This window comes from Dasypus novemcinctus, chromosome 3 (genome assembly GCF_030445035.2).
Source record: "Dasypus novemcinctus isolate mDasNov1 chromosome 3, mDasNov1.1.hap2, whole genome shotgun sequence".
In the NCBI taxonomy this organism is placed as follows: Eukaryota; Metazoa; Chordata; class Mammalia; order Cingulata; family Dasypodidae; genus Dasypus; species Dasypus novemcinctus.
This window is the reverse complement of record NC_080675.1, coordinates 64,258,116-64,330,204: the sequence shown is the minus strand read 5'-3', so window position 1 is coordinate 64,330,204 and position 72,089 is coordinate 64,258,116. Positions and strand designations below refer to the sequence as shown.

Genomic DNA, 72,089 nt, shown 5'->3' with positions numbered 1-72,089 from the left:
AGTATTACTGTTGGATAGCCTTCAAGCTTCATTATAGACATCTCTTCTGAGAAACCTTCTGTGACACAATACTTGTCCTTATAAGATCCAGTATTGCCCTTATTACAGTAGCCATTTCATTGATATAATTCCAGGTAATTATTTGTTTATTTGTCTCACTTACCAATAAACTCAGTTAGGCTTGTGTTTGTGCCTTTCCCTAACATACCTGAATCCTATCTTACCACTATGTTGGCACATAGACAGTGTTAAGCAAATACTTGTGAAATGATTAACGGACTGACTAAATGAATATGTGAGAAGTGTCCAAATATTGGCTCACATCTTTATTGCAGATTATGAGTGTGAATTCTCCAATGTGAATTTAAATGACTTATATGAAACAGAATTATGGATAGAAGCAAAAAAAAAAAAAACGAGCAATACCAAATGTAATGAAAAGTGAAAGGTGAAAACTTTTAAACTCTAAAGGATGCATAAGTTCACATTGTATTTTTAAAATTATTAGAATTACCAACTTAACATGTTAACTTCAGTTTTGTATTTAATTCATGTAAAGAAGGCAATGGGAGAATCAAAATGCAGAGTTTTGAGACTTGTAGGATTAAAGTTCAAAATGACTAATGGAGAAAATTGATTAACTTTGAGAAGAATAAGGTTGTTTGGATATGAATTCTCACTATACCAGAGATCAATTAGAAACAGAGTTGACTTCTTGCTCACAGACAGAGTTAAACCAAGCAGCCTGAATCCAAAGTCCATGCTCTTAACCCTTATGAAATTCTGTCTTTGAAATACTATCACTCCAAAGGCACGGAATTAAGACGAATAGTCCAGATAGTTTTGGGCTATTCATCTATGTAGATTGTTTCACCAGTACCTCAGAGTACTCCTGGTCTCCATACCCTTATTGATTCTGGGATTGGTCACAGGGATTGCTGAGGTCAATCAAACAATTGTAATGATTTCCCTTTGTAGAATGCTACTGTGATCAAACCAAGGTGCTCAATCCAGCCTCTTTGAAAATGAAACGGAGAAATCAACAATCACCCAAATGAACCAGCCTCCAGTCAATCTGCCAACTAACTGTGGTTGCATGAATAAACCCAAGCAAGGATAATTCAATGCTGTTCAGCTGAGCCCTGTTCAAATTACACCATCGAATGGCAAGATCATCCTTGTGTTAAGGCACTAAACTTTAGGGTGGTTTGGATATACCATGCAACAATTAAGATATTTTATTTGCAAAAATGAATTTCAACCTGAATATTTTCAGGTAAATGAAGATACATCTTGATAAAATAATTACTTTATAGCTTTAGTCTATCAAATATTATTTTGCTGAAAAAAATTGAAAGATGCAATAATAAATATAATTCACAAATGAAAAAAACTTAGAAAAATAATTTGAAATGAAAAAATAAAAATTGTCATTGAAATTTCAGTTCTTGGTTTTAGATCCAAATATTTGAATAGCATATTTTAAGAGCAAACATGCAGTTTTAAATATACAAAATATACAGGATTAAAGGAACTTTTTGCTTTTTAATACTGGCAATCTATTTTAGTTTGTGGAGAAGGATTAGCCTAAGATTTGAGTAAGATTACGAATTATTAGACTTTTAATATCTTAACAAAATAGTCATTCTTAATATATAGAGTAAAAATGTTTTTCTCTATATTAATAAATCTTTATATTTCTGGCATTTTTCTCCAAACATACTTTTAAAAGTGACTCACTGTCTGGTTAGTCATTCACTCAAGACTTTTTTACCATTCAGTAAGCTTATTCTGGGTACATTTTATGTTCCTAAAGATTAAATGAAGCTCAATTTGAATTTAGGAAAATGGAAAAATAATTGTGGATACTGTAGTAATTGTATCTGCTTGCCTACTCTGAAGAACAAATTGGGAAAAGCACAAGGTCTAGTTTGCTCCCTTGTCTATTTACTTATAATTGCATTTAGAAAAGAAATAGGGACTTTGTATTATTAGTTACATGAAATAATAAACACAAAATTTATCAATTCTACCTTCTAAATGCCTCTCATGCTATCCTACATCCTGATTCCAATCGTTACTTGAATTTTGCTTTTATTCCCACAATTCAAAAAGTAACATAGACCATAAGCACACAGACCAAAAATATATACACACACATACATTTGGTATAGTCTAAATCAAAATATATACATGCATACCTTATGATTAATGTTTGAGTAATAACTCAAGTGTTAAAGTTACATTTAACTTTAACATTTGAGTTAAAGTTATATAACTACCTAAGAATGAAATGATTAAATCATCTCCCAATCATCCTTTTCCTTTTAGTAAACAGGGGTTTCCTTGTGCACAAACCTCACAAATCCAAAGAAAGTCAAATGTTTCAAAATGTATGACCTTGTTTTCAGAAAAATATCCCTTTTTGTATCTTATTAAGCATTTTGGACCCCTTCTCAAAAAATAAAACTAGAGGCAATTGTCAAAATAAATTTTATTTAATGGAAAAAAATGACAAAGTAATTTTTAAAAGTGTTTTATCATTTGAATTTATCTCTATATAATTAATACCTATAAGAAACCAGTTCTTCTTCCTTTGTTGGATAAACATAGCAATACAGAAAAAGGATTTTCATTCTGTTTGATTTTGACGTAGACACGTGCACTGCTAAGGGAACACCTCCAAAAATGGACTATTTTGCATGCACAATTCCTGTTTTCCTTATTTAAGTCATTAAAAATATAGGTTTTATAGCACTGCTAAAAATCATAGGCACACATTGCACTTTGCTACACTTATAATTGATAGAAAGTTAAGTGGCAGTATTGCATTACTAACAGCAGTAATTGGACTATTTTTGCTCTTAGGTTCTTGATATAGATGTCTGTTAAGAGCTTGCATATTAATATCAATTGCTCCTCATTTTTCATTTATAAGGATATCAAGACAAGTTTAGTTTTTTAAAAAAATCATCTCTTTTGATTCAATGTATTGTGCCTTCATACTCTCTTTTCTTTCCGATACCCTCTAAGTGTGTGCAGACTGTTTTACCTTACCATCAGAAACAGTACCCTGAGCTAAAATTGAATGTCAAAGGTTTAGCCTAAGGCTAACTTGAATCATTTCTTTAGTTAGTTATTCTTTCTGAACTTTGATTCCAATGTGCATGTGTGTGGGTTTTTTGTTTTAGTTTTTTTGTTTTCAGAAAACGTAACTTGCTGAACAGAAAGATGTCTGCATCTGTGCACGTAAGGTTTTTCTACTTGGAAAGTGGAAGCTTGCTTATTCTTCTTCACTTTCAGTGATTAAGTTAAGACAAATGATGGAAAACCATTGTGAAAGTCTTTGAATAAAGTTAGCCTTTGGGTAAGCAATAGTTAAATTGATAGTTATTGAAAATTCTTTAATAGCACAAATATGTGCATTCTAAAAGGAATCACCTATAAAACTGATAAAGAAGGAAGCACAAGGAGCGTTTAAGCAGTACAGAACACAAGAATTCTCTATTCTATTTGATTTAACATATTTGACAAAAGCTTATAGATTTTAGCTGCAGATGAAATCAAACAATAAAATAATAAAAACCTATTTCAGTGTAAATCTGTGAAATAATTTTCATTTTCATTAATACTAAAATCATCATTATTAGCATCAAATGCATTTGTATGCTTAGTTATATAATAATCAATTCAATACAGCTTGGTAGTAAAGAGCACAATATCTGAAATTAGATTGCTTTAGGTATGGATCTCATTTCTTTAAAGTACTAGATGTGTAATCTTGGGCAATTTAAGAAACTTCTTGAGGTTTAATTTTTGTCATTTGTTAGGTCAAGAGTTCTTCCATGAGTTCTAATATTTAGAAAATGTCAGGATCTACTATTTTATCCTACTTACAAGTAATTTGTTAGCCTGTTGCTCTTGCATTGATCATGGCAAAAGACATGAAATTTAGTGTCAGAGACAAAAACATTTTATTACTCACAGTACACGTACTATCTAAAGCTTGTTCATTTGCTTTGGTTCTCCGTGACTCCCAAATCACATTGAAAGATGACACAAAGTGTCCGTTATGATTCTTGTATTCTCAGTGGGTTGTGTTATGCAGGGACCCATGAACATGGAAGCTCCTTGACTTTTATAGTAACTAGAAGCAAGCCTACTCTCTGTCTAAAGTAAAATGTTACCTCATCTTTCAAAATTGCTCACTACAAAGGCAACCCTGAGAAACAGCCTGGCCAACCAGTGGTCATAGCCATGCATTCTTGGCATTTTCCTAAAGGCATGCAGGTAAACTCAGGGTCTGTGGTAGATTCTGTCTCCTGACAGAAACTTGAAATATTTTGTTTTGTGCTTAGTGTATTTTGGATTATGATATTCTCTCTCTTTTATTTTGTCTAACCTCCCAACTCTGTCAGCTAAAACCTATTTTTAGGTTATGATGTGCTTTATATTGCCCTCTATGATTTCCACAAATATAAATTCTTTTTCCTTGACTAGATTGTGAGACTCTAGAAGACAAGGATGGCATCATGTTTATTGTATATCATACATGCCTAAAGTTGTAAATGCACAAATATTTTAATTAAATTACTTCATATTAATGAAATATAATAATAATAGTTCAGGAATAAAGTCTCAATTCATGAACTCAGTGCCTTTATTTATAGTGTTTATCTTTTTTTTATTTTTTTAAAAAAGTTTTTATTCATTTTTAAAAAATAAAACATTAAAAAAATATGAGGTCCCATTCAACCCCACCGCCCCACCCCACCACTCCCCCCACAGCAACACTCTCTCCCATTATCATGACACATCCATTGCATTTGGTAAGTATATCTCTGGGCATCGCTGCACCTTATGGTCAATGGTCCACATCATAGCCCATACTCTCCCACGTTCCATCCAGTGGGCCCTGGGAGGATCTACAATGTCCGGTAATTGTCCCTGAAGCACCACCCAGGACAACTCCAAGTCCCGAAAACGCCTCCACATCTCATCTCTTCCTCCCATTCCCTGCACCCAGCAGCCACCATGGCCACTTTTCCCACACCAATGCCACATTTTCTCTGTGGACCTTGGATTGGTTGTGTCCATTGCACATCTATGTCAAGAGGAGGCTTAGATTCCACATGGATACTGGATGCAATCCTCCTGCTTTCAGTTGTAGGCACTCTAGGCTCCGTGGTGTGGTGGTTGACATTCTTCAACTCCATGTTAGCTGAGTGGGGTAAGTCCAATAAATCAGAGTGTAGGAGTTGAAGTCTGTTGAGGCTCAGGGTCTGGTTATCATATTGTCAGTCCAGAGATTCAAATCCCCTAGATGTATCTTAAACCCCAGCACCAACTACAATTCCAGTAAAGTAGCATGAAAGTTTTGTGAAAAGAAATAGTGTTTATCTTTTATGTAAATTATATATTTAAAAAGAAATATACATGACTAAGTTTGTCTCACAAAAATGATGCACCTACAAACAGAACCTTGATACTTTTTATTCTATTTATTTTGTTTTCCAACATTTTATTGTACTTAGGGTAATTTTTAAGACCAGGAAACATGTGATCATTTATGGGTTGTTAAATATATTGCTTATCTAAACAAAATATTTTTTAAATTTTGAAAAGTAGTATTCCAAATATTTATAATCATATCAGTTTGGAAGAGTAAACTTTTGATCACATTTTAGCCTTGAAGGAAACATATTCTTGATTGGTTATAAAAAGCAAAAATTACTTACATTATTCATATGGTGATTATTAATAATTCTGTTTCCCTGATGTTTTCCTTTGAGCTCCCTATGATATTTTATATTTTTGAATTATTCTAGAACTATTACTTTTATAATTTAAAGGCATTGGTATAAGCATACTATAACTCTAAAAAAACTATAATAAAGCAGTAGAAATATAATTCTTAATTTATGACATGAATGTTCATCTGAAATAGTGAAAATCTTCATACAAAATATTCATTCCTACCCTGAAGCTTATTGTGATAAGTTCACTATTTGCACTAAAAATCTTTTAATGATTTCAGCCAAAAGTCAATAAACTCTTACTTGATCATTGAGGAGATAAAATCATTTTTCATCTGTTATATAAAAATTAGATTTTTATATTTAATATAATGGTCCTAATGCTTGTTATTTTATTAATTGCTCCACAAATATTTATTCTGGTATGATTAAATAACAAAAGATCAGAATTTTGTTTTCTTATTAGAACTTGAAGACTACTATTATGGTTACTCCAAAATCTGAGTTTCTACATGGAAAATCACCAGATGATGGTATCAAGAAAATCTGTACTGAGAGTAGTATCTCAGAATCAGTAGTAGCATTCTAACCTTCAGTTGGACATTTCAGTAATGAACATGACCACATATTATTATCTTTATCTACCTACAACAGTATATACTGGTTTTAATATTTAGAAGCTGGGTCTTTATCTAAAATGGAAGAAATAACTAGAAAAAACAGTTCATATGATTAAAAGTGAATGAAACATTGAAATATATCTGCCAAACTATTACTTGAGGCCTTGCTTCTACTTACAGTAACTGGGCAGAAATTTCATGAATAACACTAACACCGTTATAATTAAAATTGAACTGAATCTTTTTCTGGGAATATACCAGCCCAAATAACCCAAACTTCTTGAAAAAAGATGCCATCATCATTTTAATTTAAGAAATAAGGTGTAGAACCAGATAAATACTTTGCTTCAGTCTGTTTATAATTATATAGATATCTTGGAACCTAAGTAAGGGAATGTTCTTTGTTCTCATATTTTAACAAATAAATGTTTCAGAATCTAGGTAATTGAACAGCATCTGTACAGAAGAAATTCTTTCACCTTAACTATATCTATAATTCAAGGTAAAGAATAAAATGTGCATATTGTTTTATAAATGAGGTTTAAATTCTTTACTCTTGGAATTAAACATTAACAGTCAAATTGGAAAACTTATTTTGACGTGCAAAGATATGTAATAATCTGCTTTCTTCATTTAACTCTGTGATATGGTCTGTTCTGCCTTTTGTCTTAAGAACTTATCCACCTTAGTTAACTACCCAAACTTTGAAGGTACTCATCACTTGAATCCAACCATCCATAATATTTAGGGTCAAACAGCTAACTTTCTATAAGCTTTCATTACTTGTGAACGTCATTTATCCTTCTCTAAAGAACTTCATACTTAAATATGTGCTGGCTACTATTATTTACCTATTATTATATGATGGGCTTTGCTTTGTCAAACTGTAACCTAAATGGGTAGACTGTGTTTTTTAATTCTTCTTACTATGCAATTCAATAAAAATGGTTATAAAGATTTTCAGAACAATCCGTATTTCTCTTTTTTTGAGAGGAATTTAAGTGAAACTTTGAACAATTAGCAATTTTTAAAAATGTTTGTTTATTGATACTTTAAAAATCTAAGATATAGAAGTGTTGAAATTGGCATAGTACAGCTAGAAAAGTGAAAGAAAAAAATAGAATTTACAATATGTTTTGGCAGTTAGCCTAAGATGTAGAGTGATTCAGTGAACAGACAGATGAAATAATTTTAATTATGTGATTGTTAAAAAATTATGATTTAAAAGAAAATTGATAAAGACAAATTATTGGGATAATTAAAAACTGAGCAGGGACCATTTAGTTTTGTATATATTAAGTTAAGCCCCTGATGTTACCACATTTCTCCCAATTGTATTACAGAGAACTAGGAAACTAGGTCCCCTCTTAGATTTGGGCATGTTGGAAGATTAATTTTCTCAATCACTCTTTGAAGATAGGTGGTGTGATAAATAGTTTAAACAAAGCCCAATGAACGGAAATGATGTTCATCATTTCAGATGGAGGTATTAAAGATCCTATGTGTTAACAGCCAGCTCTCCCTTTCTCTGACATTGTATACTTGGAGGCCATGTGTTGAGATGGAAAGAAAAGAAAATTGAGGGAGCTTAGAGTTCCAAGGCACTAGATGGAGGAGACCCTACCCCACTTCCTACTGCCAGCCCACCTTCAATTGGGCATAAGTGAGTAACAGACTTCTTTTGTACAAAGTCATTGAAAATGTAAGGTTTGTATGTTAGAAACTGAACATTTAAAGTTTTTCTCTTAGGCAACTAGTAATTACTCACCCACTTAGAAAACTTGTACCAATAGTCTAAAAACTGTTGGCTTTACACTTGGGAAAATGAATTTTCATTATGATTCCATTAAATCAAACTCTCTTAATGTTTAAGATCGTAATATAAAAAAGGTCAATATTCATCTTCATTGTTTTACTAGTCAGTGTTCTTTTTGTGGAATAGTTATTCAAAAATTCAAAATTTAAGAAATATCTTTTCTAAGTTAATTAACCTGAGCTAAATTATATTAATATAAAAAACATGATCGTTTTCCACTTTACCACCCATATCACTGTATGTAAAACCATATCTACTTATAATGGTAATAACAAAGTGAAAATGTTTCTCATGTTTCTAAATGGTTTCTAAAATGCTTTTTAATCCTGAATCTTGTAATTATTATATTCTTCAAGAAGAAAGGAACCCCCTTTAATAGTTCTGACAGCAATGACTAACCTAAAAAACTAATATAAAAAGTTCTAGAGTGCACATGTGGCTTAAGCAGTTTACTGCCTGGTTCCCACATGGGAGGTCCCAAGCTCAGTCCCTGGTGCCTTCTAAAAACAAACAACATGCAAACAAATGGAGATAAAATAACTAAGGGGAGCCAAGGTGGCTCAGTGGTTGAGAGCTGGCTTACCACATACAAGGTCCAGGGTTCAATCCCTGGTTCTGAAACTTAGGAAAAAAAAAAAAAGGAAGTGGACATGACTCAAACGATTGGACTCCAGTCTACCATATGGGAGGCCCTGGGTTTGCCCGTGGAGAGCTGATGGCCCATGCCTGTGGAGAGCTGGCTCAGCAAGATGATGTGACAAAGGGAGACAAACAGACACAGAAGAACACAAAGTGAATGAACACAGAGAGCAGACAGTGAGCAAGCGGCAAGGTGGGAGGGTAAATAAATAAAAATAAATCTTTAAAAAAAAGTTTTTCTACAACTATATGCATTCTCTATTCAGAATGTATGTATCAAAATAAAGAATATTTCTTGGAGACAAATCTATTTTTTCAATTTTGATAAAGTTGCTTTCACCAATTTCATCAAACCACCTCCCAGTATTAATAAGACACTTAATCTTTTTAACGAATCAATTTTGTTGCTACATATTAATAAAGCATAGAATTCATCCAAAGTGTATAGTCAATGGTATTAGATATAAGCACATAATTGTGTGTTCATTACTCCAATCATCATTAGAGCATTTTCATTATTTCAACAATAATAGTAAAAAGCAGACAAGCAAGAAAATTCCTCAACTCTCAATCTCTGTATGCTTCCTTCACTCTACATAACTGGTGTTTCTGGCTATTTGATCCAAAGTATATAATCAATGGCTTTTAGTATAATGACAGTGTTGTACATTCATCATCTCAAAAATTTTAGAACAATTTCATTACTCCAAAAAGAAAGACTCCATACCCCTTAGCATTTCTTCCTCAGATCTACAAAACCGATAATCTCATTTCATCTTTATAAATTGATTTATATTTACATTTCATTTAAATGGAATCATACAATATGTCATATGCTGTGTCTGGTCTCCTTCATTTAGCATAATGTTTTTTTAAATTTTTGTGTGATATTACAACTTTGTAGTATTAACTTACATTTGTTCAAAGAAAAACAGTTTTAAATGTTTAGTTCTATCCATATTCATATTCCTCATAATATATTTATATATCACAGAATATATTTAGTTCATAAAAGGGCAGTCATACAATATTTACCCTTTTGTATCTGGCTTGCTTCACTCAATGTGATGTCCTCCAGTTTCACCCATGTTCATAGCTTCATTTCTTTTTACTGTTGCATAGTATTCCCTCACGTATATATTCCACAATTTGTTTATCCATTCAAGAGTTGACAGACACCTGGGTTGTTTCCAACATTTGGCTATTGTGAGAAATGCTGCTGTGAACATCAGTGTGCAGATATCTATTTGTGTCACTGCTCTCAATTCTTCTGGGTATATACCTAACAATGGTATTGCCAGGTCCCTCTGCAAGTCTATATTCAACTTCCTTAGAAAATGCCAAACCATTCTCCATAGAATGTACCATTCTATATTCCCAGAAACAGTGAATGGCGCTCCTATCTCTCTACTTCCTCTTAAACATTTGCAGTTTTCTAACTTTTTAATTTAATTTAAATTTTTTATTTTTATTTGTCTTTTTTTAAGATACATAGATCACAAAAATGTTACATTAAAAAATATAAAAAGTTCCCATATACACCACACCCTACCCCTCCCCACTTCTCCTACACCAACAACCTCTTCCATCATTGTGACATATTCATTGCATTTGGTGAATACATTTTGGAGCACTGCTGTACTGCATGGATTATTGTTTACATTGTATTTTACACTCTCTCCTAGTCCATTCAGTGGGTTATTGCTGGATATATAAAGTCTACATCTGTGCCTGCAATATCATTCAGGACAACTCCAAGTCCTGAAAATGCCTCACATTATACTTCTTCCCTCTCTCTGCCTTCAGCAACTCCTGGGTTCACTGTCTCCATATCAAAAATACAATTTCTTCCATTTCTAGAGTCACAATAGTTCTATAGTAGAATACCAGTAAATCCATTCTAATCCATATTTTATTCCTTCATCCTGTGGACCCTGGAATGGTGGTGTCCACTCCACCTCTATATTGAGAGGAGGCTTAGATCCCACATGGATGTTGTATGCAATTCTCCTGCTTGCAATTGTAGGCACTCTTGGTTCCTTGGTGTGGTGGTTGACCATTGTCACCTCCCTGTTAGCTGATTTGGGTAAGTCCAATGAACTGCAGAGTAGGAATTGCAACTCGGCTGAGGCTCAGGGCCCAACTGGCACATGGCCAGTCCAGAGATTCAAGTCTCTTGAGTATACACTAATCCCAGTGCCAACCACTGGTTCAGTAAAAGTGACAGAAGAAGCATGCATAGAAAGATCACATCTGAATTCAACTCCATCACACTCAAATGCACAAATTCCAAAGTAGGGTCCACTGGCAAGGCATTGAACTCCAGAGCCATCTGCCATGGCCATAGACCTGTGTGTCTACACAGCCCTGAGAAGCACCAGTGCCTGGGGTTGTATCTACTTTGGCTGTCTCTGGGATCCTACTGAGACATGCGTAAGCATGACCCCTCTGATGACCTCCCGACTCTTTTTGAAGTCTCTTAGCCATATAAACTTATTTGTATTTACCATTTCTCCCTTTTATTCAAGACCTTTTTCTAGCTGTATCACCAGCATTTGATTGGTAGTAATCCTTTGTCACCAGGGAGGCTAATCCCTAGAAGTCATGTCCCACACTGGGGTATGGTAATGCATTTACATGCTGAGTTTGCCTTAGGGAGTGGCCACATTTGAGCAACATGGAGGCTCTCAGGAGGTAACTCTTAGGCACACAGGCTTATAAGCATAGTCATCAGTATCAAGGGAACTTTTTAATAGCAGTCAGTCTAGTAGGTGTAAAATGATATCTCATTGTAGTTCTGATTTGCATTTTCCTAATCACTAAGGATGTTGAACAATTTTTTGAGTGTTTCTTCACCATTTGTATTTCTTCTTTGGACAGTTGTCAACTCTTTTACCCATTTTTTATTATTTTTTTGTTTTTTTTTTGTTTTTTTTTGAATGTCAGTCCCATTTTTTAATTGGAAACTTAGTCTTTTAACTGTTGAATTGTATGATCTCCCACATATCATGAATATTAAACCCTTATCAGCTATGTGATTGCCAGTTATTTTCTTCCATTGAGTCAGCTGCCTTTTCACCCTTTGACAAAGTCCTTTGATGTGCAAAATTGTTGAATTTTGAGGCGATCCCATTTATCTAATTTTTCTTTCATTGCTTGTGCTTTGGGTGGAAGGTTAAGAAACTATCACCTACTACAAGATCTTGAAGATGTATTCCTACATTTTCTTCTAGGAGTTTTATGGTTATTATTTTTATATTTAAGTCCTTGATCCATTTTGAGTTAATTTTTGTATAAGGTGTGAGACAGGGGTCAAATCAAGAACTCAGAAATTGACCCTAACATCTACAGTCACGTAATTTTTAATGAGGTTGTTAAGCCCACCCAGTTAGGCTGTAATATTCTGTTCAACAAATGGTGCCGGGAGAACTCGATTACCATATCCAAGAGACAGAAAGAAGACACTTACAATTTTTATTCTTTTCCCCCTTTCTTCCAATAGGCTGTTTTTGTGACTGGAAAGTTCTTCCTTGCTCTCTTTTTCTGGGAAATGTTTTACCCTTTATTTAAAATTAGCTTCAGTGTTAACTGTTATATTTATTTATATTGTCTGGAATGTATCCATATATTTCTGGAGCAGTGCAGATTATTATTATTTACTATGAGCTAATGACAACTGCACTGTTCTCTGTGTTCCAAATTCTTATCCCTGGAGCAACATGATAAAAGCCAAATGTTATCTTATGCCTATTGCACCTGAATTGTAAAATAAGAACACTAAAATAATGCACTGTTAAATAGGAGTAATAAGTATATGTCCCCCTCTATTTCCGAGAATTTCCTTGGAAATATAATGTGAAGGAAACTGGATCCTTAATCTAACCCCTTTGTCTTAGTTTTGCTATGCTGCTAAGACAAATAGTGCATAATGTATTACGTTAAGCAATAGGAATTATTGGCTCATGATTTCAGAGGCCAGAAGTCCAAATCAGATATTGGCTCAAAGGCTTACTTCCTCCCAGGGTCAATAGAATTCTGACTAGTCAGAAAACCTTGGTTTTCTTGGCATTCCTATCACATGGCCATGTCTTCTTTCCATTCAGGTTTCTAGCTGATTACTGGTTTCTAACTCCTCTCCATGGCTTTCTATTTCTATGTTTGAATATCTTCTATTTATCAAGGACTCAAGTAATCATATTTAGACCAAGCCTCATTCAGTTGGGCAACACCCTAACTAAAACATCTTCAGGAGATCTAATTTATAATGGGCTCCCACCCACAGGAATACAGACTAAAACCAAGATCCTGTGTTTTGAAGAATACATAGTTCAACCTACCACACCATTGAAATGTAAATAATCTTTGCAGGAGAAATCTAAAACTTGCCTCCAGATATACAGCTCAGGGGATGTCTCCATGGTCTCTGGTCTCATATGCCCTTGAAATAAATGTAAGTGCATACTTCAGGAGAGTTAAGTCTTACTACATAGTGTCATAATTTTAAAAATAATCTTGTTGATCTGTATTTTCAATATCATAGAACACATGCTTTTTAAGTGTACAATGACCTTTTTTTTTTTAACTTTAGTAAAATACTGAGTTTATTTCACATGTATATTTTGTCTCCCTACCATTTCCATTTGTCTGACCACTGCTACTACTATGTCCTCCTGATGACTGACCAGGAGGCTATTCAAGATCTCTGGCAGTGAAGAAAGTCTCCTTAAGAAAATAGTTTGAAGAGTTTGTTAAAATTCTCTGTCTTATTTCATTTCTGTAACAGTTGATATTTGGCTGTATTTTTTATAATGCAGAGTGAGAACTTTCCCTACCATGTCTGATAAATGTTGTCCAGGTTCCTTTGCCAAGAATATGTTGTCCAAAATGCCTGTTTAGTTTTTAAAGATGGAACTACAGTGACATTTTAATAAATTTATCAAGTTGTTATGCCATCAGCATAAATCAGGTTTAAAACATTGTCATCATTCCAATAAGATACCTCATGCATATTTACTGTTAATCTCTCCCTATTCCTCCCCCACTCTGCATCAAATGACTAATTTATTTCTATTTCTACATATTTGCATTTCTATATATTTAATATAAATGGAAGCATACAGTACATGATCTCCTGTGTCTGGATTTTTTCACTGAGTATAATGTTTTTGAGATGTCTCCATGTCTTTACATGTATCCATAGTCCATTCCATTTTATTGCTGAGTAGTATTCTATTACATTTTGTCAATCCCTTTACCAGTTGATGGACTTATAGATTATTTCTAATATTTTAAAATTATGAACAGTTTTCCTAAGAACATTTTTATGTAAGTCTTTGTGTGACCATATGCTTTTACATCTTTTTGGTAGAACCGAGAGTGAAATTTTTGGATCATATTGTAACTCTATGGTTAACATTTTGATGAACTTCCAAACTGTTTTCCAAAATGTTTACCATATTAAATTCCCATCAACAATGTCTTTGTAATTTTTTTCTCTCACTCTGTTTCTTGATTTTTTGTTCCCCTATATAATGAAACTATAAGTACCCCAGAAAATCATGCTCTTAAAGCTAATCCATTCCTGAGAGTGTAAACCTATTGTGAGTTAGACTGTGTGATTAGGTTACTTCAGTTAAGGTATGGCCTGGGGTGGGTCTTAATTCCCTTACTGGAGTCCTTTATAAGAGAATGAAATTCAAAGAGAAGAAAAGCCACAGAAACAAGAAGCTGAAAGCAGTGAAACCTGGAAGACAAGGGAGAGACTAGCAGGTACCACCACGTGACAGAGGAGACCAGGCTCACTGGCAGCTGGTCTTCAGGAAGAAAGTATCATCTTGATGAGGCCTTGATTTGGACATTTTCATGGCTTCAAAACCATAAGCTTGTAAGGTAATAAGTTCCCATAGTTAAAGTCAACACATTTTATGGTATTTGCTGTGAGCAGCTTAGCAAACTAAAGCACTATATGGTGTCCTTTGAAGCACAAAAGATTTAAATTATGACGAGATGCAAATAATCAGTTTTGCTTATTATGTACTGCGCTTTTGTTGTCTTATCTAAGATATTTTTTTCATAACCCAAGATTTGTTTTCCTCTAAATGCTTTGTTGCTTTAGCTCTTACATTTATGTCTATGATCCATTTTGAGTTTTCTTATGCATTGTGTGAGATAAGGGACTAAGTTCATCTTTCCACACCTGGGTATCCAATTTTCCTATTACCAATTATTTAAAAAACTAAAATTCTCCCAATTAATTCCACAGCCACCTTTATCCAAAATATCCAAGAATTTTTATGGACTTTCAATTGTTTCATTGATCTGTGTGTCTATCCTTATGCCAGTACTACATTGTCTTGTAATTGTAGATTTACACTAAGTTTTAAATCAGGAAGTGAAACTGCTCCTGATTTGTGATTCTTTTTCAAAATCATTTGACTATATGAAGTCCTGTGATTTTCCACATAAATTTTGGGATGAATTTGTCAGTAGCCACAAAAAAGTCCAGCTGTAATTTTGATAGGGATTGCATTGAATTTATAGTTCAATTTTAACAGAATTAACACTTTAACAATATTGAGTTCAAATCCATTAGCATGAGTGTTTTTCCATTGATCTTTTAAAATTCTCTCATCAGTGTTTTGTAGTTCTCAGTGTACAATGATTGTACTTCTTTAATTTATTCTGTAGTATTCTATTCTTTTTGGTGCTCTTATACAAAGAAATTTATTCTTAATTTAACTTTTTCTACATACAGAATCATACCTGCAAATAAAGACAATTAGTTATTCTTTTCCTATACAGAAGACGGTAATTTATTTTTCTTTCCTGATAGCACTAGTTTAAACCTTTGATACAATAATTAAAAAAAAAAAAGTTGTGAGAGCAGGCAAAGTTACCTTTTTCTTAATTTAAGGGGAAGGGCCTCAGTCTTTTCATTATTAAGTATAAGATTCTCTACAGATTTTTTGTAGATGTTGTTTATTGGGTTGAGGAAGTTCTCTTCTATTCCCAATTTTTGAGAATTTTTTCATGAATGGGTGCTGGATTTCGTCATATTCTTTTCTGCATCTATACAGACGACCATGTAATTTTTGTCCTTTATTCTACTAATACACTTTATTACAATAATGGACTTTTGGATAGTAAATCAGTCTGCATTCTTAAGATAAATCCCACTTGATCATGGTATAAATGTTTTCATACATTCCTGATTTCAGTTTGTTAATATTTTGTTGAGATTTACATCTATATTTATGGGGCATACTGGTCTTCAATTTTCTTTCCTTGTGATATATTTTTCTCCCTTTGATATGAGGATGACTGTCCTCAAAGAATGAGTTGTGAAGTAATTCTTCCTCCTATTTTTCTATAGAAGTTTGTGGAGTATTGGTATCAGTTCCTATTTTTATGTATGCTAGAATTCCCAGTGAAACCATCTGGACCTGTGCTTTCATTTGTGGAAGATTTTTAATTACTAATTTAATTTTTTAACTTTTTGTAGATATATTCAGATGCAATCAATTTAATTCTACTTCCAGAATGGTCATTTAGCTCACTCCAAAGTTTCAGATAAATTTGCTTGAAAGCCTTAATTGTACAGAAACTAAACAAAATATTTGCTCTACATTCACACAGAGGTGAAAGTAGCTGAGGGAATTAGGAAGCAGAAGGCCTTTGGGAGAAGATACAGCTTTATCATAGGAAGATAGCGATGGACCTTGAGGAAATTTTATAGGCCTTGGCTTTATGCTGAATAAGAAAAGAAACCATTGAAGGGTTTTAAGCAGTGGAATGACATGATCAGACTTAGGTCTAATACCACTTTTGTTAGTTATATTTTTAGTTGTAATATAGGCTTGATTGCTATCACAAAGGCATATTTTAAATATATATATTCAGCATTTGCAATAAGTATGCAAACAACAGGACACAAATATTATTTTTGATAGTTTGCATATTTTCTTAGATTTTCTAGATAGATCATTATTTCACCTGTGGATGATTACAGTTATATCTTTTCTTTTTCTTTTACCCCTTTTCCTCCTATATTTGCTGTCCTTGTCTAATTGCATTAGCCAAATCTTCCAAATATTAGTCTAATAAAATCATAATACCAGTCTACATAATATTTTTGCTGACTTTTAAAGGAATGATTTTTGTGATTCCTCCTCTAAATAAGTTGTTTGAAGAAGGTTTTTGATTGGCACACTTCATCAATTTAACAAATACACTTCTGCTTCTACTTTCTAAAAAGTTTATATCATTAATATGTGTGAATTTTTATCATTAGCTTTACTGTGAACTATGGATAATCATTCACTATTTTCCTTGTAGACTTGGTAATATAATTTTTGAAGTTTTTTTAAAATTCCTTTACATTTTTACCCTTAACATTTTAGTATACATAGTTGAGTACACCAGAACTATAAAGCATCAATTAACCTTGTCTCATTTCTTAAGTGGAAGGCTAGTTGTTGCTGTCTAGTATTTATTTTAACTGCCTTTAATATCCATAAATTTATTAATAGTTATTATTGTCTGTTAATTTTAATACAGTGTATTCTTGCTTAGATTGCCAACATATTTACCAACTACTTTGTTCATCCTTGTGATTGGATCCTATTACATCCTTGCAGGCTTTTTTCCTTCTAATGGAAGTAAACCTTAAGTAGTTTTCTGTTAGGATCTCTAAGTGATAAAGTCATCAGTCTTTAAATCCTAAACCTGGTTCTCACTCTCTCTGCCTTCCAGATTTAGCTAGAGGAGATTAGGATTTCCATAAATATGTAAGGGATGGCTTCTGGTTTTAAGGTTTTTTCCTTGCATTAGTGGTCAATAAGTTTCAGTTTGTCATCTCTCTTCTGTGACTCAATGGCACCCTGAAGCACACCAAACTCTACAGTCCTTATAGTTCCCACTTCCCTCATACTTTACAATTACTTAAGGTAGTACACAAGTCAGTATATCACTTTCCAGCATGATACCATCCCAGTTTACCACATATGGAGATTTTAACAATTGCAGTCCTGTACTCTTCAGCACAGTAGTCTTCAGAACTGACTCTCTTAAATTTCATTCTGTGATTAGAGATTCTGAACAAAAGAGTTGTATGCAGAAGTTTTACTGGTTAATACTCTTGGGAGATAATCTGTAAAGAAGTAAGAAGGGTAAAATTAATTAGAGAGGGTCGCAGACCTGTAATGCAAAATCTGTGCAATAAAAAAATAATTAAGATGAATAATCAAGAGTTTATCTATTCCTATTAAAGTGATGATCTCTTATTGAGTTTTTGGATGTTAGTATTCTTGAGGGCCTAAGAGCCTATCCTACATCTACAGAGAGGGAATTGCTCTATCTACATGAAATTGGCTGACCTAAGTTTCCACCCCCTCTTAGGTAATGGCTGAGAGGTGAAAGAACACAATGACATGTCATCTTTGTTTCAGTTTGGAGCATCTCCATCATGCCAAGTTCAAAGCTCTATATAGAATCAGATGACACTTCAGTTGCAACTATAGTAGAGTGTAGGTCAGTTTTCCCTTTGCTCAATCGTGCCTCCTCATTTTTTCACAGTTGTGTCTCTCAAGAGCTCTCTGTTTGATAAATCTTCTGCCTCCAGCTCTCCATCTCAGACTCTATACCAATTGAATCCAATTGGAAATAAGCGATACATTTATTTTCTATTAAGGGTGAATCAGTCTGAGCAACTTAAGGTCAAAAGACAAAATAGCAATAGTCTTAACAGTCTAGTTCTGGACATTCTCTATCATTGAGTTAGTTTAGCACATTTGATACCATAACCCACCATACTAGTTTGGTTTGCACCTTTCTCTCATACTTAATTTCTTGTTCCAGAGGTTCTTCTGTGATTCCATTTTTTGTCTTAACTCTTTAAGGTCTCATTTTAAAACTAGAGTATAGGAAGAATATCAAGGATAGAAACCTTCAATTTTCTGTCATTTTTGTTGTAACAATGTATACTTTTGGGCTAATTTGATTCAATGTTTTAGATATTGGATATTAAGCAGGAAAAGTATAGTTGTAATTGGGTTCTGTTTCTGTAAGAATTATGAAACAGTATATCTGCCTGAGAACTGGTTACCAAGTAGTATATACATCATGCTGTGTTCTTATGAAGCTCTTAAGAAGATAAGAGCAGGGACTGATATCCTGTAGAAAAATACTGACTAGTCCCTCCTTGTGCCTTTCTGATAATTATTCGATTGTTTATTAATTATTTTAAATCCTTTGGTGGTGAGACAGAGGATGATTAGGAAGAGATTAGAATGTATATTGTACTGTTGGAATAATATCTATATTCCAACATTATGGGAATGTTAAAACCTTTGAGCTTGGCTTGAGATTTTCCAGTATGTTCACACGATGCAGGTATCTTAAGATCAATAAATTCTTTTCATTCTTTATGGAAAATTGATATTGCTCTTCTGTAAGTTCTTTCAGGACCTAAAGGAGAGCACTGACAGGCCACAGCTATCAAGGTGAGTGGTAGAACAAGGAAGGGAATAGGCAAAGAGGACTCTTATAACCCTAACGCACACATCTTTGCATGTTTAAACAATTATGAAAAACCACATGATGCAATGTGTAAATCAATTTAAAGGAAACAAAATAAAAACAAAACAAAAACAACAATGAATTCACTATGCAATATGAATTTCTTTGCAATAAATACGCAACATTTTCTAGAACACATGCATGAATTTGTTGTTGCTGATGATGATGTTGCATTGAGTTTTGTATTCTAGAAAGGCAAAAAAAATCACGTGACCTCAAATAAGGAAATAAACTAAGTTAATAACATTTTCTACTTTCTTGGCAGAGATTCACACTAGCCTTAAGAAAGTTGCCTATTTAGAAGGTTAATTTAAGGTCTTGTACTATTTTAGAAAGTCAACACAGTAAATTGGAAAAGGTTGATTGAGAATCAGGAGCCCTGTATTTTAACTTCTACTTTGTCACTAACTAGCTATATGACCTTGGGCAAATCACTTAACCTTTAAGATCTGTTTTCTAATGTATAAAATGAGGAGGTTGAACTACATGATCTCTAACAGTTCAACTAAATCTGCAACTACATCAAAATATAGACAATTTGATTGAAATAACTCCTACAGAACTACTGCACACAGAAACTAGCATTGAAGAAAGAAACACGGAATTAGAAACCTTTTATTTAGAGGTCTCTTCTAATCCTTACTGTTAACTTCAGGCAGTTCCTAATAATTTCTCCATAAGGGAAGACTAAAAATAAATAAAGAATTCTTCCCTGTGTATAATTTTAGTGTATTTTGAGAGCACAACAGTATTCTTCAAATATTTCTTTTATGTACATGTGTCTTTTGAACTTAAAGGGTATTCTTCTGATATTGGTCCTTATTTCATTTATTATTCTGATATCTCACTGATATAGTGTGTCTTCTAAAAGGGAAAAAATGGAAAAGACTAACATGTTGCTATCAATTATTGGGCAGCAGGTAATCAAATAATAGTGTCTGTCTCTAATAGAACCAAGAGGTGAAACATGTATTTAGAACATCTCTGGAGCCATGTATTAAAATTTCCTTTATCCCACCTGCTATTTATAAGCAGAGAAACTGGAAGAGAGCAAGTGGGTACAATCCCAGTTCACTTTTCTACTTAAGTAAAGACCATTAAGAGTGCTCAAAAGCATCTCAAATGCCTGGTTAAGAATTAGATAAGATTCCTCCCTGGATGACACAAGAGTGTCTTCTCTGATGATGATAGTGGAATGTTACAAGAGCATTCTGAGATTTAAGGCCTCCCATATAAGCTCACTATAGCTTAATTCAAACATACAGGTTCTCTTGGTTATATAGCTGTTCGTACATTCTTTGCTTATAGAATTTTTCCTTCACTTGTAATTAACAGAGGTTCATAAGTATTGTCTATACCATTACAACTTTGATGCTAACCATATATTTTTCTTTATCCCACAATATGAATGATGGCTATTACATACTTTACTACTTCTTCAAGGCATCATGAAGTTGAATTTTTTAAAATATAACCTTTTTCATTATAATGAATTTTCCTTAAGTCTGTCAGGGTTGATGTTTGTTTCCCAAATTTTAACTTTATCAAGAAACTGGCAAAGGAATTCAGTAACTAAATGCTGTCCTTGAGCTAAACTGTCAACTTGGTTGTTAGAATAAAGGCACAGAGATATGAAAAGGAAAATTGACATAAAGTACCTACATCTTTAATGCTGTAAAATCTTGTATAAGAGCAGGAAAAAAAATTGTTGTTATGATATACATTTTAACAATTGCATAATAGATTTATTTTTAAAGTAAGTAAATATTAATCAATAAAAGTTTTACATTAATAATATTGAATCACCTCAGCAGAAAATTCTAAAAGGATATGCATGAGTAACACATAAAAGAATAAATGTAAATGATTAACAAATGTAATGAAGACATTTTCAAACTCACTAATAAACCAAGTAATAAAAATAAAAATATTAATGAGCCGCTACTCTTTAATGATGAAATCATCAAGAATTTAATAAGTAATAACACTCCATGTTGGCAATAATAGAAGAAAATGGAAAATCTGATATGGTACTGATGGGAGAATAGTTAAATAAGCTGTCTGTAATGCAACTGGCAATAAACACCAAAAGCTATAAAATGGCTCTATACATCAATTTTCCTTCTGGAAATTAACCTAACAGATTAACTACAAAAGTGAGAAAAGTAGTTAAAAAGATGTTTATTATAAACTAAAAGTTACATGTAGGAAAAAAGCTTTATGCTTCAAATATAGTGATTGCTTAAAACCTTGTATACACACACATTAGTATTCCACAAAACTATTAAAACCTTGGTCGACTATGTATAGCCATGGAAATAAATGTATAATGTATTACTCAGTGGAAACAAAATTACAGTGTAGTATTCATGTCTGATTCATTTTGAATATTCCCTTATCTGGCAGAGTGCTTTTCACAAAGTATACAGCATATGTTTGTTGAACGAATGGGTGACTAACTTTTAAATGGATTTTCAGCCATTTAGGCAGTCTGTTACTCACAGATGTCATGAAATGTAAATTTCTTTTGCTAGTCATATTTTTGTTAACCTTGTTGGGATTATGTCTGGAGTCCATCACTGTGGGGAACATTTAAAATCTGCTTGAGATGCAGCAATGTCTTTAGTCTTTAGATACGGTATATGGTTTCCAACATTGTGTCTGCCAGGCTTACATATTTGCACTGTCAAAGACAGCAATTTTGAATTCCCATTGGCCTAAAAAAACCAAGAAGTTACTGCTTTACCACACTCTACCCCAACACTTAACCCCTGATAATTTCAAGCCAATTCATGGGTATTTCAAATCAGTTCTAATCTTCCATCCCAGGAGCTAATACACGATTGTGAGACCAGCCATTTGCTGCTATTATTTTCCCTGTTTCTCAAAACCTATGAAGTTAGAATTTTATATATTACAGGTAGTAGAGCCAGAAGGCCACTACTGGATACCAGTAGGAGATAGACTTATCATAGCTCGGTCTATGCCATATATGCTTGAAAGGATGTAGGGAGTTTTCAGGAGTGGGGTTGAAGGCTGGAGAGTGCAGAATGGATGATGATAGTAGTAGATTGAATCTCCAAGAAAATTTTCTTTTACTAAGTGGGATGGATAATTTCATGTATCTACTTGGCTACATTATGGTGTCCAGTTGTTTGGTCAGGCAAGCAATAACCTGATTGTTACAGTAAGGGCATTTCATAGATGGATTTATATCATTAGTTAGTTGATTGCATCTCTTGCTGATTTTATCTACAATCAACAAAGGAGATTGCCTTTAGCAATGAGGGGAGTGTCCTTATTCAATCAGTTAGAGGTCTTAAAGCAAAAACTGAGAATTTCAAAAGTTACAAAGAAGAATTTCTGCTTCTTATTCAGCTAACCACATTTCTGGGGGGGAGTACAAATTCAGCTTCTCCTGAGGAATACAACTTTACCTTCATTGGAGGTTCCGGTTTGTGGCCTGCTCTATGGAATTTGGATTTGCCAATTCCAGTGGTTGCATGAATCAATTCCTATAATCTCAATCTCTCTCTCTTGAGAGACTAGTATAGTAAGCCTCTAAAGTATGCCAGCCTTGCAGTGAAATTGTTTTCTGAACACTATATCTAGACAACGCCAGATTCTGATACAGAATGGGGATAGTTTTTTTATTGGATTCATTCATCATGACAGTATTTTTGCTTCAACTGTCCAACCAGAGGCTCAACATCAAACCTAGTTGACACCAAACAGTGCTTACAGGTGTTTCACCAATTCTGCCATTTTTTCCCAGTGGATCTTTTTTTTTTTTTTTTTTTTTTTTTGCCAAATTGCTGATAAGTTTACTGAGGTTTCCAAACTATAGTGATTCTGGAATTTTTGATGTAAAGAAACATTTTTGATTTACTAATTTTTGGAGTAATGACACAAATATAGAATTTTCCTAGGAATGGAAAACTGGCTTGGTAGTTAATTAGTTCTTTTACTTATTTTCAAAAGGGCTTTTCAAAGTGTTAGCTGTTTTTCTCTGAAGGAATGTTTATTTTTTGACTGGGCATTCTGGCTGTACTGCATCATCATAAAGTTTTTCTGTTTTTTCTTCATTTTGTGGAACTGGAAAATGGATGCCTTTTGGTTTTCTTCCTCACAAATTCTTTCTGGTCTTTCTTTCCAGCCATTGCAGTTGCTAGTCATGTCTCCTTGTCAGATTTTGGCCTGTTATAAAGGCCTCGATGCCCTGAAATGAAAGTAACTTACCCCTGGGTTCCTCAGCGCTGTCTATTTAGATATATTTTCTCTTGTCGGCTTTTCTGGGGGCAGCAGTGTGTTCTTTCCTCATGTGGGCCATGCAAAATTTCTGGAAGGCTTCCTGAGTTAAAGTCCAACTAGTCTTCAAGAAGTGAAGCCTGTGGTTGCCATGGGCCCTGAAGGGAGGGGAAGGAAGGATGAGAATAGATGGAACAGCAGGCATTTTGGGGGTGATGATGTGTTCTGCATGATCTTGCCTTGATGGATACAGACCATGCTGAATTGCATCAAAGTTTATAAAAGTTATGGCCCAAAATGTAAACCATTATGTAAACCATTGACCCTGGTGGGTAGCTATGTTTCCATTATTGTACATCAGTTGTAACAAACATACTATTCACATTTAAATGATATTAATAGGGGAAGGGGGAGAAAGGGGAGGATGTTGGGTATATACAGAAAAGTACATGACTTTTCTGTAACCTAAAATTTCTTTGAGGACAAAATGAAAAAAGTAAGACATTAGGGGAATAAATGTAAGAAACTGTCACTCTGCATATAGGACAACAGATCTTACAATGGCAAAAGGCAAAATGTCAAAAAAATATTTAATATTTTTTTGTTTTTTATTATCTCAAATTTTTATTTAAAATTTTTTGTATTATTTTAAAAACTATCATTATTATTTCATTTTCTTATTAATTGTATTTGACTATTTCATTGGCTTCATTTTTGAAGAAGCTTTGGATTACAGAAGGGTTACAACTGGGACAGGGGGAGATAACTGGTGCAGGGTGTCAGTGATGGGGGATACATGGGAGGAAGTTCACCTGGGCATACATATAAGGCATATAAATATGTTCAAATGTTCATGGAGTGTTGTCTTGGTGGGTGGAGATTCACACATTAGTGGAAGGAATATCAAATTCCCATCTGTGTAGTCTGCAGCATTCTCCAATGGATCAACAAGAATCCCCCAGTGTTTGAGAGTGGTGACTAGTAAAGGAGGATGGGCCATTGATGGACCATTGATATTAATGACTGTGTGTATGAGCCTTTACTCTGAAGTTGAAACTTAGCCTAGTATTTTAGGGTGCCTAAGAGTTGCCTCCTGGGAGCCTCCTTGTTGCTCAGAAGTGGACTCTCTCTAAGCCAAACTCAGCATATAAATACATTACCTTCCTCCTCAATGGGGCATGGCTCCTGAGGATGGGACTCCCTGGCACTTAGGGATTACTACCAAGCACCTTCTAACAATGCAGCTGGAGAAAGACCTTGACCAAAAGGGAGAAAAAGTAAAGTCAAATAAGTTTGCATGACTGAGAGACTTCAGAGTGAGTAGGGGGGTCATTCCAGGATTATGCTTGTGCACATCTTGGCAGGATCTCGTTGACTGCCAAAGTAGATACTACCCCAAATAGTGAGACTCCCGAGGGCTCTGGAGACATCCAGATACCACATCAGGCAGATAATTCAGGACTTTGATGCCTTGCCAGTGGGCTTTACTTAGGAATTTGTGCTACCCACTGTGACAGGATTGGATTCAGTTGTGGTTTCCTTACACATGGATCTTCTGTCTTTCTATTTGCACCTATAATTTGTATTAGAGTTGGTAGGTATATGTTCAAGAGACTTAAATGTTTGGACTGTCCATGTGCCAGCTGGGCCCTGAATCTCAAAAGAGTTACAACAAGAACAACTGCAAGCAAGAGAGTCCCATCCATCAGCCCTATGGGATCACAGTCCCCTCTCAATTACAGGTTGAGTGGACATCACCATCTCAGAATCCTCAGCACTGAGGAATGAACTATGAACTAAAGTAGATTTACTGTTATTCTACTATAAACTTATTGTGATTCTAGCAACGAAAGAAATTATATCATTGATGTGGAGGCAGTGTCCACCGGAGGTTCTGAGGGAAGGGAGAGGGAAAAACAGGTGTAATACAGGGGCATTTTTGGAACTTGGGAATTGTCCTGAATGGCATAACAATGACAGATGCAGGCCATTATATATCTTGTCATAACCTACAAAATTTGAGTGGGAGAGAGTGTAAACTATAATGTAAACTTTAATCCACGCTTAATGACAATGTTCCAAAATGTGTTCATCAATCGCAATGAATTTACATCACTAATGAAGGATGTTTTCAATGTGGGAAAATGTGGGAGGTGTGGGGAATGGGGCATATGGGAATCTCTATATTTTTTATGTGACATTTGCGTAATCTAAGTATCTTTAAAAAAAAGTCCCAACTAGTGCTGATGGCTTTTCTGCAGTTTTGGCTCTCTGCTTTTCCATGCTGCTCAGCATCTTGGAAATTTCTTGCTGGTTTTCATCAGAAGAGTGGTGGTGTACATCCACCCATTCACCGTCGGCATCCTTCTCTAGCACATCCCACCATCTTCATCATTTTCAGCATTCTCTTCTTCCTTCTCAACTTTGAGATCTTCCACTCCTGGAATGTAGTCTTTAGCATCTAATGCTCCGTTTCCTTGAATCCTTGCTTCAATTGAGGCTTCTGCAGGCTTACCGCTGAGTTTCTTCTGCAACATGAAGATTTAGTGTTCAGAAGAACTCCATCAAAGTTCTAGCAGATGTCATCACTTTCTTATCTTCGAGGGCCAAGTCTTGGAGAAGTTCTTCACTCTTGGCTAGAGGACCTTGAGCTGTTATCTCTTTAATAACAGTGATTTCCACTGTTCTGACTTCGCCTGAGCTCTTGTTGATAACAAAATTGTTGGCCAGTCATGAGCAATGGTGGAATGATCTCTGGGGGTACAAGATGATGAGACGCTTGTGCAGCAAACAGAAGGACCTTTGTTATTTCTCTTCGGTGGGCCTACAGAAACCTTTGCACAAGGGGTAGAAGTTAAGGGGGAAAAAAATTCATGAATTCCCACCAATCTGGAGGTAAGGTTCAAGTTCACCATCTTCACTTCAATCTTCTCTTATGATTTAGTACTTTTTCTGAAAAATCTTAGGGATCATGAATCAAGTGAATACCTGAAAAGTTAAACACTTCTGACTTTTTCTTCTTTTTATTCTTGAGCACTTTTATTGCCTTTTCTAATCCTTTCTCATGTTTGGAGCTTTTCTTTCCCATGGCATACTGCACTAGCAGGTCACTTGCTACTGTCAAGCAGTATTTATTTGATGCATGAAGGAAGATGTTCCTTCCATCTCTGTTTCAGTCACTTGTGATTCTCCAAGTCAGAAGTGGCTTGCGATGTAGGACGACCAGTTTTGGCTTGCTCAGAGAGACCTCTCTCTTGGACACCCATCTGCATGCAGGATGGCCTAGGGCAAGCAAGTGCAGAACCAGCATCAGTGATCCCCTGAGACCTTATTTCAGAGTCCAGTCCTGGCCTTATTTCCTACCACCCCTTATGGTAAATTATTTCTCAAGGATCCAATTGTCCTTTTAATTATCTGCTTTTGACCAGGCTCTCTTGGACCCCTTCTGTGATTATGATTATTTCCCAAATCTGCCCCGGCTCATGGCTTTGCTGTAGAACTATATGTCTGGCATTAGAGTCTGCCACATAAGATTCTGTCTTCTTTTTAAATAACTAGGTCTTTTATTTTCCTCAAGTGGCCTCAGTACCCAAATCTAACTATTCATCATTAGAAAATAAAAGCACAAAAGAGAATTTTTCCCACCTTTATCTTGTAATTTCTTTTCTAGTAAAGGGAATTGGGCAGAAACTTCAAATAAGAGCTTTTTTTTTCATATATAACTCCCTCTACAATCTTCTGTCATTAATCCACACCAACTTTATAATTCTTACCAAATAGCAGAAGAAATAACTGAATGTTCTGCCTTTCAAAGCTGTCAATCTAGTTTTCTGTTTCTTTTTTATTCATATAAAAGACAGAATTTTCATCATGAAAAGAATTTTATAGACCAATTGGTGAAGCCAACATATTTTATACATGAGAAAGGGAGAAGAATGTCTTGTAATGGAATACTCAAAGTAATACAGCAATTATCTTATGAAGTTGGAATTATTATACAGGTCGTTTTTTATTAAAATCTGAAGTATATAAGCATATTTCAGTGATTATGGTTAATACATATTATATTTTATGTGGACTATTTCTGTTGTGGACAATGCCGATGTTTAGGTAACACAGTAGATTTCAGATGTTGCACAGAGAATTTTTGTGATATTACTTAACATGATGGTTTCATTTTTAAAAAGGAAAGTTATTATTTCTAAATCTTAATAAAATCACTAAGATTTTTTAAATTTCCAAAATTAGAGGAGAAGAGCCTATGGAATAATTTTAACTTTCAGGGGGGGAAACAGTAGATGGGCAGAGGAGAAGGCTGCCTACATATTATGATTTAAACAGAAAACGAAAGTCTCTTGCATGAATGCAAATTTCTCTTCTACTGACCAGCTATTGTGTCATTGATATACTACCTTCTGAAAGCCCTTATTAAGTGCAATTTTTTAACCTAGGCAACATGCAAAGTGTTCTGTTATCCAGCTCTTATTATTACCCATCATCATCATAGCAGACGTCACCAAGAGAAGGGACACAGAATTTCTATTTTATTGTAAGAAAAACAAGAATTACAAAGCATCCTCAATATGGGAATTGATATGGACAATGAACATCAATTAGAATGCTGCTTTGCATGCCCTAAAAACAGAAAGAGAAGCTGAGGCTGACAGAAAAAGACAGAATGAAATGGGAAAAAGTCAAATCACTACATAGATTTATTTACCAATGGCAAACCCATTGAAAACAACAATGCAATAAGCTAAAAATGGTAGGAAGGCATGTTAATCAATTATACATTTATGGAAAGCATCCTTAAAGGAACTGTAATAACAATAATTATTAAAACTCATCTTTAATATCACAGAGAAACTTCCCCTATCAGAATCCCATACTCCACAATGATTATTAATAAAATATACAGAATGATGTTTGAAAAAAGATTCTTAATCTCTAACAATTACATAGTAGATAAGACTTCTCAGTAAAATGCCAAACTCAGGTCAAATCCAGGCATTATAGAAGGGACTTAATACTGTAAATGGACTTTGGACCATATTTACATGGAAGAATGCTACATATGACTACTTATATTCCAAAAACCCTGTTAAAATGATCCCATCTTTTGTCATAAAAATTATGAAAAATGAAAGTACAGTAATTACCCAAGGAGTTTTGGAAAAAGTAGCTATCCATATAAATATGTTTCAAAATCAATGACTTCATTGCTGATCTAATTAATATTAGAATCAAAAAGTGTTCATCTAATTCCAAAAATATTATAATAAAAATTGTGGTTAGCTGGTTGTTGCTTAATAACTATATGTTCTTGTGAGATTTTATTACTTGAATATTATACAATGGAACTAAGGTTTTTGTTCCTATTATTAAGGAAAATTTCTAGTAATATGTTTAGAGTGCTAGTTTACATGCAACCCAGGAATAAATAGGTTTAAAGTCATTGAAGTAAGAATGGATGTGTGGGGTATGAGAGTGACAGGTCCCCTATTCTCCAGATAAACCTAATGATTTTACGTTTATTTTAACTATGTTCACCCTCGGTCTTGTGACTCCTGAGGAGGGCATGTCCTTGGATATAGCAGAAACACCCCAGGAGCAAGGTGACAACCTTGCAAGTATGGTGACGATTCTCTTTTACTTTTAAAATTGCAAAAACAAAACAAAACAGCTCAAGTACTTACCAAGAAAAAGGTTAAAGTTCCTGCATGCCAAACCAATAAACAGTTCTTCCAAATTACAACTTACTATCGAGTTCTTTCCTTTCTCTCCCACTTCCCAAAGGAAAGTGTATAAAATAGAGATGACCTCAACTGGCAGTGAGTTCATTCCTGATTTCTGCATGGGATGGCACTTCATTCCTCTATACCCTTTAAGAAAAATACAGCAAAATATTTTGCTATTCTTCTATTCTTCAAAGTAATTAAATTTCATACCCTAGAAATTATTAAAATATTCTAACATAGACTTATTTTCCTAAAATTTAGGACATATTGAACTGCAAGTCCTCCTTTTTTTTTTCTTTAACTGAAAAGGTCAGTTATTTATTGAGATATTCCAGTCTTCTATATTTTCTGCAGAGGATTAGCAGAACTGTGCAGATTAATGCCTACTGGCATTATCAAACCAAATTGATCACAACCTAAGAAAGAAGAAAGAATTTTATATAGGATGCAATTTGCAATTTGGAGCATATAGTCAAATAGCAGCCTCATCAGGATGATCTTCCTGGAGCCATTGTGCTGATCAGCCACAATGAAAAATCCTATCCCAGCAGTATTCAAAAGATTAGCATATTCCAACATTAGCATACTCTGACTGTGTCAGTTCATGACCACAGTTGAAGGGCATGGTCACTTTTTCTATTTCCATAATTTTTTTCCTAAACTTAATCTTCAATCAGGTCACTGAAGTTTCAAGATTTCACTTACAATTGTAGCCAGAAAGGTGACTATGAAATTTACTAAGGAAATGCCAAGTGTATGATGCAACGAAGGAGAATTGCTTTCCATAAGTCAATTACTGAATATATCTAAGATTCATTGCTTTTTCCCCATGATTAAGTCTCCTTAAACATATATTTTCTTGAATATCCTAAATAATGAACTGAAAGCAACATGTAGGAAACAAGCTGAAAATACAGCTCGAATTACACGGTACTTAGTTATCAGAGCTAGCATAGTTCTTACATATCATCATAAGTGTACAGAAACAAAGTGTAATTCCTCCGGATTCTTAATTTGAGAAACCTCAGTGCAATTTTGTTGATTAGAATGAGAATATAAACTCTTATCATGATGAATTCTGTCATATTTTTAATTGTACTCAACTTTTTTAATTGGGAAAAGTCAAGAAAAAATGTTAATAAAACAAAAATCTATTCACATCTTAATGGAGATTAATGGGAAAATCAGTATCACTGCAAAAGTCATGCAGAAAATGCAAGGCAAATAACTAAATTAACTCATTCCAGTGAACAGCAGCCACTGGACAGAAATAAGGAAGAGTAAGAAAAAAGAAGGAAGGAATTAAGGAAGAAAAGAAGAAAGAAGGAATGAAAAATGGATGGAAGGAAGGATTAAAAAATATAAGGAAATGAGGAGGAAAAGAGAGGAGGGAAAAACTAGAAAAGCCTAGACTTCAAAAGGCATTAACTGAACAAGAAACTGAGAAGAAAATTTTGTAAGGGCAGGGAGTAGTTAATTATTAATTGACTATGACAATTTACAACTTTTAAAGATGAAGTTCTATGCTCACTTCCTCTTTAAATCCTTAGATTCTGGCTCAGAGTAGATGATCAATAAATGTTCGTTAAAATCAAAGGATTACAAAGTAACACAATATCACTAGCACTTCCCTAAAACCAATGGCGGTGGATTTAGATGAACAGATTGTAGTTCAATTTAAAGAGCTTTGATTCTTCTCCTAAGGTAAAAGGATCTGCCTTGGGAGTAAAAACAGTGTCATATTCTAAAATGAACAATGGCTATGTACAACAAACGGATGTGAGTAATGAACACCAAGTTTTCTTCCTACCTTAAAATTATAATTTTTCAACAAAAAGTTACATGCACGAAAAATTTGTAATGAAAGAAATTTTATAAATAATATAGCAATAAAATTATACCTAGGATGTTAGCATGCAATAGTGAAATATCTGGGTTTAAATAAATGTTTCCCTGGAATCAGAATCCCAGTTCGAGTTTTAAAAATTCTAGTAATAAATTTAGCATAATGAATGCAGTTTTTGGTGGTTCCCAACCATTAATAGATTTCAACTTTATTAAAATAACTGCATAAGTATATTTTAAGGAGATATAAAAATCTAAATCAATAAACAAGTTAGAAATATAGCAGCCATATGAAAGAAGCATAGTTTAAAAATAGTTAGTTCCTGACTAATAAGCTTTAGTGTGGTGGATAGCTCTAACTTTCCCCAAATAGAAATTCCTTTCTTCAGTGGGAAAGATAGTGTTCTGTGCATTTTGATTTCTGACATTATAAACAGTGAAAATAAGTTTTCCTGTTGTATCTAACAGAAAAAAAAAGCTTCATTTGTCACCCTAAGCATTCCATTTTCAGAAATAAAGTTTTATATTAACAGACTTCATAAAGGTCATCCTCAGGCCAAGCTGATGTTTTGAAACTTAATGTTTTCTGCAATTATATATTTCATAAAAGTTCAATAACAATAATTCTCAGTTTATCTTATGATACTAGTTGGACCCTATCTCTACAATATAATGTAAGGTGAACAGTTTGTTAATTTACAACCAATTAATTTTATAACTGCTGAAACACATAAGATAAAAGGATTTATTAGGAGATAACTGACTTTCATTTTTTAGTCCAGGAAGTCAGGTCATCTACTCACTTAAAGCCATTGCCAATGAATATTAGAACACTTTTATAAACCCTGTATATATGCCCTGGAGAACTCCCTCCCAACCATGCGTCCCCCATCAATAACACCCCACAGCAGTGTTCCTCCCCTGCCATAGTTGAACCTCTCTCTAGTCCAAAATTTTTTCAAAAATGAAGCTTAATACATTGCCAAATTCAATTAGTAGGAAAATGAAATAGTAATGATAGGTTTAAAGGTTAGAAATGGAATACATACTAATTTAGAAAAACTAAAATAAAGTAAAAAATAAATTGGGGCATTAAAAAATGAAAAATACCATAAAATTTTGTTTTTGATGTTTTGCCTGAGGAAATGCTGAGTTCCTAGTCAGGGGAGCTCTGTCACATTCCCCAATGGAACAGCAACAATCCCCCAAGTGCAAGGGCAAAGACCAGTGAAAAAGGATGGTCCAATGATGAGCCCTTGATACTGATGACTATGCTTATGAGCCGGTGTGCTTGAAACTTCAACTAGGCCTAGAGCTGCAGGGTGCCTAAGAGTTACCTCCTGAGAGCCTCCATGTTGCTCAAATGTGGCCACTCCCTAAGCCAAAGTCAGCATGTAAATGCATTACCTTCCTTCCAGCATGGGACATGACTGCTGGGGATAAGCCTTCCTGGCCCCGAAGGATTACTACCAAGAACCAGCTGGTGATGCAACTAGAAAAAGACCTTGAATAAAAGGGGGAAATGATAAATACAAATGAGTTTATATGGCTGAGAATCTTCAAAAAAGAGTCAGGAGGTTATCAGAGGCATTGCACTTATACACACCTCAGCAGGATCCCAGAGACAGTCAAAGTAGATACAACCCTAGGTACTGATGCTCCAGAGGGCTACTGAGACACACATGTTGTATGGTCATGGCAGGTGGCTCTGGAGTTCAGTGCCTTGTCAGTGGGCCTTACTTTGAAATTTGTGTCCCCTGAGTGTGATGGAGTTGGACTCAGATGTGATCTTTCTACACATTGCTCTTCTGCCACTTTTACTGAACCTGTGGTTGGCACTGGGGTTGGTGTATATCCAGAAGACTTGAATCTCTGGGCTGTCCATGTGCCAGCTGGGCTCTGAGCCTCAGCAGAGTTGCAACTCCTACTTTCTGGTTCATTGGACTTACCCAGGTCAGCTAACAGGGAGGTGAAGGTGGTCAACCACCAGACCAGGGAACCAAGTATGCCTACAACTGCAAGCAGGAAAATCACATCCATCGGTCATGTGGGATCTAAGCCTCCTCTCAATATAGAGGTGGAGTGGACACCACCATCCCAGGGTCCACAGGATGGAGGAATAAAATATGGATTAGAATGGACTTACTGGTATTCTACTATAGAACTATTGTGACTAGTATTGGAAGAAACTGTAGCATTGATGTGGCAAAAGTGGCCATGGTAGTTGCTGGGGGCAGGGAGAGGGAAGAAGAGATGTGATGTGGGGGCATTTTCAGGACTCGGAGTTGTCCAAAATGATATCGCAGGGATGGGTACTAGAAATTATATATCCAGCCATAACCCACTGATTGTCCTGGAGGAGAGTGTAAAAGTACAATGTACACTATTATCCATGTGGTGCAGCAGTGATCCAAAATGTATTCACCAAATGCAAATGTGCCACAATGATGAAAGAGATTGTTGATGTGGGAGGAATGGGGGTGTGGTGTGGGGTATATGGGAATCTCTTATATATTTTAATGTAACATTTTTTATGATCTATGTACTTTTTTAAAAATACAAGTCAAAATAATTAATTTTAAAAGATTGCCAAAACATGATACAAAACACTAAGAGGACATTCTATCAAAGAATTTTAGAGTAACTCAGTTGAGACTTTTGAGAAATCAAAATAAAAAACATACAAAGAGTGATAAGAATGTTACGGCAGCACAGTGCCTCTAATAACCAGTAAATAAATTATGCATTTGCAATTCCTTGATTATACCAATGTGATGTTAAAAGTATTTTGAACTCCTGTGCTTATATTCAGGTCTTGATTTTCCATATTTCAGAATGTTCAAAAAACTTAAAAATACTCTGGCAGCAGAATGATCGTAACTAGAGAGGCAGGATACCAAAGCCTTTTCTTTTCTTGGGTAACTCAAAATAACTGCCCAATATTTCAATAAGAATATTTTGTTACAAAAGAAAGTTTCAGAGTCCTCTCCCTAACTTCTTTGTTCATTCCTATAACTTCAATTAAATATTGCATCTATGCAGAATTGTACCCAAAAAGTAAATTAAGAATCTACATATTATATTTGAAAAGGAGGGATAGAAAAGGATTTAAAAATAGACCTTTACCTCCCAAAGAAACTATAAACTAGACTAGTTGCCTCTGATTAGAATATGATTATTCCACTTTATTTTCTAAACCAAATCCTTTTTAGCAAATGTTTATGACCAAAACTTCTGCCACATCCAGATGGGCTGTTTATTTTTACTGTTCTTGATAATACAGGTAGTTAGTGGCCTTCAGTGGAAGGGAAGTTGAAAATATGTTTCATGTATGCTGAAATGATGGATTTTTTTCATCTGAAATTTGCTTATATAATCTCAGAATACCAGTTCATGAAAAAGAAAATTTTCATTATTTTAATGGTTATCTATATGACATAGTCTATTTAGACATTTCCAAGTAATTGGATGACTGTCATACACCTTATTTTTAAAATGTTTATGTAATAGTTAATATATATGGTTAACTCATCACAAATATGTTTTTTTAAAAACTTGCATATTTAACAACTAACATTTTTTCTATAGGAAATAATACCATACTAGCAACTTGTGGTTATTGAGCACTTAGAATGTCACTAGTATGATTGAGGAAATGATTTTTATTTTATTGAAGTTAAATTACATTAAATTTAAATAACAACAATGACTAATGGCTACCTTGTTAGACAGCACAACTCTATTTGAAGGTAATTCAAGAACTATTACTTTCTATTGTTGCTCTTTCATTTTTCCCTTTCATTTATGATAGTTACAAGTGTCTTTATAAATATATACTGAGAATATGTAGAGACATCTTGTCTTGATTTATCAGAGTGTCAACCCAAAGGGTATTCATTCATATATATAAATGGAATGAACTAGCTGTGCTTGTCAGAAGAATTACCACCAACTATACAATTACTACTAGCAACAGTTTCTTCTCCCTCAAGATCTCCCCTTGTTTATACCGATTCTAACCTTAAATATTACCAACCAATCCAAAGATTTGACCCATTGATCCCACCCTAATACTTTTGTCCAACACATAATGAATAAAATATGCATACTCTCTTCCTTTAAGGAGGCCTTATTTCAAAAACATATGTTTAGGTTCTGCCTGGTTACAATAGGTCAATAAAATTCAGTTTACTTTGGCGGGGGACTTGACCCAGTGGTTAGGGCGTCCGTCTACTACATGGGAGGTCCGCGGTTCAAACCTCGGGCCTCCTTGACCCATGTGTAGCTGGCCCATGCGCAGTGCTGATGCGCACAAGGAATGCAGTGCCATGCAGGGGTGTCCCCCGTGTAGGGAGCCCCACATGCAAGGAGTAAGGAGAGCCACCCAGCGCAAAAGAAAGTGCAGCCTGACCAGGAATGGTGCCGCACACAAGGAGAGCTGACACAACAAGATGACGCAACAAAAAGAAACACAGATTCCTGTGCCCCTGACAACAACAGAAGTGGACAAAGAAGAAGACACAGCAAATAGTCACAGAGAACAGACAACCAAAGTGGGGAGGAAGGGGAGAGAAATAAATAAATAAATCTAAAAAAAAAAAATTCAGTTTGTTTAAATCCTAACAGCTTTATTTAAAAATGAGGCTTTCCACATTCCAAAGCTATGGAGAATAATTTGATAAAAATAAATATTTAAAGTCTAGCTAAATTTGTTTTAAGAATATTTACTGAATTCATCCAGAAAAAGAGAAATAATTATACTTAAAAATATTTCCATATTTATAAAATGCAAATTATTTCTTGCTTTTGGTTATGATTATTAATGTGGCTCTTTGAACAGATTCTTTGCATCTTCTTAAATATTAAAAATGGTCCTAATAATATATTTGGTAGAATTCTTTATTTTATAAAGAAGTGGTGGCATAAATAAATATATTACATAAATATACCATCACATTTTAATAGTTTACAGGTTGTTAATATTTAATGAGCTCTAATCTTAACTTGAAAAGACTACTGGCTCTCTAGCCCAACTTGTTGTCAACACCAATTTCAACCTCTCCAGCTAACAAAGATACATATTAATGAAAATATTATATATTATACCAGATCATGGATTGAATTCAGCACTATTGTGCTCCTTTGAAGATTGAAATCTTGAAAGAAAAATATTCCATTTGAAATTTGAGAACTGGTCAGAAGCTCTGTAACCAAATAGCTCTGAGTGCAAATTCCGACTCTCAATTTGTTTTCTGCGTAAACTTGTACAGGTTACTTTATGATCTGTAAAAATAGTGAAATGATGCTTTAAGAATATTGTGAGGATGAATTAAGGAATGTCCCAGCATAAACCCTGTACATATACTGCACAGAACATTCTCCCAGTTAGGTAGAAAGGACTATTTTCCATGACTTGTTGGAATCAGGTGTAATGTGAGAAAGTTTGGTATCCAAGACCATGACTTTAGCATTGGAAGCAAAGATAAACTGAAGCCTGGGTCTTGGAAGAAAGTCAGCTTGTGATTCAACTGGAAATTTCAAGGTGTCAATTTCATAGGGATATGCAGGTGCACAATGACAAGAAATAAACTGACATCAAAGGGTTTGCAAGGGCAGGGGGGTAAGAGAAAGTGAGTATTTTCAGTTGGCAGACTATTAAGAGATTTCCATAGACAACAGACAAGAGAAGGAGCTTCTGATCTCTTTTGATTATAAAAAGATAACTGTTATGGACAAGTTCAGGTACCATGCATACATGCTCAGTAAGTATTTGTTCTCTTTAAAATCTTTATTTATCTCCTTTCTCCACCATGTCTAATAAGATCTCTAGCTTAAAAATGCTATTTCCATCTCTTCTTAAAAGCTATGGCCTTTAAAAAAATGTATTTATTTTCATTTGCTATTTAGCTTCTGCCCAAAACACTCCTCTAAAACTGATGTTAACTGTGTTAGCTTCCTATGGCTATTTACTAAACTACCACAAATTGGGTAGATAAAAATGACAGAAATTTATTCTCTTAAAATTCTGGAGGCCAGATGTCTGAAATCAAAGACTATATTCCTTCTGGGGGCAATACAGGAAAATCTGTTCTTGGCCTCTTGCAGCTTCTGGTGGTTGTCTGCCTTCTTGACTTGTGTCCAGATTGCCTTCTCACATATTCTTCTTGTGTCTCTTATAAGGATATTTGCCAATGGATTTAGGACTCACCCAGCTAATCTGGGATAATTTTATCTAAAGGTCCTCAATTTAATTACATCTAAAAAATTCCCTTTTTTCCCCCAAATAAAGTAACAGTCATAGTTTGCAGGGATTTCAACATGAAAATATCTTTCTGAGGGGCCACCATTCAACTCACTAAATTCTGCCTTGTGGCTCCCCCAAATTGGCATCCATCTCTTGTCCACAGACAATGTACATTCACCCCATTCCAACATTCCCCAAAATCTCAGCCTATCGTAGCATTAACTCGAAATTCAAAAATCATATTTAAATATCAACAGCTCGAAAGTCCCAAATCTCAGCATCTAAATCATGTATGGGTAAGACTCTTGGTATGAGTTCTATTGAGGCAAAATTAATATCTATCTCTGGGCCAGTGAAACAAGAAAACAATTGCTCCCAAGATGCAATGGTAGGACAGGCACAGGATAATATCTATAGACATTCTCTTCTAAAAGGGAGGTAAATTAGAGGAATAAAGCAGTCCCTTGCCTCAAGCAAGTTTGAAACCCAACAGGACAAAATCCATTTGGCTTCAAGGCCTGAGCATAATACTCTATGGCTTGATGCTCCCAAATTTATTCTTGTTGTTAGAAGAATTCTGTCCCCTGTGGTTGCAGAACTGAAGTCACCATTTCTTTGCTTGCTATTAGCCAAGGACTGCTGCTCTCAGCTCCTAGAAGCCACCTGCCTTACATGCCATGTGACTCCTTCTGTTTTCAATTTAATAATGTGTGCAACCAGTCCTTCTCATGCTTTTAATCTCTGACTTCTTTTTCTGCTGCTGGAGGAAGGAAACTCTTTGTTTTTAAAACTTTCATGTGATTGGGTCAGATCCACCTGTATCATCTCCCCTTCTTAAAGTCATCTATGCCTATAATATAACCTAATCATGAGAATAAAATCCTCACAGACCAGAAATTATGCAGAAATCATTGGGGAATATCTTAGAATTTTGCCTATCATGATATTCATAACTGAATTAATAGTATTTCCTCCCAAAACACCTCTTTATCCTGCTTCTATATCTTCTCAATCAGTCAAGATTAAAAACTCTGTCTTAACCTAATAACCAATCAACTTCATTGTTTATAATTTTGTTTACAGGGGTCTCCTCATCTCTATTCCCATTGCTACTACCACACATCACAACTACACTCTTACTCCAGTCATTGTTTGTCCATGCTGTTTTCAAGCCATTTTATATATGATTACAGTATTAATTGTCCTGAAGCATAGTTCTGTTTTCTTCAAAAATTTCTCTGTATCTTATTTACATAGAGTATAAAGTTGAAATTTCATAAGATTTAATTCACATTTCTGATTTTTTATCACCATTAATCTGTCCTTTACATGAGCCTAGCAAATCTTACTGTTCTTCATGGAGGCCTCTCTCTTTTCTTTCTATTTTTTCCTCATGTTATTGCATTTGCCTAGAATGAAAATCTCCTTGTTTTCACATTTCAACACCCAATTAAAATGCTGTCTTCTTAAAAACTCTTTCCCAAATATTCTTTCTCAGAATTCTGAAGCAACATACACATTTATAAATATTGTTCTCATCATATTCTACCTTTTATCATTACAATTTATGTGCATATCATATTTCCTCCCCTACAAAAGAAGTTTTTCATGGTCATTATCTAACATAGCATGTAATCAATACATTTCATGTCAGACTGAAATGAATTGACTAGACTGAAGGTCTAGAGCAGTTAACTTTCCTTTAGCTGTCATTAGAAGGTGAAATGTAACAGAATATGGGGTAATATTTATTATAGCAAGTTTAGTGATTGCGCAAATTCTTTAAAAATATAGGGAATATGATAGGCACTGTGGTATTAACAAACATGTAAGAGCTCAGGAACTGAGTATAATTGCCATCATTTCTAGCCATCCACAGGAAAGTCATATTTTGTGCAGCCTAATCTTCCTTTTCTCAAAGATGGCTTTTATACTTCAAATGGCACTCTCTGTAATCTCTATCAACATGCTTTTGATAGTATAAAACCCTACAACCTATTCAATATTTTAACATTTGCATTTCACATTGTGCAAGAGCGGATGTTTATTGAATAAAGTTACTTAATTTGAGAAAAAACCTGTACTGTTCTTTTAATATACTGTAATTTTGTCAGGTGTCCTTTACAATTTTTAACGGGATTCTTGTGGGGAATTTTCACAGAGGTTATTAATCACCATGGTTGAAACTGGAGGGTAAGGTAGATCAGTTTAGAAATATTGGGGAATTTCATATCTTTTAGAAGCCTTTGCAAATGTATTTTATACTCTCACTCAGTTTTACCTCTCCATCTGTTTTTGACATCTGTGCTTCCTCTGATTTAAGAGCAGCTGGGTTTACCAAAGGATTAATCTGAGCCCAGATTTTAAATTGGAAATAAAATGACTGGCTGAAAATGGGACATTTAAGCAGTCAAGGGTCTTTATAAATGAAGTCTTCTAAATGGGTTTCAGTGTTTTCCTTCAGCATGACACTGTACCTACGTTTCCATTTATTGGGCCTTTCAAATGCTATGCCTCAGCAATAAAAGTCTTGGAGAAATATCACTATCCTTGTTCACAGAGAGCACACATGAAATCTAAGTACTAGTATTCTTAAGAAACACCCTCTCTCTTGGTTTACGCATCATACCAGTCATAAATTTGCTTTCAATAAACATTGTGACTTGGTTGCTTGCACAGCAGACAATCAATGAAGTACTATACAGATCTAATTATTTACTAGGAAAGAATTAAGCTAGCTTTATCAGATTTGATTTTTTGTAGTTCATGTTTGTAGTGCATGTTACCTGTCCTAGGAAATTTTCAGCATCTTACTCTTATATCCCAACAACAGTAACAAAACAACAATAAAACAAAAATAGCCTCATCTCTCAAGACTTTTAGAGGTGATTATCAAAAGTTAAACTGACATAGATATGTTCTGTTGTCAGGTCACCTTTCTAAAATCTATCATGTAAGTTTTACAGTATTGAGTGTATTATTTTTAATCACCAGGCAAATGTGGGTTTTCAAAAATTAATACTAGTACTTGGTAATGTAGTCAATGTTAACATTACAACATATTTACATGACACAATATACACTGGTTAAGTATACAGACTGCCCTGGACTTAGCTTCTGTTCAGCGCCTGAGTCTGCCATTTACTAGTTAAGCAGAACATCTCTACACCTCACATGTTCACCTGTAAAATATGGCTGGTTTAATTTCCATCATATGGCTGTTAAGAAAATTAAGTGAGATAGAGTATAAAGCATAAAAGTGATGTTTATAAATACTTGCTATTATTATGGTATTGATATTATTGTTCTTTCACTGATTCATTTCCCATTTTCCTTGACTGAAAAATGAACTGCATTAAAAGTAATTAAAGATAAAGCCTAAAAGCATAGTTAGAATTCATTTTTCACCCATAAACTCTGCAAAATCGAAATGCTATCAAGGGACATTGATACCGACACTTTAAGAGGAATGTGATTTAGACTGACATGAATTCAAGGCCCATTTCTACTTCTTACTGTCTGTGTGATCTTTAGTAACTTATTAAAACTCTCTAAACACCAATTTATTTATATACTTAAGATATTATATCTTCTTCATTGAGTTGCTGAGGAATTAAATAAGATAATGTTCGCAAAATCTTTAACTTGCCTAGAATGTAGTAAATCTTCAATGTATTTTGTTTTTGTTGTTTTATTATTATTTTATGATTATTTATTGGTATAGATAAAAACATCAAAACACTTAGTGGCTCAAAACAACAATTCATTTTATTTTTTTGTGCTTTGACTGCACTCAGTGGACAATTCTCACATGGGGTCCCTCATGTAGTTGTAATTAATTGGCAACTGGTCTGGAATTATCTGAAGGCCTGAAAAAAGAGTGGACTCCAAAATGATTTTTTTTCCAAATTCACCTGTCTGACACCTTATATGTAATATCAGGAACAGTTTGAAGCTAAGCAGTGATCTTTTTCTCTCTCCATTTGGTCCATCCTGCAGCAGCTTAGGCTGCCTTCAACATGGAGGTCTTAGGATAAGTGGAGTTCTCAAATGGTAGCTGATTTCCCACAGTATGAACAATTCAATACCAAGGAAGAAGCTACAAAGACATTTCCAAATTTACTGGGGTAGTTTGAGATTATTTTATGAATTCCCAAAAAAAAAAAGATTATGTTTATAAGTAAATCTGTTCCTCTGAGTGTGATACCCTTTGATTGCACTAAATTTCACTGGAGTGTCTTTGATTAGATTACCTGTTAAGATTAGGGCCTTTGACTGTCAGTGGGCATGACTTAGGCTGAGTCTCCATTCCCTTGCTGGGTCTGATATAAATGGACAATCATGCAGACAGACACACAGAAGAGAGTTCTGTCATTTTTTTATCCTGCCATGTAACAGAAAGGAGAAGAGTTGAGCAGCTGGGGCCCTGGGGAGAGATGAGACGTTTTGCCTGATTACTTAAAGCTGAGATTGAGAAGAAAGTGAAACAGCTAAAATTGATATAGAAGTCCTGGAAAGAAACAAGGCCTATGTCAGGAGAGAGAGGACTTCACTTAAGTAAGAAACCTCAAGAGCCTGGTCCCACAAGCATCAAAAGGAACTGGAAGCCCACAGGGGAAGGCAGAGACTAGCCAGAGATCAGGGACCATCTTGCTTCAACGTGTGGCAACTGACACGGTGAGAAAGCAACCTTGAGTTGGACTTTTTTATGGCCTTGTAACTATAAGCTTTTACCCCAAATAAATACCCTTTATAAAAGCCAACAGATTTCTGATATTTTGCATCAGCACCTGTTTTGTGGAGTAACACATTTGCCATCATACAACATCATTTTCACTGAATTTTGTTTTAAATGAGTTGCATAACTATCATAGATTCAAGGGGAGGATAATACACATTGGTGTGAAAACTAGGAGGTGAGCTTCATGGGTGTAGGGAAGCTTAAAAGAGCTAAAACATTACTCTTGCTCTCCCTATTATTATCATCATCCATGTACATCATCACTATCATCATCTGTTCTTGATTTAACTGTAAATCATTTCAATCTTCTGGAGAAAACGTCTCAAAAATTGTTAGTAGTTCTAAGTGATCCATTGCCTGTAGACAAATAATTCTACTTCTGGGATATATTCTAAGGAAATCATAATTTTTTTAAACACCTGAAAAAAATTCTGTGCATAAAGTTGTTTGTACCTCATAAGATATGTATGGTTGAAAAAATGAGAATGACTTATAAAGAATTAAATAAAGACATATTTATTCAAGAAAATACTAAACAATCATTGGAAATGATGTTTTCACAGGATATTTTTAATAACATCTGCATTTCTTATAGTAAATTATACATCACACCTCCCTAAACTACCATCAAGCTCAATAAAGGAATCAAAAGTCTTAGAAGCTCTTATACTTATGGTTATGGTTTATTACAGTTGAAGGAAACAGATCAAAATCAACAAGGGAAAAAATGCTTGAGAGGATGACCAAGAGAAACTGGATACACGATTCCAGATGTCCCCTCCCAGTGGAGTCGCATGGAGATATACTTAATTTTTCCAGTAACAATGCATGACTATATTTGCAAAATTTTGCCATCAAGGAAAGATCACCTGAGTCTTGGGCTCTAGGGATTTTATTGGGGATCAGTCACATAGGTGTGCAACCTGTGTGACTGACTGCCTCCACCAAAGTGAAAACAGGTGTACACTGTAAATAACTTTTTCAGGATAAACTTATCTGGTCAATGGGTATAGCCTCACCCGAGGCCTCAGGCATACAAAAAACAGATTTGTCAGGTAGAATATTCCAAGTTTCCAAGTACATATACTTATTTCTCAAGTGCCTGCCAATGGTCAGTCCTAAAGAAATGCCTTTCTTTGAAATCAAAGAGTTTGAGCAACTCAGGGGTTCTGAATTAGCCCTTTCCTGCCCACATACATTTAGAATCAAATTAATGAATACCCATATTGAAACATGCTGGAAGAAAAAAATATCTAATATATGAATATTGGTAAGTTATTTTAATGGACTTAGGAGTGATTTTTGTTTTTACTCCTCTATTCCTAGTATTACTGTCTTTGGGGCCAAATCTCCTGCCCCTTTTATGTTACTGGACTTCCAAACAAAACTCTTTCCTCTACACTACTTCTCATTCATACCCAGTGCTTCAACTTAACAAATTACTTGTAATGTGTCGTATCGTTTTAATCTCAATAGTATATGTCTTTGTCGCCCCACATCATATCTTTCGCCCCACCACTAGTCTCAACTGCAAGTGACGTGAATCTTTTTTGTGAAAGCTTATCTGACACTGTTGATATTGCAAGCATGAATGGACATCTTTACTCTTCACCCCAAGTCTTTCTCCTTGGGTGCCAACTCAGGCCACAAGTAAGTGGATTCAGAAACTGAGTGGGACTATACAAACCTGGGGAAAACCTCAAGGGGACAGACAAGCAGGAGATAAAAGCTCTAGCACTGGAAAAGTTTATTTGGGGTTGGATTCTAAAGCATAAGTTAACATTCCATGTAAAAACAAATGGGGAGGTTTGATTCGAATAATGAATTTTCTAGCAGAGGGAATAGCATAAGCCAAAGCATGGGAAAAAGTCATAAATAGGGATTTCAGTAAAGAGACTGAAACAAAGATTATGGAGGAGGTACATTACTTACAAGTGACCCCAGAAGTAAGGGAATGGAAAGAGGAAAACAATATTAGAGCTTATTGGTAAAATACCTACTATGAGAAATTAGGAATTGAATCTGCCAGACTTTTAGAAAAGAAGGGGATGCCTCTCAGAATTGTCCACTAAAATCTGGGAGTCTGGAGCCTTCTTCTAATGTCCACCAAGGTTTACATAAAATAGTATTTCCATGTGAGTGAGTTTAATGGCTTAAATATAAATGTGGCAATGAGAAAGGGATAGGTATTGACCAAAAACTCAGGAAACAATTAGACATCACTAAATATTGGTAATAAATACTTGATATGACTGATGTGATAGGCAGAAAAATGGCCTCTCAAAGATGTTCAGGTCCTAATCCCTGAAACCTGTGAATTTACATGGCGGAGGGACTCTTGTGGATGTGATTAAGTTAAGGATCTTGACATGGGAAGATTATCCAGGATTTTCTTGGTATGACCAATGTAATCATTAGTGGCAGCAGAAGCAATGAAAGAGAGATTTAAAAATGCTATTATGCTGGATTTAAAGATAGAGGAAGAATTCAAGAGCCACTCAAATCATACGGCCTCTAGAAGCTGGAAAATGCAAGTAAACAGAGCCCTAGAGCCTCCAGAAGGAACACAGCCCTGCCAACACATTTGAACTTCTCACCTGAGAACTGTAAGATAATGCATTTGTGTTGTTTTAAGATACTAATACAAACAGTAAACATTGCAGGGAGGCTAACAGACAACTTTTTTAAACTAAATATGATTATGATAGGCAAAACTATATGGAGATACTCTAGTCCTCCATTTGAGAAATTTTCTTATAATAAATACATAGACAAGCATAAATTCTTTATTATGATAAGTTCTGTTCTTCTGCCATTTCTTCACAGAGTTTTTCTTAAATACTATGGTAATATTTTGAGCCCCTACCTGTCCTTGTGGAGCCCTGAAATATTTACCAATGGTTGTAATATGCCTCCAAGTCTTCTCATCTGTACAGAAAAATTACCCTCCCAGTAAAGAGTAATAATGAAAAAACCTGATCAGATATAAAGAAAGTGATTAAATCCTAATGGGCAAAGGGCCCTCATCAGAACAAACAGAACTGAGTTAAGCTGGAGGATTAAATTTCTCTGTTTTAAGGACAATATAATCTCTCTGAAAAATTGGAAGAAAGCTGCCACCACACATAATTCCTTTTAAACACAACTTTCATGTGGTTGCTATACACACACACACATATATATACACACATACAAATGTATGCACAACTTGCCATATATTGTCCATTGATGTCATAATTCAGGGCTTCTGAATCGGTCTTTCAGATGGGTAAGAAGTGAGATTGGCTGGGTGACTGAATGGGGTGTAGCACATTGTACAGCACTTCCCCCATTAGTCTTCAGACCTAAAAATTACTTTCCAAGTAGCTATCTCACAGGGTCCCAAGTGATCAGTGAAACAATAGGAAAGAGTGTTTGGTATTTTTCAGTTGGTACCATATAGGACAATGAAAGCAGATTAAATCTCTGTCACTTTAACATCAAACATCTTCAGAACCTAGACATCATTTCTATTCCCAAGAGGAAAAAGAAAAGCAAAGCTCCAGTGGGCAAGTAAGAACAATTATTGGTTCTTATTAGTAAAATCCCTTACTTTCTTATAAACTTGGAAACTCCCCTTTCTAATTTATTCTTATGTGGGAAATTATAAATGACATAACAAATTTGATTCTAATGCTAATCTAAACCATTGGCTATATGTAATGCTTCTGCCTGGGAATTAATTGGCCAGGTTGGCCTCATAATGTTTCTGTTTCACAATCAAGCCTTAAATTCAAGTAACTGTTGTCAGAAAGCAATGGTCCTGTTAGAATTACATAGCCAATAATATCTGGCTCAGTGAAAGAAATCATTCAGAAACTCATTTACATGTGACCCAGACACGTGTTTTAAAGTAAACAATACATTAAGTAATTATTCATTTGGATCAATAATATTAAACTGATGGTAGCAAAATAAAAGCTTGCATTCATTAAGGGTTATACATTTTAGATAGTTGTTACATACAGAGCTTCTTTATAATAACAAATCTATATTTTAGAAAATCCTTGTGTGCTGAAAATGCTGGCACACATTGAACGACGATATGTATAAGAATATTTAAAAAAAACAGAAATCGGGTCATTAATTTCTTGGTACTGGGTCCTTTCTATTCTATGTCACGATTCTTCTTAATCACAAGATAATGAACATTTTCAGGTATTCCTTAGCTCTGGGGTTGGCAGACCTGTATTCATATCTCAGGGGAATTATTTGGCAAAATTGCAGGTCAAAATTATTCAGTCTAATACCTATTCATCTCTAAGCCTCAGTTTCTTCATCTGCAAATTAAGGGAAATCATAATGCCTACTTCATGAAGCCATTTGTAAAATAAATAATATAAAGCATGTAGGGCACATGTGCTAACATACTGCTTCAATATATGCTGGAGTTTATTCTCATTACTACACTCCTAAGGTTATTGTTGTTGTTGTTGTTATATTATTAATATGTAACTAAAATTCAGATTACAAATTGATGGTGTATGATACAATGAATCTTCTTTCAATTTCTACTTCTCACTGTTTTTCCAGGGCAGCCTGGCAGTTTGGGCTCCTGTACTTTAGCCATGCACCTATCACCACTGCCTTCACTGCTGAAATTGGCCTTAATTGGATGCTTCCCTAAAAATTCTCATTATCTCAGATCTATATCTCTGCATGAACTGTCTTCCCAAGGTTCCTGAGATATAGCTGAGAATTTCTGTCAGAGAGAAATATTCTTCCCCATCTACTTCCACCGCACTTTGCTCTTTGAATGGTGACACCAATTGAATGTAATGGCCTGGAAAAATAAATAAATAATGTGAACATGGCCAGAGTATCCCTGGCGATGGCTTTGTTACCTTTTTGGATGAGCTTTATAACCTTAGGCAAGTTTTTTAATCCCTTGGTTCTCAAGTTTCTCAACTACAAAATGAGAAGTTGGACTAGATGCTCTCTAAAGTTCTGCCCAGTTCTCATAGTCCTTTGACCTCTCTCCATTTCATGCATGGCCAGGTATCTGCCCCGGGTCTGGCGCTGAGCTCTTCCATTCAGGTCAATTAAAAAACAACCCTGCTTTCACTAACTGTGTACTTCTCTGGATTTCTGCTAAAAATCACCAGCAGTTTGTGATTTGGCATCCTGTCAAAGCCAAACAGCCTCCAAGGCACATTGCCCCTTATTCTCTCTCTTAAGCTTTTAGTATATTTGAACTTACAGTAGAGTTTTTAAATAGTTCTGTAGTATTTTTTCCCGAGTAATGCCTGATAGTTAATCTTTTTCCATTTAATAACTGGTGAAATGCATATATCCTGGACAAATGTATATACTTCTCTGGTCTTCAGTATCCTGATAGCCACATATCCTAATTTTAAGATTTCAAATTAATTTGTCTTGAAAACACACACACACACCAGAGGCTATATATAAAGAACATGGCAGGCATGCAACTCATCTCTTTTATGCTTACAGATAACTGTAAGAAAAATAAATAAGGGACTTAAAAAGTTTTCATGTCTAATTTATTTTACTGTAAGTCATTATATTTTGTAAATCATTTGAACATTGTAAGAAAATTATACAAAAACTTGGAAATAAGAGAAAAAGATGGGTGGCACTACCTTCCCATATCATACAGGGGCAAAGGCTACCCAATGTTTATCTAAGAAATTATACTGGCATTGCAGTTTATATTTTAGACTGTGCTTTTCTAAATTTTAGTTACATTATGGTTTACCCATGTTTTATATTTTAGCCTATAGGCTTTTATACATTTTTGGTGAAATTAACCTTTTTCCATCATTGCATGATCTTGAGGAACACTTCCATTGCCCCCCAGTGGTCACAGTAGTTGGTGAGGGCAGGGAGAGGGAAGAAGAGATGTGATGTAGGGGCATTTTGGGACTTTGTCTTGTCCTAAATGATATTGCAGGGACAGATGCTGGGCATTATATATCCTGCCTTAACCCTCTGAATGTACTGTGGGAGAGTGTAAGCTACAATGTAAACTATAATCCATGTGGTGCAGCAGTGCTCCAAGATGTAGTCAACAAATGCAATGGATGTGCTGCAGTGATGAAGGAGCTTGTTGATGAGGGAGCAGTGGGGGGGGGGGGAGGGGGCCGTGGGGTGTGTGGGAACTTCTTACATTTTTTAATGTAACATTTTTTGTGATCTATGTAAAAAAAATATATATATATACTTAGTGCAAATGACTCTTTACTATTGATTGAAGTTCCCTGACTCCATCAAGTTTCAAGTCAACTAGTAGATTCTTGTATGTTAGAGATGCAAATAATTTCCATTCCACAGAAAAAATACCTGCAACTAATCCAACATCTTATCCACATATTTCTTTACTATATAGCATACCTATACCTATACATAGGCCTATTCCTATATCTTGATCTATAACAATCTATCTTTTTATCTATCTATTTGTCTGTCTATTCATCCAACTATGACTTTTCAAATGCTCTTTGAACCAATTTTAATACCTCTGGTTTCATGATTGATTTATAAGTTAAATAAAATATTTGAAACATTTATATTTGCATTAGCCATGTTTTCAAACCATCTGAAAAAATAAAGTTTAACACTTTAGACAATCATCCATCAAGTTACCCAAGTGGACCCACATGATGTGGCCAAGTAAACTACCTTCCTGGAGAAGTATATGCATGTAATGGACTATTTAAGTCTGGGCATATCTTTTCTTGGCTTCCAGAGTGAAATATGAGTGGCAATTAAACTTTAACTTTGCTGACTCTGTACAGCTAAAGTTTTTTTTTTTTCAACCTTTATTATGTTTTTGTTTTTATTTCTGCTTCATGCAGAAAAAATTATTCTCACTGGTGACAAACATGGGTGGAAATTTAATATTAAAGTTGACCATTTGGAGAACTATATTCTATGTCAACTGAATGATGACAAAGAATCTGGTCTGTTGGCTTATATTTTTCCCTTTGTTTATGTAATTCTTAGTCTATTTGTAAATTCCAATGGGCTACAAATTTTGTTCCCACTAGGAAAGAGGAACTTCTGTTCTTCTGTTTACCTTTGATCTGTGATTATAGTTGCAGCTCTGTAGCTGTAGAGGCTATAATGCCTCTTTATGTCTCTGTGCTATCACAGAGGAAAGCCTTTACCTTTCTCCAGGTGAGAGTAAAATATTTAGCTATATCTGGAGTACACTAATTAGATTATTACATCTCAAATTAAAGGAACTCTGTTCAGATTGATATGGGGAATATTGCAAAATTCACAGAAATTAAAGAAATAGTGTTTCTAAAATTATAAAAGTGCCTAACTAAAACAAAATTCTTCTTATTGAAGCTTTTCTCAGAAATATTTAATGAGTTCAAGTTCACATAACTAAAGTGAATCTTTTGGCAAACCTGAAAAGTTTATAATTCTGATTGAAGAGAGTTTTTATAAAATAGCTGTATATTGTTTCTCTGTTTGGTCAGTTTTAAATGTAATAAAAGATTATAAACATTTTACTTTTATAATAGTTACATTTTATATGAACTGTCTATTTAATCCAAACTCCCTAAATGTCTTATATAGGCTCACTAATGAACTACGCTGACATTACTCCAACATAATGTTTAAGAATTTCTAAAAGTTAAGTTAGTGTTCAACTAATTGACTCATAATTCTGATGAATGTTTTTACATCAGTGATTATATTTATAGTGTATCAGATTATAATTTCTAAAATATTTAGGTGTCCTAAAACTTGAATAAATATTAAAGAATATTAATAAAATTATTTTTCTTTGGATATTTGGCTAATTTCTAAGTAATATTAACTACTAAATCACCGATTACTAACGTCATCTTAAATTCACACATTTTATTTATTTTTATTTTATCATGTGACTATAATTTTGGGTCTTGTTAATGACATGCTCATTTTCGACATTTAAATAATGTATACAAAAATGTCAGTGTCAGTAGAAATTTGTGTTCTATATTCATAAATTTTGCTAGTGACAGACAGTTCTCAATGACACAATGCCAATTTGTTTTTTCTCTGAAACTGTGTCTAGTTACTTTGGTTAAAAGTTTTAATTTATATGTCTAGTTGAGACTATATGGGTGACAATGGTGACAGAGAAGTATAAATGAGTAGACAAAGCAATAAGAGTAGTTTTTGTTTGTTTTTGTCTTTGTATAATGGATAGTATTAAAATGTCTAGTTGTTCCATAACATGAAAGAGGATAGTCAAGTCATATGTGGATAGACATAAAAATATGTGCAATGTTTCCAAAGAGGGAGATTTTATTGGCCTTGGTATATAATATATACTAGCAAATATTGAATTTATAAAGACACCATAAGTTGTGAAAATATTTTTGACAATGTTGACTCAGTTTTGATGTGTTCATTTAAAAAATATGCTAAGGAGAATTATCTGTCAAATATTAATGCCAAATTGGAATTTTCATTAGAGAAGTTGTGGGTTTTCAGAACAATCATTAATAAAATATAAGATTCCCATATACCACCCTATTTTTAACACCTTTCATTGGTGTGAATTAGTTGTTAGAGTTGATAAAAGCACATTTTTATAATTGTGCTATTAATATCGTCCATGGTTTAACTTAGAGTTCATGGTTTGTATTGTGTATTTCTATAGGTTTTTTAAAAATCTTTTCTTCTAATAACACATATACAACCTAAAATTTCCCCTTTAGCCACATTCAAATATATAATTCAATGCTCTTAATTACATTCACAATGTTATGCTACCACCACCACCATCTATTACCAAAGTTTTCCCATTATCCTAAATAGAAACTTTCTACATTTTAAGCCTTAATTTCCTATTCCCTACCCCCACTCCATCATCTGGTAACCTACATTATAGATTCTGACTCTGTGAATTTGCTTATTCTGTTATTTCATATCAGTGAGCTTATACAATATTTGTCCTTTTGTGTCTGGCTTATTTCACTCAACATGATATTTTTAAGGTTCTTTCATGTTGTCGCATATATCAGAACTTTGTTCCTTTTACAGTTGAGTGATATTCCATTATATGTATAAAAAGTATTTTGTTTATCCTTTAATGAATTCATGGACACTTGGGTTGCTTCCTTCTTTTGGTAATTGTGAATAATGCTATTGTGAACATCAGTGTGTAAACATGTGTTAAAGACCCAGCTTTCAGTTCTTTTGGGAATGTACCTAGAAGTGGGATTGTGAGGCCATATGATAATTCTATACTTAACTTTCTGAAGGACTGTCAAACTATGCTCCATGAAAGAGTGCTCTTATTTTCTACACTCTCTTTAACACCTGTAGTTTTCTATTTTTTTTAAATGGTAGCCATTGAAGTAAGAGTAAAATGGTATCTTCTTATGGTTTTGATTTGCTTTTCCCTATGCCTAAATGATTCTGGGTACCTTTTAACAAGCTTTTTTATTCTTCATTTGTACATCTTCTTTGGGGAAAAAACTATTCAAATCTTTTGCAAAATTTTGTATTAGGTTGTTTGTCTTTTTGTTATTGGTTTGTGGGATTTGTTTATATGTTCTGGATATTAAACCATTTTCAGATATGTGATTTCCAAGTATTTTCTCCCATTGTGTAGGTTGTCACTTCCATGAAAAAGTCCTTTGAGACTCAAAAACTTTTTACTTTTCAACTTTCTTTTTCTTTTGGAGGTAATGGGGATTGAACTTGGGACCTCATACATGCAATACAGGCACTCAACCACTGAGCTCCAGCAGCTCCACAAAGGTTTTTAATTTCAATGAGGTCCCAGTCATCTGTTTTTTCTTTCATTGCTTCTGCTTTGGGCATAAAATTGAAGGAAGCATTGCCTAACACAGTCCTGAAGATGCTTCCCTAAGTTTTCTTCTAGGAGTTTCATAGTTCTCTTAAATTTAGGTCCTTAATATATTTTTTAGTTTATTGTTTTGGATATGGTGAGTGGCAGTTTAAGATTATTTTTGTGGGTACCAAAATGAGAAAGACTATGTTTGTAAACTAATCTATTCCTCTTTTTGCAATACTCTTTGAATGCACTAGATTCAGTTGACATGTCTTGATTTAAAATTACCTGCTATGATTAGGGCTTTGATTCTACCACATTAGTATTGTGTGACTCAAGTTGAGTTCCTGACCCCTTGGTGGGCTGATATAAATGGACACTCACTCAAGAAGACACATGGGAAGAGAGAGAGCTCTGTCATGTTTGATCCTGGGACTCTGGGGTGAAATGAGCCATTTGCCTGATAGTTTGCATCAGAAGAGAACAGGCAGCTAAGCAGCTGAGAAGTCCCAGAAAGAAGTGACACCTATGCCAGAGACTGATATAGGAAGCCCTGAGAGACCAAGGAGAGATCACATGCCATCTTGCTTCAATATGTGGCAGCTCACTTTAGTGAGAAAGTACTTCTTAAGGTACCTTAAGTTGGACTTTCCATGGCCTTGGGACTGTAAGATTTTACCCCAAATAAGTACCCTTTATAAAAGCCAACAGATTTCTGTTAGGTGGCATCAGCACACCTATAGCCTGAGGGGACTTTGCCCCAAGACAAACGGTATTTCTCTAACTGTGATGTGATTTTGTACTTAGCATTGCTACCTGAAAATATTTAAGGTTATTTGAATATTGAAATGTCTTCTTGGGATTCAGAGGGTAGAATTTGGCAGTTTGAGATTATTATTATGAATGCCAAAAAGAGAAATATTATATTTGTAAACTAATCTATTCCTCTAGGTGTGATAACCTTTGAATGCTTTAGATTCAGCTGACATATTGTATTAGTCAGCCAAAGGGGTGCTGATGCAAAATACTAGAAATTGCTTGGTTTTTATTAAGGGTATTTATTTGGGGAAGGTGCTTACAGATACCAGACCATAAAGCACAAGTTACTTCCCTCACCAAAGTCTATTTTCATGTGTTGGAGCAAGATGGCTGCTGATGGCTGCAAGGGTTCAGGCTTCCTGGGTTCATCTTCCAGGGTTTTGCTTCTCTCTGGGTTCAAGGTTCCTTCCTTCCCAGGGCTTCCTTCTTCCTGGTCTCAGCATTCCTCTCTTTCTTGGACAGGCTTCTCTTTCTTCTGTGAGCTTTTAAGGCTTCAGCGTCAAACTCCAACATCAAAACTCTAACATCAAAAGCCCTCAACTCCATTCTTTGCCATGCCTTTTATCTGTGAGTCCTCATCTGCCAAGGAGTAGGGACTCAATGCCCTAAACATAACTCAGTCATGCCCAGGTACAGATCAGATTACAAACATAATCTAATATCTATTTTTGGAATTCATAGCCATAACAAACTGCTACACGTATCTTGATTAAATTACCTGTTAAGATTAGGGCTTTGATTCAATCACATCAGTTTTGCATAACTGAAGGTCAGTCTCTGACCTCATGGTGGGCTGATATAAATGGTCACTCACTCAAGAGGACACAAGGGATAAGAGAGAGCCCTTTCCAGTTTGATCCTAGGACCCTGGGGAAAGATAAACCATTCACCTAATAGTTTGCAGCAGAAGAGACCAGAGCAGCTGAGAAGCTGTGAAACTGAGAAGACCCAGAAAGAAACAAGCCCTATGCCAGAGACTGATACAGGAAGTCCTAAGAGACCAGACAGAGTTCTACTCCACCTTGCTTCAACATATGGCAGCTGAGTTTGGTGAGAATGCACCTTTTTTAGTACCTTGAGTTGGATTTTCCATGGCCATGGGACTGAAAGGTTTTACCCCAAATAAATACCTTTTATAAAAGCCAAGAGATTTCTGGTGCTTTGCATCAGCATGCCTTTGGCAGATTAATACATGGTGTGAGGAGGTTGGGGTCCACCTTCATTCTTTTGCAAATGGATATCAGTTTTCCCAGCAACATTTGTTGATGAGACTACTCTTTCTCAATTGAGATGTATATCACTTCTTGTCAAATGTCAGTTAGCCATAAATGTTAGGGTTGTTTCCTGAACTATTGACTTAATTCTATTGGTTGATATGTCCTTCCTTATGCCAGTACCATGCTGTTTTTATTACAATGGCTTTGTAATAGGTTTTAAGATCAGGAAGTGTGAGTCCTCCAACTTTTTTCTTTTTCAAGATGACTGTGGCTTTTTACACCCTCTTAACTTTCCATATAAATTTGGTGGTGGGCTTTTACATTTCCGCAATAAAGGTTATTGAGTTTTTGGTTGCAATTGCTTTGAAGCTATAAATCACTTGGGTAGAAATGACATCTTTATAATATTAAGTCTTCTAATCCATGAGCATGGAATGTCCTATTTATTTAGTTCTTTGATTTCTATGAATAATGTTTTGTAGGTTTCTGTGTACACACCTTTTACATCCTTGGTTAAATTTATTCCTGGACATTTGATTCTTTTAGTTGGTATTGTAAATGGAATTTTTTTTATTACTTCTTCTCATTGTTCAGCTGAACACTGTTAATTTTTGGATGTTGATTTTGTACCTCATCACTTTGCTGAATTCATTTGTAAGTTCTAGGGGCATTATTGTGGATCTTTCAGAATTTTTTGTATATAGGATCATGTCATCTGCAAATAAAGAAAGTTTTACTTCTTCCTTTACTACATGGATGCCTTTTAGTTCCTTTTTTCTTAAATTTATTTCCCCACCCCACCCCCCATTCCCTCCATTGTCTGCTCTCTGTGTCCATTCACTGTGTATTATTTTCTGTCTGCTTGTATTCTCATTTGGCAGCTCCAGGAACCAATCCTGGGAACTTCCAGAGTGGGAGAGATGTTATTACTCTCAGCTCCCCTGTTCTGCTACATTTTCTTTTTTTATCTCCTCTGTGTCTCTTGTTGCATCATCTTGTGCCAGCTCTCTGCATCAGCTGGCACTCCTGCACCAGGTGGCTTTTTCCTGCAAAAGGCGGCATTCCCACATAAGGCAGGTCTCTTGCACAGGGCCTCATTCCCGCATGGGGTGGCACTCTGTGTGGGCCCACTCACCACGTGGGCCAGATTGCCCTCACCAGGAGGTCCTGGGCATCAAACCCTGGACCTCCTCTGTGGTAGATGGGAGTCCAATTGGTTGAGTCATATCTATTTCCTCAGTTAGAACTTCCAGTACAATGTTGGATAACAATGGTGACAGTAGGCATCCTTGACTGGTTCCTGGTCTTAGAGCAAAAGTCTTTTGTTAGCTGTGGGTTTTTCATATATTCTCTTTATCATGTTGGGCAAGTTTTGTTCTAATCTTAAAATTCTTAGTGTTTTTATGAAGAAATAGTGGTGAATTTTGTCAAATGCCTTTTCTGAATCAATTGTGATGACTATGTGTTTTTTTTCCCAGTTATTCTGTTAAGGTGTTGTATGACATTAATTGATTTTCTTATGTTGCATACCTGGGATAAACCCCAGTTGATCATGGCTATAATTCTTTTCATGTGTTGTTGAATTCAGTTTGCTAGCATTTTGTTGAGGTTTTTGCATCTATAGTCAAAGGAGACATTGCTCTCTAATTTTCTTTCCTTGTGGCATCTTTATCTAGCTTTAGTATGAGGTTGATGTTGACCTAATAGAATGGCTTAAGGAGTGTTCACTCCTCTTTAACTTTTTGAGAGTTAGAGCAGGATTGATGTTAATTCTTTATGGAATGATTGGTAGAATTGCCCTGTGAAGCCATCTGGTCCTGGATTTTCTTTGTTGGGAGGCTTTTGATAACTGCTTCAATCTCTTTACTAGTTACTGATTTGTTGAGTTCTTCTATTTCTTCTTGAGTCAATATAGGTATACTGTGTTTCTAGGAATTTGTCTATTTCATCTATCTTATCTAATAATGTTGGCATACAGTTGTTCATAGTATCCTTTTCTTGTCTTTATTTATTTGGTGGTGTTGGTAGTAATGTGTCCATTTCTGATTTTTCATTTGTGCTTTTTCTTGTCTCAAGCTGCTTTAATCTGGAGGGCAAATTCTGGAGTGGGGGCACATTGGAGAGGAGCTTCCCAAGTCAGTCTTTCACAGCTGGAACAAGACCAGGTATGTACCAACAAAGGGAGTGCCAATTGCTCCAAATTGACCTGGAGAGAGCATGATGGAGGGATCAGGAAGGGCTCCAGGACCTTCTTTCATGGCTTCCCAAACCTGTGCTTTCTTAATCTGCCCAAAAAGTGCACCTTTCATCTGTCCTCTGCAGCTCTGAGTAAATGTACCACCTTAAATCTCCTCTGCTGCCTTTGCTGGGTGGGTTGGAACAATGGCCATCTTCAGATCCAGGTCCCCAGCAAGGAAAAGTAGCTAATCAGAATGTGTGATCAGCAATAGACCCATACACACTCTTGATCTTGGGGAAGTCAGTTTTTATGTCCTTTTTTGGCAACAGCAAGCTTTGGCAGGGACCAGACCCTGCTGATATCCACTTTGATAATGGTGGCTGGGCAACAGAAAATGCTGCACAATGAGAGGAATTTCCTGGAATTTACTAGAATTTTACCTGCCTTTTCTTTCCATTTTCCCTGGATGCTGTATAGTGTTCTACTGAACTCAAATTTCAAAATAGTTGTTTCAAATTCAGACTGTATTAGTCAACCAAAGGGGTGCTGAGGCAAGGTTCCAGGAATCTGTTGGTTTTATAAAGGGTATTTATTTGGGGTAGAAGCTTACAGTTTCCAGGCCATAAAGCATAAGTTACTTCCCTCACCAAAGTCTTTTGCCACGTGTTGGAGCAAGATGGCTGCCAGTCTCTGCAAGGATTCAGTCTTCTTTCTCTTAAATCTCAGTGGCCCCATCTCCTTCCTTTCTCAGCTGTAGGCTATAATAAGCCTTGTTCCTTTTCCCCGGATTTGTTTCTTTCAGTCTCAGCTGCTCTGCTCTCTTCACAAAGTCAGACACAAAGTCAGACTACCAGGTTCATTTTCTTTCCAGGGCCTCTGCTGTGTCTAATGTAACCTTTTCTCTTTCCTCATGTATTTCTACTTCTCTCATATTTACTTCCCTGTGATCCAGCATCAAAATTTAAACTCTCTCCTCTGCTGTGTCATTTATTCTTTGGGTCCTTGCCCACCAAGGGAGCAGGGACTCAACATCCTACTGACCTGACTGATCAAAGTCTTAATCATAATTTAATCAAGTAAAAGTGAAACCTCTGAATTTAATACAATCAAAGGGGAACACACCCAGAGGAATATACCAGTTTACAAATATAATCCAATATCTAATTTTGGAATTCATACACAATGCCAAAGTGCTGCACAGTCCCTGTCTAATAGTTGTTCTGCTGGAGGGACTGATTCTTGGCACTTCTTACTCCACCATCTTCCCACAACCACTCCCCCATGCCCCCTCAAAAAATTTTGGAATTTGGTTTTCTTACTGTTAAAATAATAAAATGTCATTTTTACCTTCTGTTTCATTTTCTCAGATAGTTGAGATGAGATTCTACAGCACACCAAAATTATCTTACTTCTTTGATCTGAGTTTATCATGCCCTGTTACTAAAAATAGGACAAAGTTTCCTCAGTTATAGCTGAGTTAAGCTTCTTAATAATCTCGTTGCCCAGGCACCCATCTTTATCTAGTGGCTAAATTTCTTGTGATTAATATTTTAATTTTTGTCTTTCCCAGATCAGACCTTACATTTAGAAACAACATAAAATTATAAGGAAATATTTTTACACCTAAAACTATCCTTTATAATTCCTAGAAGACCCTGGGAAAATCATAAAGATTTGTTTTTTCACTTACTAAAAAGAGATACTAGAAATAATTATGTTTGTTTGTACTGTTTCAAATTTCTTAATTAACTAAATATATTTATAAGGCCTGCATAGGAATTGTTAAATCAAAGGGAAGTTTAGGTTACCCTAAATGAAGCTTGTAGAGCTAAATTACTATAAATAGAAATATACCAGAGATTGCATATTTTATATGAATACTCAGGGGATTTGCCAACAAATTGCTGTCCATTATTTGTTCTTATCATAATGAGAAACATTTATCAACCTCTTAGAAAATAGTGGTAAATCATACCCAAATGAAGAATTTTACTTTTCTGCATTCCTAAATTATTACTGACTATATTAGAATGACTACAGTCATTTGATATCATTATAAGACAGTTTTTTCCCTCCCCATGGTGTTTTCCAGAAGGTTCTGCTCTAAGTCACAGGATGAGACAATCACAGTGCATTGTGTTAGGACCGAATTCCGTACTTTGTACCAATGAAACTTCAAACAATGGACTCTTGGTTATAGGCTTCCAAACTGACAAGGCTTAGACAACTTTCATACTGTACCAATGGACTGAGTCATAATACCCAGGTTTCCTTTTAGTATGGACACAGACACACTCTATGAAAGCAGACTGCTGACCTACAATCTGGCATAGCAAGAATTACTTAGTGAGGATTATATACTTAAAGAGGGGGAGTTTAATTGTGGTTATTTGTTTGGAATACTGTTGGTAATACTTAGTGTGCATTTTTAATGGATATATGAAGAAATGTAGCTCATTCTCAATTTAGTAGACTATGCTTTTTTGTGTTTTTTATGTGTGTTTTTAAAAATTTTTTTAGGAGACATCAGGACCAAACCCAGGACCTCTCATGTGGGAAGATGGCACTCAACTGCTGGAGTCACATCTACTTCCCTAGAATAAGTTTTTAAAATCTGAAATAAAATATTTTTAATGTATCTGATTATCACTAACTTGTTTCTCCTCTCTCCCCTCATCCAAAAATTCAGAAACATATTTATTGAGGTTCCTCACTTTTTATGGCAATATAGTTATTTGCATGCATTCAACAAAAATCAGTCTTCCAACTTGCTGTATTTATTTAGAAAAATTGATTGTGTAAGGAAGCCCATAACTAGAGCATTACATTTGAGATGATTCTCATTCAGTCAGGCATAGTAAGCCCACTATAAAGAAACAAGTTCTTACTTTATATTTGGAGCTAGAGCTGTCAACCTATACCAGCAATTTTGTGACATTCTTTACCTTGTGGGTTATGGAAATGTACTATTTTAGCTCACATGCTATGACTTGGTACCTGGATTTCAGGGTCCTGATCCCACAACTGGTAAAAAAGGTTATTTCCTCAAACAGCCTCATTAATTCATTAGCTGATTAAAATTTTGGCATGGAGCCATTGTAAATTTACATGAGAATTATGATTTTTAATCTTTTTAAAATTTAAGTTTAATAGAATATTAATATACATACATGGAATTAGATAAAGAGGGGTAAAACTCATTAGAATGGCCAAATTATGCCAACTTTCCAACATTGTCAGTCAACGGAATGTGATTTTAAACTTTCATCCAGCTGTATGTCTTACTAAATAAATAATGAAGATACTCAAGGCAAACATAAGGAAACCTAGAAAATTTTCTGCTAACACATTTTTGAGAAAATAATTTGGGATTGGTTCTAATAAATGTTATAATTCAGAATTCTATGACTCCAAGCATTTCCAAGTTATTAATATTTCATTAATTTTTTCTCATTTATGCATAAGAACATTATGTTTATTCTCTAGAACTTCAGTTTTCTTGAGATAGTTGTGAAAGAATTTGAAAATTTTAAGTTGGCATAAAATTTAAGTTGTTGTTAAATTATTATTATTATTAATCTTACTCAAATGTAACTGAAAACTCTTTCTAGAGTAATATGTTCTGCCTATTTTACAATTACCTTGCTGCTGGGTGGTGTTATGCACACTCAGAGCTCAGTTCACAATGGAAATGTCCAACTAATTCCCCAATACTTGCATTTTAAGAATGGAAGGAACTCACCTAGTCTTTAGTTCCTGAGCCTTTTGAAGAATTGCTGCCAAAATACCTTTCTTTACCTCTTTTACTAATTTCTCCTTTTGCCATTATCATTTTTTACCTTGTAGCATAATTTTTATGTATTCTTAATAACATTTTAAATGCCAAAGATATATACATATGGACATAGTCATTTTCTTTTCAATGATAAAATATTTATATTGATATGGACATTGGACAATATGAGAAATATCGTTGATTTAACATACTCATTGTTTTCTAACTGCAAACTTTCAACATCAGGTTTGTTTCAATCAGAAAAAAAATTAAAAGGTATCTCTTAAACTCACAAGAGATACATTACTCATTCATTACTTAGCATTCTCTCCCTTTTGAATTCATTTTCCTTTCATGAAGATAAAGCTCTTGAATGTCAGAATTTCAAACTACTTGTTTTCTAAACTTTGTGAGAAAATAAAATTTCATTTTAACATTTATTTCAATATAATAGTCAAATTTCATTCTGAGTCTTTCATCAAATGAAAAGGCAGAGTAGAAGTTGTTTTCAACAATGTTGACTGGTTTGTTCTATAAAATATCGTAAAAGTATACTATAGGTATATTATTAACACATTCATTTACTCCTGTAAATGGTAATTTATTCAAATGAAAAATGATCTTTTGAAACAAAGGGGAATTTTAAAATTTATTCTAGCTATACTTTTTTATTGATAACAAAAGTCATCATTACAAGAAGGTATCAATATTTTCTTATTTTTAAAAGGCCATGACTTGTTGTCTGAATGATATTTACACTTAATTTAAAGGTTAAGAAAATAAGATATTTTGGATATTATTATTGTAACAGCATAGAATAGTCCACATTTTGATAAAATATAGTATTTCGGTCAATCTGTTGGCAATCAAAAACAGGAAACCTACTAATACATATGATTGCCCAAACTTAAAGGGCTGGCAACATTTAACACTTGTGGCAGGTGGTGACATACTAGTACATTTGGACTGGAAACCAGTATCTGGCAGTAACTCAACTCCCACTACCTTTACTGCTATTTGGGGTTATTGCTACTATTCCTGCCTACTGCCATAGGCACAACACTGGTCTTGGATCTCACAATGTTATCATGGCCTCCAGGTCACTCAGCCCCATCTGTTCTGAACTCTATGACAGAAAAAATAAAATAAAAAATAAACAGAGTAAAAGATGTTGTGAGTCTTGAGCAGGGTAGTAAAAATATTTTTATTCTAGAGTCTCATAATATATGAGACCAAAACATGTCATTGTTTCAATCCCTGGAGCAATATCTTTGTCAAGTAGATATCCTGTCTGAGTATGACAAATACAATGACAGGGAGCTCACTACTTCCTGAGACAGACCACTCTGTATTTTTATAGCTGAAATCAAGAGGAAATAGAAAATTGCAGTCAAGTTTTAGGCCTATGCATGTCTTGCCTTTTGTGATACAAATGAAAACTTTCTCAGGTGAGAAAATTTCATAAATTTGCTAATTGACAAAATTAAATAGATTGAGAAGATAAGAATGATTTCTGCATTTTTCAGGCTGATGTCTCCTATTCCTTGCATTATATAACCTATAAAATATAACCAAAGAAGATAACAGTGGGCCAAAAGACTCAATCATGAACCCATTAGTGAATGGCATGCCACTTATTCTTGCTATCACTAATTCCTACAAACTAGTCCAAACCATCATATTTTGCCTATATAATTGCAATAGTCTCTCTATCTGTTGCCCTGCTTTTTCTCTTGCCATTGTTAAAAAAGCAAATCATATTTCTCCTAAACAATTTCTTAATGATGAAGGATAAAGTTATTAATTTCACCCCAGGGAACTATTGTTTAAAAAAATAGGGCCTCCTGCACAAAGAACGTTTATGACACTTACATGCTGTAAGATCCACTTCCAAAAAGATGTAAAATCAACCATTCAAATAAAATTTATTTGATTGAGTACTTGTTGGAAAAGTTGCAGCTGATATCAAGCCTCCATAAATTATGTCAATTCATCAAGCCTCGCTAGAAGCTAATTAACCCTGCGAGTTTGCTATAAAGTGTGCAAATTCTACAAGCTGCAGCAGTAGTTTGCAGGGGGATTTCCAGGGATAGCCACAAGGGACAATATTTCTGGATACTTAGGTGATTTGGGTTCTTTGGGACATATTTCTGAAAAACATAAAGTGTTCTGCTGTAAATGGCTTCCAGTTCAAGGCACTCACCAATTATCTGTGCTCTAAATGCAAAGAGATCTGCTTACTAAGAATGAAGTGAGAGGACACAAAGAAAAGCATTATGAGCTCTGACCTCATTCAAAGCATGAAGACTGGAAGAAATAATGGAGGAAAGAAAGTGATAGGGTGAGAACAGAGACAAAACATTTATGAAGTGTAGTGGAAGAACGTGCACAAAGAGAAAAGAAGAAATACACACTCAGCAAGGTGAAAAGTAATGAGGCTCTTTCTGAAAATAAAAATTGTTAATCACTGAAGTAGTGACTGGTCATGACTAATATCCTGCATAAGCAAAGGAAGGATCTGAGGGCACAGTGGCACTGCAAGCTATTCTTCAGGGTGGATTTTATATGGCAGTTACTGATTCTGGTTTCTGGAAAATGGTGTATGATATTAAAAGGGTTAAAATTCATCTTGTCACCTTTGGAAATATTTGCTTGCCAATATACAAACTAACCTGCTTACTAAAGATTTCTAACAAAAATATGAGGGTTGAAAGGACAGAAAATAAATAAACAAAATCCTAAAAACATATCCTACACATAATGTTTAATAGCATAGTGAATGGAGAACAAAAAAGAAAGACGTTTTCAGTAACTCATATGAAAGAATATCATGGATATGTATAATAATGTCTAGGTTGAATAGAGACTGATTAGTAAAATGAATTTAAAATTTTGAAATAAGAATGTGAATGTGATCTCACAAGTTGAATAATTCTCTAGCAGATTATGACAAGAAATTCTTAAGGCTACTGCAAACATTCACATTCAATGTGTCAAGGAACTGAGCTAAGCACTTTTTGCACATTCAACAGCCATTTGTATTGGCTATGATATTTTCTTCCATTTTTCAGGACAGTAAATTCTATAAAGCTAATCATTTACCCAAGGGCACACATCTGATAAAGGATAGAGCAAAATTTGAATTCAAGCCCGTTTCAACTAAACTGTCCACTCTTCACAGACCGTAGCTTAGAGATTCATGAGTCACACAATTGAAATGGAATGTCGTGCATCCAGAACTAGACTTCATAAATACACATACATATATATATACACATGCATGTATGGAAAAATAAATATATGAGTGCATATATATATATATATATATATATATATATACACACACACACACATATATAATAAGTTCAGCATAGTAAATTAGGACATTTATTTGCTTATCTTACCTCCCACCAAGGAGAAAAAAAAGACAATGAAGTTACTGTGAAACAAAACAAAAGGAAATATAATTATGAAAGTGCTGGGCACAGGAGGGATTCATCATGAACAGGTATTTATGTGATTTTCTGGTTTAATGAAAATAAGAGGATCACACTATCAATTAATATTATTAAAGAAGTCATAGCTTAGAAGCCAAACAAAAATGCATAACGGATACATAGAACAGGAGATTGAAGAGGGATAGAAATTAGGTGATTTTTCATGGTAAATGAAAAAGAAACCATAATCCCATACCTAAATATATGCTCATTTCAAAATCATAGAAAAAAAGAGTTCTTATTAAAAAACACTGAATAAAAAATAAGAATGGGGCAGTGTACCCAGCAAGATTACCAATCAAGTACATGGGTAAAATAAAATAATTTCAGAGCATTCAACAAAATGTGTTATTTAAAAGTTGATGCTGTTTATTAAGGTCTTTCCAACAGAAAAGCAATTCAAAATGGTAATAAAATCACAAAAGTTTGCAATATAGACTGACTATGAATCAAACTGAAGTAAGACAATGTTTTGATCATAGATGTAATATAAGAAAAACAACTATCCATTATCCTTGTTGCTTTGAACATTTCACTCTAAACTCCACAGAGTCTTTAAAATAGAATTATAATTTCCCCAGGAATCCATCACACAAACTGGTTCATCAGTGAACATTTTAAAAATAAATATAAGATTATAAATTTTGTCTATTGCTTTACCATTTTACCATTTGCATTTAGAAAAAGCATGAAAATCCAAATTACAATTTAAAATGAAAATAACATAAACTGATAAATAAGGATACTCTAATATATTGGGAGATGGAGCAGATGATGACATTTGAAGAGAAATGGGGAGACTGTAAATTATTTGTCTTTTGTATGTGCAGATGTCTTTGAAATCAATGGGGGAAAATTGAGAGATTTAAGTTTAATGTTTTGTTTTTTAAAAAAGTAAAAGTCATGAAAACAATTAGGCTGACAGGGTGATGGGGTAATGACGAACTATATTCTTTTAGGTAGCTTAATAGGGTATAGTGAAAACACAAATCTCTAGGATACAGAGGTATGAAGATTTTATTTAGGAATGTTGAAAAGAAGAAACCATTACCAGGAAAAATAAACAAAAGAAGCAGATATACTTTCTTCTGGGGAGTGACCCATGGTTTAGGAAATAATAACAAAGAGAAATTTTTAAAGTTTATTTCCCTTCTCTTAATTTTTTGCTTCTACACACATACGCATGCCTCAGAGATATTGCAGATTTATTTCCAGGGCATCAGGATAAAGCAAATATCACTATAAAATGAGTCGTACACTTCTTTTTTTCCCCCAGTGCATATAAAAGTTCTCTTTACAGTATAATGTAGACTATTAAGTGTGCAATAACATTATGTCTAAAAGACAATATCCACACCTTAAATTAAAATTACTTTATTGTTAAATAATGCCTTCAGTAAGCCATAATCATTTTACTATGAAGGGTCTTGCCTAGATGTTAGAAGTGCTGACTGATGAAGGAATTTGCTGCTGAAGTTTGAAGTGACTCTGGTAATTACTTAAAATGAGACAACAAGGAAGTTTGTCACAACAATTGACCCTTTCATGAACGATTTCTCTGTAGCATGTTGTGCTGTTTGATAACATTTTATGCAAAAGAGAACTTCTTTCAAAGTTGGAATCAATCCTCTCAAACCCTGCCACTGCTTTACCAATAAAGTTGATGTAATATTCTAAATCCTTTGTTGTCATTTTAATAATGCTCACAGCATCTTCACCAGGAGTAGATTCCACCTCAAGAAAACACTTTCTTTGCTCATGAGTAAGATGTTACTCCTCACCCATTCAAATTTTATCATGAGATGGCAGCAATTCCGTCACATCTTCTATTAATACTTCTATTAATACATTTTCTATTAATACTCTTAGTTCTCTTGCCATTTCCACACCTGCAGTTAACTTCCTCCACTGAAATCTTGATCCCCTCAAAATCAACCAAGAGCTCTAGAATCAATTTTAGCCAAACTCCTGTTACTGTAGAAATTTTGACTTCTTCCCATGAATCACAAATGTTCTTAACTGCATCTAGAGAGGTGAATACTTTCTAGAAGGTTTTCAACTGACTGCGTGGATCTATCAGAGGAATCACTATCTATGGCAGTTAGAGAAACATGTATTTCCTTATACTTCAATTCACATGAATTGTCTGAAAATAACAAAAGAATATTAGGAAAAAAATGACTTCTGAAGTCGAAATTTCTTGCCATATTTTTAGGTTCTTCAAATTTATGCATCTAATGATGAACAATCAACTGTGTTTTGAAACCAGAGAGCAAAGAAAGATTTTGAATATCCATAGTGAGAGGTATTGTTCATTTAAATTTTATTTTATTTTTGAATATGGAAAAAACTTACATGATTCCATAGTCAAATATTTAAAGGCAAAATATATTCTGAACTCTCACTTTTCCTGTCTTTTATATCCTTAAAGAATGCTTTTAAAGAGAATAATACAGTGCTCATTTTAACATCAAATGTATTTTTGAGTCTATAAAACTTATAAAGTATAATTTATCTATCTAAACTTTTTGAAGTGTCTTCATGAAATTTAAATATGAATATCTTCTTGATAATTTAAGACTAGGACTCTCCGGATCTTTTGACGTGCCTGTTACTTAAAATCAGGTTGTTTGTTGTTTTTTTTAACCTGGGTTACTGCAGTAACTCAGTATTTTTCTGTTCCATTTTCCTCTTATTTTAAAAAATATGAATATAAATTATGCTTCCTGGATATTTTGGGGAAAACTACAGAAAAAGATGTCAACTTATTGGTGGCATGGTGAATTTAAGAGACTATTCTATCAATGACACACCTGCAAGTTTCATTAAAGCTGTGAATAATATAGTGTTCTGAAATTTAAAACCTTAAGTTCAAATATTTATCAGATTAAAGATTTTAATAACATTGTTCAATGTAGGAAGTGTCTTTTAAGTCTTTTGAACATTTTCAGGTTACCTTTCCATGGAACTACTTTTATTTTGTTAAAATAAGACATTTATATTAATTTTAAAAGGCAATAACTTATCCATTCTGTCAAGGAGGAAAGCAATTCCTATGTTCATTTATTTTAATTTTTTCTTAAAATGTCATATGAAATAAAAATCCAATATCTAGACACAAAATGTTTTAGAGGCCTAGAGACCCCCATCAATGATTTCTTGTTTCTTTATTTTTATGGGTATCTATTACTTAAGGTGTTTTAAATTTTGTTAAATATGGTCAAATGGTTGGAATCACATAGTATGTAACATTTTCAGACTGGCTTCTTTCACTGGACAACATGCATTTACGTTTCCTCCATTTCCTTCCTTCCTTCCTTCCTTCCTTCCTTGTTCTTTTTTCTTTTTTTCTTTCATTGTGCGGATGTACTATAGATTTATCCATTCACTTATTTCACTTATTGAAGGCCATTTTGATTATTTCCAGTTTTTGGTGATTCTAAACAAAGCTGCTGTAAACATTTGCATGCATGTTTTTGTATGGATGAAATTTTTCAAATCAGTTTGGTAAATACCTAGGAGCATAACTGCAACATATCTAAGAGGTTTATCATCTTTGTAACCGTGTATCAGTTTCCACCTTCGGACTCTCATGAATAATGCTAATATAACATGCATGCACATGTACTTGTCTCAAAACCTGCTTTCAGTCCGTGTGGATATATAACTAGGAGTAAAATTGAGGGGTCATATGGTATTTCTATGTTTACCCTTTCAAGGAACTACTAAACTATGTTACACAATGGTTGGACAATTTTGCATTCCTGCTAACAATGTGCAGAGGTTCTAGTGTCTTCACATACTACTAAATACTTTTTATTTTCCTTTATTAAAAAAAATGTTCATTTAAGTGGGTGTGTGAAATGGCACCTCACTGTGATTTTGATTTACATTTCCCTAGTGATTAATGATTTTGAACATCTTTCCATGCTTTTGTTGGCCATTTGTTTATCTTTGTAGAACTCTGTCAAGTCTTTTTCCCATTTTTATATTGGGTTACTTGTCTTCGTGTTGTTGAATTGTAACAGTTCTTTATATATTCTCCATACTCGGTCCTTAACAGATACATGATCTGCAAATATTTTCTCATTCAGTAGGTTTATTTTTCCTTTCTTGGTAATGTCCTTTCACATGCAAATTTTTAAATTTTGATGAAATCCAGTTGATCTATAATTTTTGTTGTTGCTCATTATTTAGTGTCAAATCTAAGGCTCCATTCCAAATCCAAGTCCATGAACAACTACTTCTAAATTTTCGCTAAAGAAATTTGCAGTTAAAGGTTTTATATTTTAATTATTGTTCCTTTTTGAGTTAGTTTTTGTATGCTTTATAAAGAAAGGATCCAACTTCATTTTTTTTGTATATAGATATCCAGTTGTCCTAGCACCCTTTATTGGAGATATTATTTTTTCCTGTTGAATGGTTCTGGAAGTCTGGTAAAAATGAATTGATTACAGGTTTATTTCTGGATTCACAATTCTATTATTTTATGCCTACCATTAGGCCAGTACAATACTATTTTGATTATTGTAACTTTGTGTAAGTTTGTATATTGGGAAATGTGAGCCTCCAACTTTGTTCTTTTTCTAGATTGTTTTGGCTATTTAAGGTCCTTTGCAATTCTGTAAGTATTTGAAGATTAATTTTCCATTATGAATTATGATAGGCATTGCATTGAATCTGTAGATTGCTTTGGGTAATATTGACATCTCAATGATATTATGTCTTCCAACCCATGAACTTAGGAGGTCCTTCCATTTATCTTTAATTTCTTTTAGAAATGATTTGTAGTTTTCTTTGTACAAGCCCTTCACCTCCTTAGTTAAATTTATTTCTAGGTATTTTATTATTTGAACGTAATTTTAAATGAAATTTTCTTAATTCAATGCTGATATATAGAAATGGAGAATTCTGTGTGTTGATCATATACTTGGCAACTTGGTTGAACTGGTTTATTCGATTTACTGTTATATTGTGGATTCTATGGGATTTTCTAGTTATCTAGGATCATGTAATCTTCACAGACAGTTTATTTCTTCCTTTACAGTCAGGATGCTTTTGTGTTGTTGTTGTTGTTGTTTTCCTAATTGCTCTGGTAGAACTACCAGTATAATGTCAAATAATCATAGTAAAAGTGCATAGCCTCATCTTGTTCCTGATGGAAGAGGGAAAGCTTTCAGTCTTTCACCATTGAACATTATGTTACCTGGAGTTTTTTTTTATAAATGTAATTTATCACATTTAGGAAGATAATTTATATTTTGAGTTTTTGGGTGCCCTTTTCATCAAATAGTGTTTGATTTTGTCAAATGCTTTTTCTGATACAATTGAGATGATCTTCTGTTTATTTTCCCTCATACTATTAATGTATGTATTATATTCACTGATTTTTTTTAATGTTCTACCACCCTCCCTTTCCTGGGTTAAATCTCAATAGGTCATGGAATATAATCCTTTTTAGTGTGCTGTTGGATTCAGTTTTCTAGTATTTTGTTGAGGATTTTTAATCTATATTCATAATATTGGTCTATAATTTTGTTTTTTTATGATCTTTCATATGGATTTGATTTACTGACTTCACAGAATGGAAAAGTTTGAGAAGCATTGTTGTTCATTCTTTTTTAAAATGATAGATTGAATCTACCAGTAAAGCTATCTGTTTCTGAAATTTTCTTTGTTGGGAGCATTTTTATTACAGATCAAATCTCTTTACTTGTAGGTCAGTTCAGACTATTTCTTCCTGAGTCAGTTATACTTGTTTATGTGTTTTTAGGAATTTGTCCATTTCATGTAGGTTATCTAATTTGATGGTATGCAATTTTTCATTGTATTCTTTTATAATTCTTTTTATTTCTGTAAGAGTAGAAGTAATGGTCCCAAATTCATTTTGATTATTTGTGTCTTCTCTCTCTCATGAGTCTTCATGAGAAGTAGTCTGAGCAGAAGCATCCAAACCAGCACTGAATCTGGTGTTGCCTTGCATCATAGGAACATGAGACTGTTGCATCACCAACTGGTACAGCTTTTTCAAATCTGGCTGTGGAATGTCATACATTCTTTGAATGGTAGAGGATTCTAGAAGCAGCCCCTTGAGGTTAAGGTTGAGGCAAATGAGCATGGTGGTGTGGGGAAAGCTGTCACTGTCACTGCCTGTACCTCTTTTGACCACCTGCAAAGAGAACCAGAGAACTGGTCACGTTCTTCTGGGGGAGACTGGGAGAGAGTCTCCAATGTGACTACACAGGTTTGTTTGACACACTAAATTATGGATTGTGGAATGCCAGCAATAATGATGGCTCAATAAGTTGAGCTGGGGATCATATCCTCTGCCACCTGGACCTGAGCCCCTGTACCCTGGTATTTCCTTGGTCTTGTAACTACCTTTCCCAGTGAGAGAGCCACACTGACTGGCAGGGACCACAAGCTTCAGGGTGACTGAGGGTCTTCTGGCAGCTATGCTGTTAGTTGTAGAACTGATGTCTTCTAGTTTGTCAATGATCATAGCAAAGGCTTTAAAGATGGCATTGGTGGGTCCAGCCAATGTGATAATTCTCTCAAGACAATTTCTTTCTAAGATGTTGATGTGTGCTCCACTTCCTGGAACATCTTCCTAAGTGATTCTGCTCTCCTTCTGATGATACTGCCAACTTCTTTTCCTTGCATAAGTAGCTGGATGGTGAGAGAGACATTAAAACCTCCTTCAATGACATGGATGTCCATGTTCAGGGATGTTCTGGGAAGCTGGACTTTGAGTGGTCAAGTCTTAGGCCACTGGTGGCCAAAACTGCAGGCTCAGGGTGACTGTCAGGAAAAGGGGAACTGGTTGAAGTGGACAGGGCTGGAAGGTAGCCAGCAGGAAGGGGAAGGGCAGAACAATAGGGGCAGGAGTGAAGACTAGGGAGGTCCCCCACAGGTCAGCGAGCAGAGGAGGAATAAGTATGGAGGAGGAGGAGGAGGAAAGGGGAGTGATACCCCTGGGCAGGTGGAGGGTGGATAGGAAAGAGAGGGTGCAGGCTGTGGCTGTTCCTGTTGATGCCTCTGCTGGTATGAGGTTAATTATATTTTTATTAGAGAAATTGTGAATTTACAAAGCAATCATGTCTATGTGTGGAATTCTCCCTACAACACCCTCCACCAATGCACTACATTATTGTGGGATATTTGTTACAAATTATGAGGTAATATCATATTACCAGTAACTATATGTCTATGTGTACATTTGGTATACCTTTTTATACCTGCCTAATATTAACACAGTACATCTTTGGCATTGATGCAAGAATATTACAGTATTGCCATTAACAATAGGCCATAGGTTACATTAATTGTATTTTTCCCATGCTTCTCCACATTTTTACCACCTTGCAATAATGATGTACATGTGGTCCAGTTGATAGAAGGACATTCTTTTATTTTAACTAATAATCACAGTTCTCACCCACCTCTGATTATTATGTTATTCAGTCCCTGGATTATTCTCTAACTTTCTTTCCACTGACATTTACATCCCTAGACTATACCTTTCAGTCACAATCCCATAAATAAACCGGCTGCATTAGGGCTACTCACAACAATGTGTTACCATCAAATCTATCCATTTCCATACTTTTACAATCAAGTTAATTAAATATTCTATATACATTAAGCATCATTACCCTTCTCAGGCTTCCTCTTATCTCCTAATAACCTATACTCTAGATTTTAACTCCATGCATTTTCTCTTCATGTTTAGTTCATATTAGTGAGACCATGCAATCTATGTCCTTTTGTGTCTGGCTTATTTCATTTAGCCTATCTTCAAGATTCATCCACATTATCATACGTGCTCCAATTTCATTTCTTATTACAGCAGTATGGTATTCCATCATATGTATATATCACATTTTACTTATCCATTCATTGGTTGATGGATACTTGGGTTGTTTCCATCTTTTGGCAATTTGAGAACATCGGTGTGTAAATGTCTGTTTGCATCACAGTTCTTCTGGATATATTCTTAATAGAGAATTTGCTAGATCATATGGCAGTTCTATATTGAGCTTCCTGAGGAACTGAAAAACTGTTTTAAAATCCCACCAACAGTGAAGGAGTGTTCCTATTTCTCCACATCCTCTCCAGCACCTATTATTTTCTGTTTTTTAAATAATGGCCCTTCCATCTGGTTTGAGATGATATCTCTTTGTTTTGATTTGCATTTCCTTAATAGCTAGTGATTTTCAACATTTTTTCATGGGTTATTTTGGCCATTTGTATTTCCTTCTTGGAGAAATGTCTAAGTCTTTTGCCCATTTTTAAATTGGATTGCTTGCTCTTTTATTGTTGAGTTATATGATCTCTTTTTATAGAATGGAAATCAATCCATTATTGGATATATGTTTCCAAATATTTTCTCCCATTGAGTGGGATGCCTTTTCATCTTCTTGATGAAGACCTTTGAATCACATAAGTGTTTAAGTCTGAGGAGGTTCCATTCATACATGTTTTCTTCTGTGACTTGTCCTTTTGGCATAAGGTATAAGAATTCACCACCTACCATCAGGTCTTAAAGAGGTTTCCCTATATTTTCTTCTAGAAA

At 34.6% G+C, this 72,089-nt stretch overlaps 2 pseudogenes; both read right to left on the bottom strand.

The window, feature by feature from the left end:
• Positions 1-23,357: 23,357 nt before the first annotated feature.
• LOC101447078 (protein SDA1 homolog pseudogene) lies at positions 23,358-33,277 on the bottom strand (annotated as a pseudogene).
• Positions 33,278-69,425: 36,148 nt separating this feature from the next.
• LOC101446635 (poly(rC)-binding protein 2-like) lies at positions 69,426-70,234 on the bottom strand (annotated as a pseudogene).
• Between the last annotated feature and the right edge of the window lie 1,855 nt (positions 70,235-72,089).